Raw genomic sequence first — 70,925 nt, 5'->3', positions numbered from 1 at the left:
TAGCAAGTTGCCGCGTTGAGCAGACTTTAATTCACATACTTCCACTTAGAAACAACCACCACATGCTTTGTAGAATTCAAATCAGATTTGTTTTCTTTCCTGCCAACTCCATTAGGCTTTCTCTCATTTTCAGGAGCAAGTGGTATTCAGGCTTTGCTTTGATTAAAAGCCTCGCTTTTTTGGTAATTTCACATGAAGTTGAGCTCTCGCTACTCATACATCTCTGCCTTAATTTACCTTCCTGGAGCACTGAAGCAAGCTGCCGATATCCTCAAAATATTCAAAGACTACACCAAACTACAGCAAATTAGCGCAAACATTCATGCTGTGCACTCCGCACACAAATCTGCACTGAAATATTTAGAAATGAAATCTCCACATGCTTGACATAAATGTAAACAGCATCCTAGTGCCCTTAGCTCCATCACTACCACCAATTAGCAAGTATGCAGTAAACTCTCAGGTTCTGTTTTATTTTTGCTGATAACAGTACGTAGAAAAAGCAGAACTGGAGATCACACGCCCCAATATGCTCAAATTCATTATAGCAAAATTTTTTAACACGGGCTATGATGTAGAAAGTGCAGTACACAGAACCACCAGTCAAATGCACTCACAGAACAGCAATATGTTCCCTGAACTTGAAAATAACCCCTGAAAGCTTGGCATCTCCACTCCTTTAAGTTCATGACTTCCTGAGTAAAGATGGCCACAACACACAGGACCACTGTGTGCAATACGAACAGATGAAGTGACCGTCATAAAAAAACTATGACGAAAACTAAATGGTGACCATCACTTAAATGAACATGCAGGACGGAAATATTTATGTATCACAAGAAGTCATCAAAGCCATGCACAGTTATCCTACCATTGTAAATATCAAATGCTTCACAACGATGTTAGTAAGCATTAAAAGTGTCTATTACAACTTCCAAGATAATGGTCAAGAATAGGCATAGAGAAGCCTGAAACAAAATTTGCGAAGACTACTACACAAGAAACTATAGCATTAAGGTATATAGGGGTTTAGCACGACAGCAGCCTTTTTGTGTATCAGCCTGCGCTGACTCTGCCTACATGCTGGCTTTACTACACAAGACCCACTGTACCACATCACTTCTGTGCTTGGATGTGCTAATGTGGGTGATGCTCTTCAAGTGAGCACATTTTTGAGATGTGTGTGAAACACTGATGTGCAAACTGATAAGCACATGGTAGAAGGCTATTTCAAAGTCATACAGGACCGTATCTATGGGGAAATTAGCAGGAGGTAAATATCTTTCACACGCACAGGCAGAATTTTCATCAGCACAGTTCTGTTAACTGCCTTTCATGTACAATCACATGGAAGATAACAAAACAACAGTTTGCTGTTGGAGTGTTCATTGCTTAACTAAGTTCAGATTTCTCAAGTGTTGGCACCCCTTTCTTTTCGAAACAATTAACAAGCGTACCCCCGGTTTAACAAAAAACAAGAACTGCAATGTCACCCCCATTCATCAATTCGGTGGAACTTTACACACTCGCAACGCATCTCCTGCAAGTGAACCGATGACTAATAGTAGGCAGAATAACCAAAAATGGCTAGTCATTAAATTCAGCTGTCACAAATGAGTTGTTATAAGAGGCTCACTTGACAGGGGCCGGTGCTTGCAGCTTGATGACGAGGCCAGTTGGCTGCGATGTTCCAGCACTCTTTTCTGAAGGTTCGGTCTTTATTCGCTGCCCGCTGAAACCTTGCTGTGAACTACTGTTCGAGTTCGAGTTGTCCGGTGGCTCTACTTTCACCTGACTTCTGCCAGCTGAAGCTGCTGTCGAGGTAAAAACAGAATTTCTTCAGTATACTTGGCTTAAACAAATCATGTCGGATACAAAGGTAGCTATCAAAGCCGCAAACGAAATCACTGCAGAAAACCAGCCAACTTGCGACTTTACAGGGAAGTGCACACCGGAGGCTACTGCCTGTATGAACGCATACGTAAATGGCTTGTGCTAAAGATCAGACTGGTAATAAAATATTTTGACTGCTTTACAATGCGCTTAATTCTAATTGACGTGCAGCAACAACAGTGCAAGTTTCCTTTGAGAGCTCGCCTTTCATGCCTTGCATCCGCTGAAATTGCTCCAGAAAGCTCCCATCATTCTTGAAATTGTTGACCTGTGCCGCTGCAGCTTGAGAGCTGGGAGTCGCATCAAATCGCCTGTAGAAGGGAGGCAAACACTCGGTTCAGTGGACCGGCGATGTCGAAAGCAAGTAACGATGAACTGTAGCCGCATGCGGCTTTGTCGTGCCACAATACTGCAGCTGGTAATTTCTGCTGCCTCTTAAAGTGAAAGGTGCGATGTATTACGTACGATTTCTGCGGCGGCGCCGGAGGAGTCTTGTTTTTTGGTACCGCTTTGCCTTTTAGGCTTACGGGAGAGAACTGCGACTGCGTTTTCTGAGCGAACTTGGCCTCGATTTCACGTTTCTTCTGCTGTATCAGCAGTTCTTGCTTGGCAACCGCTGATCCTCCTTTGGCTAGCTCCTTCAGTCTGTTTTCTAGTATCTGGTTGTACGCCGACATCGTTAAAACGCATACATGAACATCACCCGCATGAGGAGGGAAAAAAAAACAAACGCACGAAGCGGAAGACCTCGCTATGCGCTGATGATGATGATGATGATGTAGCCTTCCCTTTGTAACGGGCGGGCGCCTACCAAAGGTGCCCTGGCTGGATAGATACACACATAAAAACACCACTATCAAACGCGAAGCGGCAAACACACACGCAAATACCGACGAAACAGTACTGGTCTAATGTCGCACCAGCGTCCACCACTCTGTCAATCGGCGCTTCGTCGCTGCAACTGCCGCATGGTTTGCCGCATCCGCTGTCCGCTGTGCAGCCCAACGTTTTTAGATCCCTTTTGTTGGTGCAGCCCTCGTTCGAAGAACGGAAACCCAGCGCCTGCGGAAACGTAGCGCCCTCGTGCGGTGGCGTTGGCAGCTTCTCGCAGAGTAGGACGATGTGCTCCGTTGTTTCGTCGTGCTCTCCGCAGGCTCGGCACTGGGTGCATTCGACTGTAGTGTCGAAGCGCTTGCGGTACACAAGCGTTGGCATGGCACCCGCGCGTGCCTCAAACAACAGGCGGCTGCCTACACTGTTGTCGTAGAAGCTCTCAACGCAGATGTCCTGCTTGGCTGCCTGGTACACTTCCAGTGTCGACTTCCCCTCCATGGCAGCCCTCCACGCCTCTCGCTCCTGCGCATACACTTGGGTATTAACTGCCTTGGCCCATTTCCTCGCGTTGTCGGCTTGTACTTCATTTCTGAAGAAGCCGAACTTGCGACGAAGGTGTTGGAGCCGCTTTACCCATGTAGTCCGCAGGCAGTATTGACTTACATAGTCAAAGACTCTGCGCGCCCATCGATTTTTGTGCATCAGGCGCAGCCGGCCGTCATAGGCTATTTTGCTTCTTGCCTCGCGAGCCTCGAAGGTAGACCAACCGAGGTCTCCCTGCACTGCCTCGTTAGCCACCCGCCCATGACACCCCGGCGCCAGACGTCCCACCGCTCGTTGACCACGTTCGAGCCATTCCCTTGTGGGCGCTGTCACGCAGATAACTGAGTTTGCAAATGACAATGCGGGCACATGAACTGCCTTCCACAGCTCGCGGACCATAACAAATCGATTGCAGCCCCATAGGCACCGCCTTCTCAATATGTTTCCCGCTCGCTGCGAAGCTTGTTTCAAGTGTTCCTCATGTTTTGCAGCATATTCTGGCTGCGTGCTGAACCTAATGCCTAGGTATCGGTATTCCGTTGCCATCTCGAGGACGTCCCGGTTTGGTAGGTGGACCGGCTGCTCGGCGTCCAGCGGCGCTGAAAAACACAGCACCGCCGACTTCTTTGAGTTGAAGCTCAGGCCAAGTGGCGCCATGGTCTCAGCGCATATGTTAATGAGAGCCTGGAGGTCCGCATTGGTCTCTGCCATTAATACTACATCATCGGCAAAGACTAGGCCCGGTAATATCCATCGGTCCTTTACACCACCGCTGATGTAGCTTAGCGTGAACCCCAACTGCGCTTCCAACAGCTTGCGCTCCACCCCTGCAGCGTACAACATATACAGAAGAGGGGACAACGGGCAGCCCTGCCTCAACCCTTTTTGTACGGCCACTGGCTCCGAGCTGACGCCGCACACTGTGGCCACCACTGTGCAGCGTGCATAGAGGCGACGAAGCACGTCGATCCAGGCGGAGGGCATTTCCAATGACTCTAGGCGTTGCATTAGAGGCTCATGTGGTACGCTGTCATACGCCTTCGCGACGTCCATAAAACAGCAGGTCAGCCCACGAGCTTCCCTTCTTGCAACCTCAATACACTGGGTGAGGACAAAAATATTATCCTCCAGCCGCCGGTCTCGACGAAAACCATTTTGGAGCTCCGTCAGATGCCCATTTTGCTCCGCCCAGCCACTCATCCGCACTTTTAACACCTGCGTAAACACTCTGTACATTACACTTGTCACTGTCAGAGGCCGGTAGTCACGCAGAAGGCCGCTGTCCCCACCCCTCTTGGGAATCAGTGTCACTCTTGCACGAAGCCAGTCTGCTGGTATCGGTGCACCTTCCAGAATGCCCCCGAAGATATTCGCCATTTGTTTTCTTGACTGTGCACCGAGGCACTTGACGAGGCCAGCGGGGATGCCATCCAAACCGCAGGCTGTACGCGCGCTGATTTTGCCAATGGCCCTGTCGACCGCTCCACTCGAAACCGTCCAATGCCTGTCGTCCGGAGGTCGTGAGGGTGTTTCCACGCCTTCGAAGACGTATGGCGTGCCATCAGTTGCGTATAGTTGCCTCATGTGGTCTGTCAGTATGCGGTGGAGATCGCCTGTCTTTCCCGTTTCTTCATCTCTGATCAGCGGGTCTGGTGTTCTGCCGTCCATAGACGCTACGTACGACCAAAATTTAGCTGCTGCGTTTTTACCAGCGGACTTAATCTCTGCGAGCGTCTGCCGATCTGCCTCGGCAATCTTACGCTGTATCATTGCCTGCATTTCGTGCTTGCGTTCGAGGTAGGTGCCCCAGGCTGCAAGTGCTTCATCTGTGGTCAGCATCTTCAGAGCATAGCGGTGATGGCGGTTTGCAAGCCTTCGCGCTTTATAGGCAGCTTTCACCTCATCATCCCACCACCTTTTTCTGGACCGTCCTCCTCTCGAGCGGGCCAGAGTCTCATGCCTTGCCATGATGCTACGCAGTTCAGTCACGTACTGGTCGTATGTCGCGGACTCTTCGCGGGCCAGGCTTTCTTCGAATTCTTCTGCGACAGCCTCGTACGCCTTGATGGGCAGGAAGCGCTTGGGAGACCGCCTGCGATTCTGTGGCGTACTGCGCCTAGCGGAGGTTGTAAAGTCAAGTCGTATGCGGTTATGGTCGCTTCCAAGGCTGTAGCGGCCCTCTTCATCTATGTGCACGCGACACATGAGGGAAGCTAGGCGCCTGCTGACAAGAGCATAGTCTATGCAGGTGCGACTCCCCCGAGCACACCACGTGAACGCACCCTGGCAGTCCGCCCGCAGATTAGTGACCTCCAGTGAAAGGTCCTGAGCCAGAGTCTGCAGGAGCTCACCATTGGGATCGGTGTACCCGTCCAGCTCTTGGATGTGCCCGTTGAAGTCACCGAACACAATAACTTCCTTGTCGAGTGCCCAGCGGCTTGCATCTGCTTTGATGCACTGAATGATGCTCAAATTCGCTTGATATTGGTCTGCTGCCCCGCCTAGGTACACGACACACACGGCGACCGGGGTACCAAGTATATGCCCGGACACCCATGTGTGATCAGCACAGGGCCCCCCCAGGTGCAACCATGTACTGCTCCGGCGCCACAGGAAACCCACTCCACCACCCTTACGCGAACCAACACATCGGTTACTGCCAGCCCAACACCACAGTTGGCTGGTGGGCGGTTCTTCCAAATCGCGTAGGTGCGTTTCGGCCACTGCGTACAGCGTCACATCCTCCTCAAGCAAAGTTCTGTACAGCTCCTCCCACCTGGCCAGCCTCCTGTCACCATGTAGGTTGAGAAAACCCACCACCACCTTTGCTTGCCTCCTTTTGTGCCGTTTCCTCTGAATCCTCGGTCTCGACACGTTAATCCGTGGCCGTATTCGTCGATGGCACCCGAGCCCCCCCCCCCCCCCCCCCCCGTCAACACATTAGGCTGTTGCGGGGAGAGGCAGTCTACTGGCGCATCGGGGACCACTGCTGCATCAGGTGGTGTCGGACATATTCGCCCACTATGCCGAACAAGTTGGCAGCAGGTGTTGCAGTCTGAGTCGGAGGAAAGTCCTGGAAGCACTGCTGTGGTGGGGGCAGCTGGATCGATGGCACGGGAAGCTGAGCACGCTGGGCCAGCAGGCCTGAGTCCAGTGTCAGCGGCCGGATGACGTTGTGTGCTGACGGCAATCGACCGGCAGAGGCATGAAGCAGAGGGCTCTGGAAGATCTGCTGTGGTGCGGATGACTGCGCTGTCATCTCGAGCTGTTGAGGTTGCTGAGTCAGCAGGCTTGAGTTCGCTATCGGTGACTGGGGGAGGGTGTGTGCTGACGGCACTAGGGGTGGTGCTACAAACTCTGACGTTGCATTTCCTCCCATTCGAGGCAGGTGACTGTTGTCCTGGGGGGGGGGGGGGGGGGGGGGGTAGGGATTTCATTCCCTGGTTGGTTTATGGTTTATGGGGTTTAACGTCCCAAAGCGACTAAGGCTATGAGAGACGCCGTAGTGGAGGGCTCCGGAAATTTCGACCACCTGGGGTTCTTTAACGTGCACTGACATCGCACAGTACACGGGCCTCGAATTTCTCCTCCAAAGAAATTCAGCCGCCGCGGCCGGGATCGAACCCGCGTCTTTCGGGCCAGCAGCCATTTCATTCCCTGGACATCTGTCTCTGCTGACGACGGGTGTCCCCGATTGGCCGCTCTCTCTCCCTGCTGGCGGTTTGAGTGTGCTTTTGGATAGGCCTTCTCCTTTTGGCGCCGCGAAGACACGATGCCTTGATTCCGTGGCCCCCTCGGAACGCCTAAAAAAGGCTCAGCCAATGTAGCTATCAGCGCAGCAACGCTTCGACTTGTCTGGGCACGATAGTGTAAACCATCCTTGGTCAGGCGCCCTTCACCCCGGACCGTCTGTGTGAGGTCCAGAAACGTTGTTCCGGGGGCTTCAGAAGAGGCGCAGAGCGCTCGTAGCCGCGAGTTCAACATCGTTGCTTGAGTTTGCGCCTCTTTCCCCCTTGTGGGCACTTCAGGCACAGAACAGATTATTAGCTTTGTTGCATGCGGGACAATCTGCTCTCTGATGGCCTGAACAACAGTTTCAGGATGTGCACCTTGGATCACATCAGTGGCTCCTGCATGTATGACTACCACCTTAGCTCGACGTCCTGCGCCATCCAGCCCCTGACATAGAAGCTCGCGCGTGGTGGCAATCGTAGCGTCTCGGACGGAGCGGCTGACCACAAATTTAGTGTCTTTGAATCGACGCCGTAGTGCTTTTGCTACCCGCCAGGCGTTTCCAGGCGCTTTGCTACCCGCCAGGCGCTTTCAAAGCGCAAAGCGCCGCTTTGCGTCAAGCACGTCAAGCGGCCGTGCCTGGAGTAACATTAACATTGGTGATGATGATGATAGTTGAAAAGTACTCTTCGTTGATATGTGGGGAAGCGCGGATGTGGTAGTGTCGTGGTTAGGTGCGTCAGCCTTTCCTTGGAAACCATATATCTCAGCTTTGCTGTCTATGGTTCCCCAAACACCAGCGAAACTGATTTCTTTGGTGGTGGTGGTTGTGAAAACAATTATTGAGAAGGGACAGGAGGTATGTTTGGATCAGCCCGTAAGGGACCGATCCTTACATACACTAGGTCCCTAGCGTGGGACTCCAGTGGCGGCGGCCGCCGCCCGGGCGCGCCCGGCTAAGGCTTGTTGGGCCTGTAAGTCGTGGCAGCCGAGCAGGGTCACCTCCTAGTCCTCCCGGGTTTTAGATGGGGATTTGGGGAATAACCGGGTTGAAGGCATACACCATGTGATAGGTGTCAGAAGAGTAGGTGTCACTACAGGTGTCACTGTAGGTGTCACTACAGTGCGGGCAGCTGCCGTTAAAGGAGGCGTCAAAATGTTTTAGTGCTGCCGGGCACAGAAATGTATTGGTGAGAAGGCGGAGAAGGAGCCGCTCATCTGCCTTCTTCAGTCCTTTACATGGGCGAGGGTAAGGGCGATGACTGTCTTGATAGGTTGTAATATCTTTGAAGGTATAGATCGGATTAGGATCGGGTTCCTGATCGGGTGGGGAGGAGAAAACAGCCGGGTGAGAGAGCGCGCGGGCGGCTGCGTCTGCTGCCTCGTTTCCTGCCAACCCCTGATGAGCAGGGGCCCATATAAGGTAACGGTGTGCGGGGTCCGTATCCCGTACGCAATTTTGATAGCTTCGAAAGGCTAGGAAGGCAGTGCAGCCTTGTTCGACGTTCCGACAGGCCCCTCGCGAGTCGGCGATTATGTATTTTGAACCGGAATGTGAGGCCGCGAGAGCAATCGCGACCTCTTCTGCTTGTGTTGCACTGCGGGCTCTGAAGGTGAGGCTGTTAACTGTGTAGCTGTTGTGAACTACCGCGACCGTGTACCATCGGTGAGGACCGGAGGCATCCAGGTAGTATGGATTCAAGTGTTGAGCGATGTGGCAAACTTGAAACCTTGAAACGTTTCTGAGATACAGCGCAACCTCAACTGCTGCTGACACTTTGAATATTAGTCTATTATTATTGTTATATTTACTCTGCTACTGTTGTAACTGCTGTAGTTGTAACCTTGTTTCGCTGTGAACACGGAAAGAAGAAAAAAAAGCGATGATATGTCGTGCTACATTGCCAGGGAAGCTTATCTGTTCGCGCTAGCCTGAATTTCGAAACCCACTTCGCTAGAAATATTTCCTTCCTTTCCTGATCATGTAGGCTGACAATTATGACGTCATGAGGTCACGGGGTTCTAGGTCCGTTTCTCGTGGACGGAACGTCGGATTTTCTGACTGGTGAGCCATATATAATGCTATCGCATTAAAAGAGCACTGATCGCGGTGGCCGTTGCCGCGGAGAGCGCCTTTTGGCTGCAGGCACGCGGTTTAGCCATTGGTAAGGTCTCTAATTTTCTGCGGCGGAAAATTTCGAATTCCATGAAGTGAAAAGAATCAGCAATGCGTCTGCTATGCGTCCTTTCGTGCAGCAGCGGCCACGCGCTTCACTTTGATGGCCCAAGGTTGTTGAGAAGTTAGCTTTTCCTCGCAGTTCGCTAGCCTAGTGGATGAGCTCGCTGTAATTATCTTGAAGAATAGTGAAAAATTCGTGCTATATTCTTGTACTTTTGCTCCACATATAACGCGATGTGCTTTCTCATGCAGATGACTCACGAAAAATATACTTTCGTTATATATGTGCAAGGTAACATAGGCGTCAGTATTGTGCGACACAGTGCTAGCGTGAGGGCACACTGCTGCCACAACCGCAGCGCTTGACGCTTTAGCTGGCTTCAGAAGATGGGGGTGCAAGCGTGCCAAGGCACCGGCGGAACTTCGTTATAATTACTACATTTGGTGCTTTGAGAAAATTCAGAGATTAGGTTATAAATCGCTTTTATGTTATTCTACCGAGGCGAAAAAAAAAAAAACATTGGATCCTATTAGGTTTTCCGTTTGTAATGTCCAGTTAGCTCCAAGTGTGTATTTGGAACCAATTGGAACGTCCCAACTGGAGCTTTCAGTTGTTTCCAAGTTGGAACCAATTGGACATTCCAACTGGATCCATTTCGTAACTCCAATTGGAGCCATGAGTGCTAGCGCACTAAAAACATGAGCAGCAGACGCTGCCACGGAGATGGCGAGGAGGTATGGAGTAAAAGCACGGTAAGATGTGTTGATTCTCCCGGAACCACGACTATTTACGGAGAAGAGTCTTGCAGGCATAAAATTAAATACGAACTCACTGAAACCGCGAAAGACACAACAGTCGCCAGGAATGTGCGCCGTACGCACACGCAAAAACTGCTGGCTAGCAGACGACACGCACACGTATCTACACTATGGAGAGTTCGCCGCAGCGCCGCAAGGTGGCGACTCTGCTCGACCTCGCGGCCAATAAGGCCTTAACAGCGAAAAAGCCTGATACGAACGAGCTGATTACAACTAGCAAGCAGGAAAGAAGGAACAAAACTTTTATTCACCGAGATTGACTCTGTGGTCGGCTGCCCTAATATAGGGCTTCATCGGCCTGCTCAACGGCTAAACCCCCCCTAACTTTTGCGGGTTTGGTCTTCTACTCACGACTAAGCGATATAAAGCGCTTCTTTCGAAACAACCTACCTTTATTCATGGCAACGTTGAGATCACACTTTTTGGGTTCTTGTGTTGCTTTTTCTTCAGCTCAGCTCAGCTCAGCTATGGTCCCAACATATATTCCACTTTGAAGACAGGTCTCAGGGACGGAAAATTTAACATAATAAACTAGAAAAGAAACATCAGATGGAGCGTACTGCCAGCTCATTTTATTGCCGATATAACACCTGTGGCGTGCCCACATCCACACTTTTCCACTACCTTTGGGAATGTCCTTCCCCAAAGGCAGTACCCCCCCATCCCCAATCCCACTCATTCTTCCTGGGAAGCTGCTTTACGGACCGCTCAGCCCAATGGCAAGAAATGGCTGGTGGATCGGGCTTTACGTGAAGCACAAGCCCGTGGACTCCTGGACCAGTAGGGGACCACCCTGGAAGATTTTATTCATTTTTGTAATAAAGTTGTTTCCATCCATCCATCCATCCATCCATACGTCCACATACAAGTACAGCCGGCCAAATGTTTAGCTGGCGTGCACGACGGCCGCTTTTTCTGCGCTCCGGCATTTTGCGACGAAGCAAACTTGCCGAAACCTCACTATTAAGCACGGTCTTAGTTAGTCTGTGCTTAGATTTGACATTTTCGCAAGTTTGCTCCGTCATAAGCTGCAGGAGCACAGAAAACATGGCCGCCACGCAAGCCAGCTAAAGATTTGGCCGGCTGTACATTATCTTGATACTACACTGCAATTCCGGTTACCCAAAAGAAAATAAAAGGAGCGATTTCGCTAGCATCTCCAAGGAAATCAGTTCATAAAAGATGCCCGCAAGGTGAATGAGCGCATGGAAGCGAAAGCACAAGGAATAAAAGTTGGCAACTGCCTGGACCAATTTAATTTGTGAGTGGTACCAGAAAGGTGGTAACCGCGGTATCCAAAACGTCATGAATCTATTCTGGGCAAAAGAGAACCGAAATCTTGAGGCCGACGTTCACCACCTGCTGTGGGTTTGCCCGGCGTTGAAACCGACAAGAATTCGGCACCTAACGGCAGCGGGTCTTTCGCCCGACAATAGTGCTTCGAACACCGCTTGGACACAAGGACCTCATCATCGGTCACTGCTCGATTTCATAAGATCAGCGAACCTTTTCTCATTTATTTAGGCATCATCATCTATCAGTACCTACCGTTTTATGCCCTGAAGCAATCAACATCGCATTAAAGAAAAAAAAAACTACTAAATTTTATACCTGAATTCTGCTAACCTTTTACCGAGGCTCTTTTTTTCTTCCCTGAACATTGCAGTAACACGAGCATTTTCGTTACTGAAGCACGTTTAGATCTTGTGTTGTTTCCGGCCCCGAGCTGGCCCGCAGATATGTTGCGTTGTCGTTGCTGTGAGGGGAAAAAAATGTGGCCCATTTTCCAATAGGCCATATGACCTCGTATCGTCATCACAACTCGCCCACCGGCTTGAAAGCAAATATACTGTGGCAGACAGCAGTTAAAGTAATGATTGCAGTGAAAGATTACTCGCGGAAAGCGACCTGGGTCCACCAGCCACATCGGTGGCTCTCTCTGAAAGAGCCACCTGCCGGGGCAGCGAAGCATCGCTTAACCGCTGCACCACTGCGCCAGCAGCGGTAAGAGGACTCTTTGATATCTATCTTTGATATCTTTGATATCTATCGGCCGCGGCCGATATCGAACCCGCGTCTTTCAGGTCAGCAGTCGAGCGCCGCAACCACTGAGCCACCGCGGTGGAGCTATCGCGCTATCGCGTCAGACTCTTCATTTTTTGGCGTGCCGAGCAGGCCAGGGCCGGCTTGGGTCAGTGGGGTTAGTTTCATCATAACGTCATAACGTTACATCAGAAACGACTATAGCTTCGTATACCAAGGCTGCACCCCATTCCAGACAAAAGAAACGTCGACTTTCTGTAAAGCGCAGGTTGCGGTAGACTCAGGCATAACGCGAATAGGAATACTTCATCAAAGCAAGTTTACAATTCCAACCCTTAGAGACGAAAATAAGCTTGTCCGCCTCACCGGGATTGCTAAATGGCATAGAATAGATTGACTCTGAGCCTCCGTTGGGTCTTCAACAATAGGAAGGCATAATCGAGAGCAACAGATGCCTCAGCTTGCACTTTACACACACTCCCATACTCACTAAAATTTCGCCGCACGGTTCATATAACCGTCGAAATGCCAGAGGAGAAACGGATCTCTGCCCTTTTGGAATTTTGTATGCCTTGGACAGCGATACTCCAGGCAAGGATCAAAGGATGAACTTTCTTCTTTTCTTTTTCAGTAAATTTTTCCATTTTTCTTCGCGCAAATAAACAACGTATGCCGACTTCGTCAAGAAGAAGCTGCAAGACGTCCGACCCGATAGCATGAACGACGTCCGACACCAGATGTAAACTTGACGCCGTTATATTTTCACCGTATGACCTTCCAGTCTGAATCGATGACATAATTTTCCAACGGGCATCGAAACTCCCTTGACGTCCCGTGGACGTCCTGAATGTCCGCAGGATGTCCATAGGAGTTTAATGTCCCCTTGGTTTAGCCCCGTGGCGCGATGAAGAAACGCGTCGCGGGAAACTCGTCTCTCATGCCTTGTATTCTAAAAATGTCCTGACATGCATCCTCTGCAGTGTCCTGTTGCCATCGGGCCTTCCTTTTTCTTTCGCGCTATGCGTAATGTGTTCGACCGTAAATAATAAAGTTTTGCACAGCGCATAGTGGCCGCGCTTAACAGTATACGTCACAAGCCTTAATTCCCCATTCATGGGCGCCTTTTTCGTTTTACCACCATCGAAACACAGCCGCGGGTTCGAGCCCGGGAACTCCGGCTCAGTAGACGAGTGCCTTAACCACTGAGCCACCGCGGCGGGCAACCTTGCGAAGGCAAAGTATGAAGTTTTTGAATTGAGCAACCAACGTGTAAATTCGCACCTCTTGTCCTTTGCAGAAAAAAAAAGCTGTTTCCGACCACTTTCCAAATCATAAACGATACCTTGCGAAGGCAAAGTATGAAGTTTATGAATTGCGAAGTGGTCGGAAGAGCTTTTTTTTTTCTGAAAAGAGCAAGAAATACGAATTTGGACGTTGGTTGTTTGAGTTATTTGCCGACCATTGCCTTCAGAGGCACACAGATTGCAGGCAGCCGAAGAATTGTTTTTGTTTTCTTTTGCTTTGCGTGACGCTTGATGAGAAAGCGTGAAATTTGAGGGCTCTTACCAGGCATCTCAATTTCGAAGGGTAAAGATTCTTCGACGACGGCTCAAAGGCCTATCGGAGGGTTCGGTCAAATTTTAAGCCGACTTTCGATATTCGGGTGGCATAGGGGGATCAAAGCCTTAATTGGCAAGTAATGGAGTTTTTATTCAAAACTCTTCTACTAGACGGCACTCCTGTCCCAGTGGTGGGAACCGGCATCGGCTTGACCGAGGTTACGTCACCTGCTGCTGTGGTCGCTTCATTGGGGAGGGGATTTTGGCTCTTTATTTTAGAGCAAAACTCCCTTCCCCAACGAAGCGACCGCAGCAGCAGCGACATCGAACCCCCATTCAACAGGGTGCGCGCTTGGAAAAGCCTCCGCATTCCTGTCTTTCGGGGAGCAAACCGAGTTTCGAACAACTCCGCCTAAGAGGGTGGTTCACGTTATTGTCTTCATACGGGGGTTCAAGTTCAAGTTCGTGTGCTCTAAACAGCGTGTTTATACGTAGAGGTTAACTGTCACTGCTCAGAGCGATCTTTCGCAAGAAGATCACTTCAGTGGATCGCTACAGTCACCGGCATGTCCGGATTCACCACCGGCTTTCTGACTTTGCGAGAAAAGAAGAACACAACATGTCTGCGAAAATTCTTTGTTGTCGAACCACAGCTAACGCTTAAACATTCGCGTTAAACCCTCGAACCATGCAGTCCTCTGAATAATTTTTTCAAGATGTTAATCGTGTCCAGCAAAATAAAATATCCTAATGCCTTTATGTAGCCCTGCTGACTCACGATAGAGCTTCCTACATGTGGACTCCGCTCTGTATTCTTGCGCACAATAACTCCGTGACCGCCTGCGCTCGCGTCTGTCGAAGTAGATCTGTCATTTGCAGAAGTCTGTTGTTCTCGCCATAGCTTTTTCGTTATATTTCTTTACCAGCCACTCACAAAGAATTGGGCATTGTTGCTCTGCGCACGACCGCAGCCATTAAACCTTCCTACAGCGAAGCGCAGATTAGACTGACGAATATGGCGACGTGCGCACGCTGATCTTATGTTCGCGTCAGGTATCTTGACTTTGCTTCTGTGATTCCAATTCATCATCAGTTTTTGATTTTGTAGAAGAAAGAACTTGTCTCAAAAGTGCTTTTCGTACTGTGAGCCCACTGAAATTGTGCTTTCTTGCTTTTTGTAGTTTCTGCTTGTCATCTCTAGCTTGGCTTCACGTGTCACAAACATTGTCTTTACTGAGCTGGGACCAGATGAAAACATTGACTTGAAGCCCCTCCAAAAAAGTAGAAAGCCGCTTATTCGCTCAGTGATTGTTCCTACAGTCATCATGTAGTACTTGAATACAGTGAACAGACAAACGTAGCAAAGCGACAGCACTGCAAAAGGTCAGAAGAGCGCCCTGCAAACGGCGAAAGTGATAAACACGAATAATCATATTGACAAACTGAGCACAGTTTAGGACACACGCTGAACACATACTACGAACTGGCGCGAAAAGGACGAGCATATATATCCACTTCTATTCTCCCTCTTACCCTTTTCCTTCTGTATGTGATGCTTTTATTGTGTAGCACATCGCTGCGCGCCATTTGGTGGAGGTACCTAGGAGGGGAATGGATTTTACTGCGAGAGCAGCAAAAGTCTCCTTCCTTGGATTCAACGTCGGCGTCTCAGCAGCAACGCCACCTAAAAGATTTAAATTCTTCTAGGTGGCATTGGGCATGACCTACGGGGTCACCCCCCCAAGCGCAGGCGGGTGATCTCGGAGGCCATGCATTGGGTAGCATTTTGTTCAACCGTAAAATGAAAACTAGTTTCGATGAAAGGAAATGGCGCAGTAACGGTCTCATTTCTCGGCGGACACCTCAACCGTGCCGTCAGGGAAGAGCGGAAGGTGGTAGTGAGATAATATAGCGAGAAAAGGGTGCCATAGTGGAGGGCTCCGGAATAATTTCGACCACCAGGGGATCTTAAATCGCAAAGCACACGAGGTCATTTTGCCTTTCGCAACCCGACCGCGTTTCGATGTAGGCGAAAAGCAAAAGGCCCCCGTGTGATGTGCGATGTCAGGGCACGTTAAAGATCTCCAGTCTGTCGAAATTATTCCGGAGCCCTCCACTACGGCACCTCTTTCTTCTTTCACTCCCGCCTTCCTCCCTTCCCTCGCGGCGTGGTTGTGGTGTCCACCGAAATGTGAGACAGGTGCTGCACCGTTTCCTTTTCTCAAAAACAAAACCAAAAAGTGCAAAAGTGAACTGTGTTTAGAGGGGCATTGAGGACAACTACTTATTCTTAGATAAAATTGATCGTTCTGCAACAAAATGCATCTATTCTTACTGCCCGCTCGAACCACACACTGCAAATTTGCTTGTACTGGCCTTCGAGCCATATTTTACGCGTTCTAGATATATCGCGAGCGATATATATATATATATATATATATATATATATATATATAAGTATCCTGTGTTCCCTTGTTATTCCGTGGCTGTTGGCTTCTCTCATAAGTATAACGAGCCCCTCATTCCCCTTCCTCTTGTCTGCTTATCTTATATATATATTGCAGAGATGTGTAAACACTCCACATGACTCCCGCTTCATCATTCCTTGCGAAACCCAGCATTTCGATCCGCGTTCCTTCCGAAGACGTCCCTGTAAGATGAGGGAATTTATTTCATCGCTTTTTACATAATCGCGGATGCTCCGCAAGTTTGGTCCTTCCACTGTATACCGCCACATTAAAATGCGCAGCTGTGTGCCCTGCTTGGCACCCTGTTGCTAGACGGTTTCCTTTTCTTCCATCTGCGTCAGATTTCTTCTGTTCTCAAAAAGACGCGTCACACGACGCTTGCAAGTGCTAAGCAATGCTCAGGGTGTCCGTCACCGCTTTTAGAGAAGCTATAGTTGTGTCGTCATGTAGATGTTTGTAAACCGCATTCGTTTCGCTTTGGTTCCTATTCCTAGCCATAGCAGCCAAAGAATCGGCGCTGAATGTAGAGAACAAAGACTGTAAAGGAGGACCGGTGAGGTGAAAAAAAAGTATACGAGGTTATACGAAAACGATGTATGTTATGTGGCCGTCCCTCTTAAGACATTCACCTTATTCTACACAAGCGACATCCGTGAAAATCTAAGTTCCTAACACCACGAAAGCCGGCGCCAGAGGAATTCCAGGATGACTTCTTTCTGAGGACAGCACCCTTCAATATTGTAAACATCCTCAAATTCCACTTCTCTGGTTCTTTCTGGCTCGGTTGATGCTGGTTAGATTGCAAAGGACGCATCTATTTCTGAGATAATTCGATTTAAAATTGATATTTTTTCCCGCCACTCGATTTAAACTCATGATGTCAAGACTGAAAAGGACTCTGTGATCATATTTCGCAATTTATGGAGGAGTAGAGCAGCTTCAGGGATCCGCAGTTAGTTCTTGGTGAAAGAATGTTTAGTTTTGTAGCAAAGATTAAGGCATTATGTATCAAGAAAAAGCTGAGGCGATAGCACTTGCGCGTAATGAAAGCCCATGACAGATTGCGACATGCGCGCACTTGTGTTCATCGGCGTTTGGTTGTCCTGGTGGCAACTATAGCTCTGGTGTCTATCTGTAAATATCACTTCACTCTCCGGAAGCCGTTCTGTAAGCCCCTCGAACGACTGAATGCTCTTAAAATGACAAGGAGTAGAGAGACTGGAGAATAAGCAGGAAGGAACGAACTTTAAATCTCGAAAAGATTCTACTCCAGGCATGTTTGAAAACATTAACGACTGCATAGGTGATTCGGGGCTCCCGTCAGTGCGAATAACTCCCGCAAGTGGCTGGAACGTCGGACCCTGTAGCGTTAAAATATCAAAGCAATTAGGAAGAATTTAGATAGCGAACGGTCATGCATGTAAAGTTAAGGGAACTGTCTCTTTGCCCTAAAGCCATTGTCGCCTGCGCAGAAGATACCAGGGTCCTTGCAATAGCCGCACAGACAAGGTTGCCCGAGTTCTGTATAGAGGGAGAAAAACCTTGCGAGAACTTTAAGTATTTCATGGGGCTCGCATCATTCGTTGGTTTGAAAGGATTCGCGGAAGAGGAGTAATGAATGTATTCATACTGATATTTGAGAGCATCAGAATTATATTTACATCCTGTTCACTTTTGCGGCCTTGAAACTCCTGGGGAAAGAATGAAATATTTTGCCTCTCTGTTTTTAGCTTTGTCACCTAATGTACTATCGCGATGGAAATAAACGCGAACAGAGCGGCGCCTACGCGCTCCGCTTTTGGCATTTCTTTTCATCCCGCTTTTACTTCAGTGGTAGCAAAAAGTCAGTAGAGTTGTCCGCGATGCATTCTAGGACGACTCTAACGTCTTTTTCTTACCATCCAGGTAAAAGCACGATCAAGAGAGATTCTGACGGCGGAGAGCGTAGGCGCTCTGTTCGCGTTCCTTTCCATCGGGATAGTACTTGTTTCATATATATATATATATATATATATATATATATATATATATATATATATATATATATATATATACATATATAAAATGCTGTCGCTATGTTTGTAATTCTTTACTTTGCTCCTTTTTGTCCCCTGCTGTTTCACTTTGTGAACGTGGTGCTGGCTTTTGTCAAGCCATTACAGGCTTTTTGCTAGCACCCTGTAGCATCTCGAGTGTTGAAACTTCACTGTCGATGCTGGAATAAAGTTATTTGATTTGAGTTTATTTGACATGCGTCTGTGAGATAAATTGTTTTGTAGTTTATAGGGATTAACGTCCCAAAGCGACTCAGGCTATGAGGGACGCCGTAGTGTAGGGCTCCGGATAATTTCGACCACCTGGGGTTGTTTAACGTGCACTGACATCGCTCAGTACACGCGCCTCTAGCAGTTAGCCTCCATAAAAATGCGACCGCCGCGGCCTAGATCTAACCCGCGTCTTTCGGGTCCGTAGCAGAGCGCATAACCACTCATCCACCGCGGCGGCTGTTTGAAATAAACCATTAGAGAATTTCGCCGGAAACGCTCACTTTGCTTGCAATTCTGGCGACGCCTCCAACGCATGCGCTCTTGTTCTTTGTCACTTTCAGAGCCCAATCCACCTTATTTAGAACTCTTCTCTATATGCGAATGAATGTCGTTGGTATGCATGATCGTCAGCTCCAGTCCTCAGCAAGAGTCCCCCGTAGGAGCACCGTGGCGCGCCAGAGAACTAAAAGCGCCAAGAACCACTTCATCCTCGGAGGAGCTGAAGGGTGAACGCCGTGCTGTTCACACATGTGAGCGACAGCGGCAGGTATTGCACGACTGAGGTGGTAATTGGATTCCTACACGAATGCGAGAGAAGCGAAAAAAAAAAGAGATAAAATCTGCTTACATGTCCTTATTACGCACAAGCGTCATCACATCTGCTTTGAACATTCCGTCGAATTTCCACGTATACTGCCGCACAGTGGCCTCCTGCAGCGATGACTCAAATGGGTAAACCAACTATTATCCTTTTCCAGAGGTCGGGGTTGCTTAACTTGATCATGACAGGTTTATAATCCTGTGCTCTCCGCTGGTGTACGGGAGAACAATACGGAGGTTGCCGCAGCGCTTCGGTTCTTTTAATCCATAACCCCCATGCATGATGCCAGTAAAGGGAAGTGACAACAGAGCTATAGGAGGCAAGCAATCGCGTTTTAGTACAGTGGTCGCTAAATTTTCGGAACTATTTAGCATGCGCGGAAATCAGATGCGTGAAATCCCTATACAATTCTTGGATGCTCGTATGCAGTGTACGCAACATATGAACGCGTGTGGAGACGAGGAACGTGCGTGTGCATACAGTTGGTCCTTCAATCGGTACAAGTTCAGGCACGCACATTATGAAGGAGGCTTTGGCTAGGGGAAGTTCGAAGATTGGAAGGCGATCGGGAGTGTGTATAAAACGCTCAAGTTTTCCTCGTATGCCCCGTGCACCATCTATTGGTAATTTTGACCACCTGCAGGGGGAGCTGCAATTTATCCAATCTGCTGGCGTTACGGAGGACTTCGTCTGTGCCTCAGTAGAATCTTGGTTGTCTTAAAATTTCACGATAAACTCTCTCTTGTTTGTTAATGATGTCAAACCTCACTAGTTTGACATCATTCTCATCTCCTCATTTTCTCTCATCTCATCAGACCTCATCTCTTCTAAGAAATTTTATCTTGTTGAAATGAGCGCGAGTCGAGTCGAGTCGAAAAACATTTATTAATTGGAGGGGTGAGTTTTGCTGCAACAGCGGGTCCCGCAGTCCAAGGCTCGAAAGGCTTATGCTGTGCGAGTCTACCGGTCAGTCGCTGGAGCTGGTCATCCCGGGTCGATCTGGTGTAGCCGAGGAGGTGTAGTAAAGAGTTGGAGTACCGCCACAATCGGGTAAGGGTGGGTATAGGTCCCGGTGGAGATTGTTTAGGAGGTGGTGGATGGGGTATCAACACGCGACGGTGCCGACGATGAAATAGGTACGAGCGCTTTCCTTTTTCTTTGTCTTAGTCTCGGGTGTGGTGGTGAATCCAAAATATTAGTGTGTCAACACGCCCAGCGACTTTATTTTCCTGAAACCTATCACGCACTAACAATGTTTGAGAGTCATAGGGCTGTCTCCAGGCAGCCATGGCGCCACTCACTCTTCGCGCGTCTTTATGTTTGCCTGCCGATAACAACCAGCGAAAGTGCACGTCAAAATCTCGGTTGACAGCACATTTTTTTTCGACGTTCACAATAGACTCTCAATCACGCGACTCTGCTCAAACAGCCATCTGTCGTGTATGCCAAGACGTCGGTATGGTTTACCCATTTGACTCATCGCTGCAGGAGGCCACTTTTCGGTGGTATACGTGGAAATTCGACGGAATGTTTAAAGCAGATGTGATGACGCTTGTACGTAATAAGGACATGTAAGCTGATTTTATCTAATTTTTTTTCGCTTCTCTCGCATTCGTGTAGGAATCCAATTACCACCTCAGTCGTGCAATACCTGCCGCTGTCGCTTACATGCGTGAACAGCACGGCTTTCACCCTTCGGCTCTTCCCAGGATGAAGTTGTTCTTGGCGCTTTTAGTTCTCTGGGCATGTATAGTGGCGTGCCATGGTGCTCTTTCGGTGGACTCTTCCGGAGAATTTGAGCTGACGATCCTGCATACGAACGACATTCATTCGCATATCGAGGAGAGCTCTAAATACGGTGGATTGTGCTCTGAAAGCGACAAGAACAAGAGCGCATGCGTTGGAGGCGTCGCCAGAATTGCAAGCAAAGTGAGTGTTACCAGCGAGATTCTCAGTCGCGGAACTAAATACAACTCAGAAGAGATAAGGCTATCCGCTACGAAATGTTCACTTTTTAAATCAGTAGCTGAACAATTAGGTGCTCATAGACTGCGGTGCTTTTCGAAATGTCATTCTATCTCCTTCATTATTGCTTCTTCCCTGAGAGTAGCTCTAATAAAGTTGCGGCATGCCTGGGACGTTAAAGGACACCGCTTCATGAATATTGTCCAGCAAGAATTTATTTAATGCGCTTAGTAGAAGCTGAGTTATCTGTAATCTAAATCTGAATTTCAGTGTATTCGTGCCTTTCCCTCTCCTCTCGTCACTTTTTGCACGCTGGAAGGTCGGCGCTCCTCCGCCGGCTCCACCTCCGGGGGCGGAGCTTGCTGACCCGCCGGAGCTACACGTCTTAATTGCCGCGGCCATGGTAACTGCCTGACGTCTGAAAGAATCTAACCAATAGCTACCTTTAAACTTGTATACGCAGGAGTGAGAGATGGAAGAGGGTGCGAGCATGAAAAAGTCACGGGGAAGGGATCGTCAATTTTCGCGCCTGATTGTGGGTTCTCTGCTGCGCGTAGAAATGTATTATTTGGCTCAGGCTTTCGTGACAACACAATGCAGTGATTGAGTTAGTTGATGTGCTCTTCTCGGAAGATGTTTAATAGCCCCTTTGACCTTTATAGTTCAGCGTTGGCCATCCTTCGTTGGTTCTCTTCAATAAATGTAAAAGTACAACTGACATGCAAACCATAGCCTTGTAACTGTTGCCTTCGTTGCTAAAGTTTCGGCAGCGTTATATCACCACCGTGCATTTTTGGGGAAAATGAAGCCTCTGTTGTCTTATTGAGTGATATCTTGGCGGATGGTAGCGCATTAAAGATGGTCTAGTTTCATTTCGTTTCCCAAACACCGTTTCATTTCGCTTGTTGATTCCCGTTCTACCTATTGCAAACGCAAAGCAGAGAACAGGATGCGTCGTTGGACGAGTTGATACACATCGAATACAATGTGATGGTTTGCGGAAAACAGACGTTCACAATACAGATAAGACGGAAGGGGCGCAAACTTCCAACTCAGGTTTATTCGAGGTATTGGGTGCGTCAAAAGTTTCAGGCCACTGGGTCTACTTTTCAGCAGCATATTCTGGCACTTGAGGCGCCTTTGAGGCTGCCAAGAATCTCAGAGGTGTTTTATTTTTACGTAAATTGATCTCTACGGGTGAACTTGGCTGGCATTCAATTCTCCTTATTTTCCAGGTCAAAGAACTGAAAGGGAAATATCCTGATGCGCTGTTCATGAACGCAGGGGATTTTTATCAAGGAACTGCGTGGTACAGTATACTCAAGGACAAAATAGTTTCAGCAGTTATGGAGAAGATGGGATACGATTATATAGTAAGTGAAGGTTATACAACAAAATTGTTTTAATCGTTCCTCTTTACCCGCGCATTGCATTCTCAACAGCTATCGATGTTTTAACGTTTTAACGACTTTTAACGTTTTAACGACTTTGCTTAGCGACCATCAAGCAGTTATATTTTACGGGGTGACGTGAACGTACAATGGAACTCTAGGTCTTTAATGCCATTTGTATGGCATAACGGCAGCTCACAGTTACGTTCTGTGCTGAAAATTACGTTACGTTCTGAGATGAAACCGTCTATCCACCTGCAATGTGTAACGGAGCCTGCCTTTGCAAGTTCGTGTTTCCTTACTGTTCAGTCCGAGCTTGGAGGTAAAGCATGCGAAGTTTCTTTGGGCTAGCATTTGCAATGGTTACGTTCTCTCAGGTTGAAACCGCGACGGCTTTCAGGCTTCTCCGCAGCGCGCAGCATTTAGCCGAGGGCGCATGATGACGTCATCTACAGTGTCAGCAAATTTCCAACGCAGAAGGACTTGCTTTGAAGGAAAAAAAAAAAGCAACGACACTGAAGGCAAAGCACGTGAACCGCTGTTTGGCAGCAACTGACGACGCGCGGTAGGGTTCGGGCGAAGGCAGAGGAAATTTGAAATATTCCCGTCAGTGACGTCATCCCCAAACTTCTCTGCACTATTTCGATGCTCTGAGGAGAAGCATAATTTTTAATCAGCGATTACGTCATCAATTTGAAAGCTAGCGCAAAAAAAATTGCATGCTTCACCTACTGCTACATAGATGTGAATCCTTGAATATCGCGGAATTCTAAAAAAATGGCGCACTTGCCCTTTAAAATAGATTTTATTTTTATACTAAGTCAGTGCGCGTATCAGTGTTTGACACTTGCTGATTGACACATTAGCTGCCGAAAAAGAAACAGAAATACGGGTGGTATTTAACACTGTTACGGTAACATGGTAACAGCAACACTAGCAATGTTACGCGGTAAGACAATAAGCCTAAACGTGGCAATCTGGAAGCTAATTTGAACTCATATATTAATGTAACCAGGAGTGTAACTCATATATTAATGTTAGCGCATGCAGTATGATGAGTACAGGAATTAAGAATAATGAGAAGCAATTTTATGTTCCATGTTTCACAATACCGACTACGCTAACTGATTCAAATGAGCAATCAAACTAATGAAACGATGTGAAGGAAGCCAACAGTTACCGGAACCAAGGAAAGCATAGGGAATGTTTCTCTTTTTTATTTTCAAGTTTTAATGAATGGTAAATTAGTGAGGTAATTCTTTTACGTCTGAAAGTTGACTGATTAGAAACAGACAAAAAAAAAAAAATAAACCAGCACAATCCGCCGGTGGGATCCGAACCCACGAGATCCGAATTTTGCGTACGGCGCTCTACCAACTGAGCTACGGCGGCGGCTCTCCGATATTCTTTCCTTTTCTTCAACATGATATTTATTACAGTAATGTAATGTTCTATGTACATGAACTATATGCAAGCCATTATGAAAACAGTGTTACTTTGCGTGTAACCAAACCTTGAAAGTGTTCACCCGCACCACCCTCGTCCATAACCAGGTATTCTGTTCCACAGATGGGCAAAAATTCAAAAAATCTCTCCAAGTGTGCCGAAATTCTTGATTACCAGCGCTATTTTTGAGAGCGCCTTTGAGCTGATCATTTTTTTTTACGGTCTGAAATAGCCTCACAAAACGCCGTTGCAAAGTGAGACTGCATTCGCCAGCGTTAGTGTGCGCATTCTCGAGTGTCACTGCGAGCGCCCAATGCACCATCAGGTGCGGCCACTATACGCGGAAAGGAGTAAAAAAGTACTCTGTCCTCTCAGAGCACTCCCTTTGTAAAAGGGAGTGCTCTGAGAGGACAGAGTACTTTTGATGTACTCTGATGTCTTCTGATGTACTCTGATGTACTCTGATGTCTTGGCCCTGATGTCTTCGAGTGCACTCCCTTTTACAAAGGGAGTGCACTCGAAGACATCAGGGCAGTTTACTCCATTTTTATTCCCATATATGGGTATTCGTGTTTAGAGTGCATGCAGCACCGCAAGTGGCTGCGAGGCATCCATGTTCCTGCAGTACCTAAATTCTGGTGCATTGCTTTTTAAGGCTGATATTTTAAAAAATCCAGTACAAACGGGATATTTTCAAAAAGTCGTTGTATCTTTGTGTGATCGATTGGAAGCTTGAACATTTGCTGATAAATAAAAGCAGTTCAAACTGCGGTCGACCGATGCCGTCAACATTTCGTCTATTTTATTTCCATTAAACTGGTGATTGTTTTCTACAGATTTGATCCCGACACAGCTCAGTTCACTGTGCGGGCGTCTTGACGTCATCGCAAACGGAGTTTAGCAACAAAATATTTTGATGGAAAAGGCCAAGTACGCCTTGACACGTCGAGCGGGGGAGATGTGCAGCAACCTTTGCACAGTTAAGGGGGCGCAGTGTAGTGATCGCGCCGTGAACAAAACATATCACCTACGCGAGCTCAGGAGTTTCTAGAGTTACAACCACCTGAAATTTATTTAATGTTAGAAAACTAGCTCTAATGTTTATGAAAAAAAAAATCGCTATCCCATTCTTGCAGCTGTCGGAAAATAAACTGTAAATTCAAAACCACTCTGTTCCAGCAACTCCCCTTCTCAATGTAGTACAGATCAGTACTTCCTTCCCCCTTCTAAAGTGTTCACTGAAGCCCTGTGACGAATTATTGGACTTAAAAGAAGCGTTGTCAGAATAAATGCTTGGCATTAATAGCTTGGCATTAGTGCGGGGTAAACAATTGTTACCTAAGTATAGGTTGGTTAGCGACAGTATCTGGTCGCAGCGTGCGTGCTTATAGTATATATGGGGTACATTGGTATACCAGCATGTTGATTATATCAGAGGACTCTGGTAATCTCTAACTATAACGCGCAGCGCGATCTCGCCTGTCACTAGTAGGAACCCCAACTCGTGACCCTTAACTACCTCTTTATCCCTAACAAGTTTCTGCCCTGTTTTAGAGCGCAGCTCTTAAGCGCCCTTTCGTCGGTTGAGCCGCGTGGCCGCCGTGGGTGCAACCCAGCCAACAAACAAACAAACAAACAAACAAACAAACAAACAAACAAACAAACAAACAAACAATAAACAAACAAACAAACAAACAAACAAACAAGCAAGCAAGCAAGCAAGCAAGCAAACAAACAAACAAACAAACAAACACACAAACAAACACACAAACAAACAAGCATGCAAGCAAGCAAGCAAACAAACAAACAAACAAGCGAACAAACAAACAAACAAACAAAAACAAACAAACAAACAAACAAACAAACAAAAACAAACAAACAAGCAAGCAAGCAAACAAGCAAGCAAGCAAGCAAACAAACAAACAAACAAACAAACAAACAAACAAACAAACAAACAAACAAACAAACAAACAAACAAACAAACAAATAAATAAATAAATAAATAAATAAACATTGCCACGGTTGAGATTCGCACCGTCGGGCCCTTCGTGTTAAACTGCAACACACTCTCGCGTTGTGCTCTGCACATCGTCGTCGTCTTCAACTATCACTGCTGTCGAGCTATTGTCGTCGCCAAACGTGCGGACAACCCAGCGAAACAAAAAAAAAATGAGCCTACTGAGCCTGAGACATCAACAGAGCTGCGCTCAAATTTCCGCGTTAGGGAGAATCGTAATCGTACCTCGAATTTTTCTTTGAACCGTAAAAGGTAAAGAAGAGTTAACAACTGTCTTCACGTATATCAGCAGAGAGTTTTCTTCTGTACCTATAGGTCAAATGTTTTAGGGGAATCCCCCAAGGTGGAGTAGATTTGTAATAAGGGAGTAATTACTCATTTGCATCCACCCAAGCGCAGCCATACGGCTACAAAGGAAAGCTATACAGCTTTCTCAGAAACTTCGTAGTTAAAGAAAAATTCGTCCTGGTCCGGGGTTCGAACCCGGAACCACCGCCACACCGGAGCAGTCGCTCTACCAATTGAGCTAACCGGGACGGCAAGCTTATGGTAGGGCGAGAGCGAATTGATCAGTAACTCGAAGTGGGAAGAGTGTTGGTCAAATGTTTTAGGGGAATCCCCCAAGGTGGAGTAGATTTGTAATAAGGGAGTAATTACTCATTTGTACCTATAGTTGCTGATGTTCAAATTGAAATTATTTTTTCTACGAATGCAGTGCCTTGGAAATCACGAATTTGACGATGGGCCCAAAGGACTTGCGCCATTTCTTAAAGCTATGAAGAAAGCGAACGTTACTGTGGTGAATACCAACGCAAATTTTTCTAATGATGCTAACCTGCGAGACATTGATCTCCCGAAGTCCGTCACGTTCACTATCAACGACACAAAAATTGGAGTCATTGGAGCAGTTCTTCATGAAACGCGGGTTCTTTCAAATCCCGGTGAGTGACCCCACAAAACAAATCAGAATCGTTTTGGCTTTGATAGCAACATTTCTGGCGGCGACGGGCATGTGACCACGTTTACGTCATCCAACAGAGTTTCTCATTCATGACCTAGTTTTGTTGGTACATGGTAGAGAGAGGTTGGTGAGATAGTTCTTGATAATCACAAAGTGAACGAGTGATGGAGAAACCTCAGGACCCTTGCCATAGTTTCGACAAGAGGACTTGTCGAAATCTTATGGCGCTTGCCAACGTCTCGACAAGAGGACGTTGGAAAGCACCCTGAGTTTTCCCTCCGTTGTTCAGTTAGATTCGTTAGTTATGAATTCGTTTCGATTATACCGCTTATGCAACACTTAATGTGAACATTCCTTTAAGATCCATTATTTCTTTCACTGTCGACAAAGAATCAATTATCAAGCCTCACTGAAAAGTTCAGAAATCATGAAATCCTTCTTAAAGGGGTACAGATACAAAATTTTGAACGCACACAAACGGTATGATTTGTTTCATTCGCGTAAGGAGATGCTTTCCAAGTTTCCATTGCAGGCTTTGAGTGGAACATATTTTAATATCGTTTTGATTGTTGCTCGAGGAGCCGCTCGGTATTTCTCCCACATCGTGTGACGTCATGGTGCACTTGCACTACATATTGTAACCTCATCTAACCCAATGGTTGTTCACATTAACAACCAGTGCTTGCCGGTGACGCCCAAGTCATCAGTATTGATAGAGTTCAGGTTGGACTCGACCGTGACGTCGAGATGCAAATCAGTGGTGGCGCAAACAGAAGCCGAAACTGCCGGTAGAAAATGTTTGCTTTACTTCTTTATGGGGGTTTAACGTCCCAAAGCGGCGCAGGCTATGAGGAACGCCGTAGTAAAGGGCTCCGGAAAGTTCGACCACCTGGGGTTCTTTAACGTGAACTGACATTGCACAGCACACGGGCCTCTAGAATTTCGCCTCCATCGAAATTCGGCCGCCGCGGCCGGGATCGAATCCGCGTCTTTCGAGTCAGCAGCCGAGCACCTTAACCACTGAGCCACCGCGGCGGCGAAATGTTTGTAATCGACTATTACTGCTGAGCACTTGTATTTTGAGCTCATTTTCATTATTACGAGGCCCGTAGGCCTCTTTTAAGGCAAAAAAATGGGCACCAGTAACATTTGCCCAAGCACATGAATATATGCATGTGTGCGTGTGAGTAAGTGCGTGTGCAGTTCTTAGTCCACTCGTTATTATTCAGCTCACCTGTACATATTACCTAGCTTCCAACTCAGTCTCATTTTCGACCGAGAATAAGCTCTAGTTCTTGGAGATGACAAGAAGAAGAGGCTTCAGAAAGTGCGTTACACAAGTGCAAAAGCAAGGGATGCGAAGGCATGCATTGCTAAAGCAATGCAGCGAACAGTTCATGTGCACATTATACATTGTGAAACAATGCTTTCTTTTAAAAGTTAGGTGTGGCGTTCGCGAGTTTCTTATTCTGGCCGCATTCGAACGAACATCCGCGAAATGGGCCAACGAAGGTGAAATTGAAGCTCAGCTTACTCATGGTAGGCAATACAGATCAATAAATAGTGGGCTTAGTTAGTCCCCTAGCGCGAAATGCAGCCTACATTTTTTCTTTTCAAAACTTCAAATCTTTGAATGCCATATTGAAGCTGCATGCATTCAGTAAGCTATATAAGGAACTAAAACTCGATTTGCATCCTTCTTGCCTTTCTTTTTTTCATATTGCGTTCTACTACGAGATTAGCCTTTTGTACTGTTACGTTCTATATGTCGCTTCGCTGTCTTCGTTGTATTCGGATCCCGGTGGGCGTTACTGGAGCGCATAGAAACCAACCATTATTAATCGTCACCTTACTACTTCCAATTTATGCGCTCTGTGAAAGCGGTGTGCTCACAATTCAGATTGTTGTGGCTTATTTTCTTTTTTACTTCAGGAAATGTCACATTCGAAAATGATCTAGACAGTATTCGGGCAGAAGCTGAAAAGCTCGCCAAAAACGAGACAAATATTATCGTCGCCATCACACACGTTGGTTACCCTCGAGAGCTGGAAATCGCCGAAAAGGTGAAAGAAGTCGATATTATCGTTGGAGGTCACACAAACACGTTTTTGTACCACGGTAAGTGTCGGCATCCGCTAGAGAACTAGATTGTATCTCATGTTAGAAAACTTTAAATGGCGCATTATAGCCTCTACTTTCTTTTCTGCACGGGATCCCTTAACGAAAATCATAGGTTCAAATTTTAGTTCAAAAGCAAGAGCAAAATAGTAAAGTAAGTTGTTAAGACTTAAAGAATAGAATGATTTTACGCCGTGTTCAATGTGTCGTGTAGCAGGACATAAACTACAAACGAATTGTTCTTGCAGCCAGCAATATTTATTTTTACTTATTTTATATGTTCTCGGTGATGGTGACTCAGTAGCTATGACATCTGCGAAAAGTGAACAGACCTAGAAAAGGAAACACAGCTCATGCCCGTTCGTGAAAAAAAAAACAACAACATTGGCAACGCAGCTACGCACATTGAGCTGCAGCACAGTCAGCATAAATACGGTCGTACCAAAAGCTACCTTGGAATACATATGTCTACGTGTAGCTAATAAATACGCTACTGGCAACTGTGCGGAATATTTTAAAGGCTGTCACACTGGAGATTTGTCACTGTCCAACCTGCTCATGCCCTTATGCTAGGGATATCTTTACCACCCCAGAAGAAGCCTGGGAACTGCGAGCGACATAGATGCAATCGGCGACTCGAAACCAAGAAGTGCGACAAGCAATATTAAGCAGACTAGAAACAAAAGTATATATCAACACTTTCCAGGAGAGGGCTACCCGGAAGAAAACAAACCTGAGGGTGACTACCCGACAGTCGTCAACAGAACCGACGGAAGTCGGGCTCTTGTTGTTCAGGACTTCTGGTTCGGAAAGTTCCTTGGTTTTCTTCAAGCGACGTTCAACAAAAGCGGACATGTGGTGAGCTGGAAAGGAAACCCCATTCTCATGAATGCTTCAGTCGAAGAAGGTAATAACCTTTTTCTTAATATTATTCTGGCAAAAATTTAATCTCTGATATACCAGTAGTTGGAAAGGTAATGCCCTCGAAAACATTCTTTATCGTTCATTTTACACTTTTGTTTTAGTTTTAGGTTTCTTTTTCAACTCAGCTCCTCCCAAATTTTCCACGGCAGGACGAGAAGGAACTGCGTGGAATGATCAAGCTCGTCACGCTAAAATACCCGCGTTACATCTTCATTGCCAGGAAGAAAGGCATTACTGTAGAATTAACCGACATATGCACGCTTATTAAAGGCACAAAAGGCGGACAGCTGTAACCAGCTGTTCGAAACACGTATTAGCGAACGTGTAAGCTAGATGGGAGGGGAGCTTGCTTTTAACATCGTGCTGTGAAAGCAAGAATTTCTAGAAGTGGGGATGCACGTGACTCATGTAGGTTGGTTTTTTGCGTGCAGCTGAAATTTTGTTCCATGGCTGATTAAAGGTAAGCTATGGATGCCAGTAGAAGAAGCAAAGATTTTTCGAGGACAAAAAGGGTTTATTTGAGGAGCCTATAGCTAACAAACCTGCTCAAGAGAATGTTGGACTGGGCGAATGCTTGGCACAGTTTTCGGTATACTGAAAGCGCAGAGCATTTTCGCAACAAAAAAGAAGTTCAAAAATTACATTTCCTAAAGCAGTATCGAGGCTGTTGACGTATACACAGCGACAGAGCAAAGCGTTCCACGGTAACCTCGTCAAAAGTGACCGAATGGCAGAGTCGCTCGTTTAGACGGTTTAGTGCACTAAATCGCGAAATCGGCGGTTAGATGTCAGAGTTATAGCATTATACCATTTTCATCCATAAGCTTCCGAGGAAAAATAAGGAAATATCACAGATGAAGGTGAAGAGGCGGAGTATTAGTAAAAAAAAAAAAAACAACTTAGGTGTAGGAGGGGAGAGAGCATATAACCAGGCTGGATTGAAGCCCGAACAATAATGGAGTGCAAAATTATTGGGGCGTCCTGCGCACCATGATGATAAGCCGCGAACGGCGTTGCACTGGTCAACATACAGTCAGGGCATTCCTGAGGGGAGCACAAATCATCGTACGCCGGGTCCTTTGACATTCTGTATCGAATGCAGAAAGATATATAAAAATCTAATCACTCCTTTCTTCGCTGTACAACATTAGCGCTGTGTTTTGTCCCTTCCTTGTTTGGCTTCGAGCTGTTGCGCTGTTTTACAAGAATCCTTTCTTCACACTTCTATGCATGCATCTTGTCTTTGCTCCTATTCTCACAAACCACTTCATTCCAAACGGCCTACATTCAGGCAAGTCGGAACGGTATGTGCCCTTGGTATTAAGAATAATTAATCCAGTGGTATCCTCGAATAATTTCATCTATCCTTAACGCAGCCAAAGATGCGCGTAATAAAATGTCCTTATTGTGGTGAGAAAAGTGCGTGGCAGAGGATACACTGCGAACACAACTGCACGGAAACGTCTGGTACAAATGGCCTTTGTTTCTACATTTAGCATAGTGTAGGTACACTGGCGTAGAATTATACTGGACAAGATAGGTTCCTGCCGCGCATGCGCAGTGGAAGGGCAGGAGGGTCCTCACACCTGCTACTTTGCGTAAGCAGCCTGCAGTCTACGCTGGCAAATCTCCGCTATGCTACAATTTTCTCATAACGTGTAAACAAAAAAGAGGGAATTACGCCAGCGCCACATGTGCGACAATGCATCGTTTTTTTTTTTTTTCAGACAATGCGACGCTGGAGATCATAGAAGAGTACAAGCCGAATGTGACCGCTGCGATCGCCGAGCGCGTCGGGTACACAAAAGTTCTGCTGGAGCAATCGGACAACATCTGCCGCCTGCGCGAGTGTAACCAGGGCAACATGATGACAGACGCCTACTTCGCATACTACGCCGATAAGGATAGCAGCGACCCCGAGCTGTGGTCCGACGTCAACGGGGCCGTGCTCAACGGGGGCACCATCAGGGCCCCTCTTCAGCAGGGAAGTAAGTACGACTTTTATGCTTGTACAGATCAACTATCGGCTCATGCATGACGTGATAATGTGAAGGGAAGCTGAGTTGCGCTCTCAGTTGGGCTCTAATCATCGCTAACTATATTGCTTTGAATTGCTGGCTCTAAGAAAGTATCCTTGATATCTGCTGACTATAAAGTAAGCCCAACGCTTATTAACAGCTGCGATGCAGTTTGAAGAAGCCTTAGGAACGCAGTGGAGAAAATCCCTTCACTGCTCACAAAAGCAAATAGTCATGTTTACGTCTTAGCTTAGGAATATATAATTAAAAATTGCTTTAATGGCCCTTTCGCGTCTTTCGTGTCACCACGTTGCCATTCTCATAGTTGTTCCAAAAACAGTAGCTTTTCCAAATTGTTTTTCCGAATAGCCTTGCATTTATTATTAGAATGTTGTAACACTCGTTCACTGCCTATATATCAGCTGCCATTTCAGTATCTAAAATTCTTACGCCATCATATTGTCCGCGTCTTTCGCGGCATTTACGCGTACGCCCACAATAAATCTGTCTCATCCGCATTTCATGGCATATTCTGATAATTTCAGCAAAACTCGTTGTTTAGCTAGTTGGTAAGCCATGCTTTCAGAGGAACCAGCGCAAAAAAAGGACAACGGACAAGGAAGAAGGACGACACCGACAGAGGCGTTGAACTTTCAACTTTATTTCAGAAAAACTATTGCAACGTATTTATACGGATTTCTGTCAGCGACAATGACGCACAGGCAGAGCAAGACCATTTTTTTTAAAGGACAATGACTCAAGATCTAAGAGGTGTGGCAACAAGCGAGCAAAAACCTACCCAGCTCTTTCCTAAAACCTATCAAGGAAAGAAACAAAGAAATGTGAAGAAGAACGGCCAACAAGGAAAACGCCATAAAACAACGATGATAAGAACATTATCTTGAAAGGTAAAAACGATCAAAGGTATAACACGAATGTAAAAAGTATAAAGAGTTGAAACGCTTTGTAGGGTAACCTGCCTTTCCAATCTGATTACTTGCGCTAAAAAACTGGTTTCAGTTTCGCGATGACAAAACTTCATTAGCGCGTTTATAAAAATTCCTTGGGCTACGTTTATTTTTTACTAACTTAGAGTGGGCTGGGTCAAACTGAAGAATTGGTTTTCTGGCCCTTGGCTCATAAGACCAGCAAAGGTGATCAATCTTGAAATGAAGACCCAATTCCAAGAATCTCAAAAACCCATTATTCGGCAGCTCATGCGTCAAAGTTAATGGTGATAAACATTCTGAGAAAATGACCAAAGCTTTTGCGAATTTAACTTTAAAGGTACCTCGATTGCAATCAAGAAGCACGAGATAGTCATCTACAAATTGAAAAATTTTGATCACTTTAGTGTCTTCAAAACGACTGTTCACTACTTTGTCTAGTTTTTCTAAATAGAAGGTGCTTAATAACGGGGCAATGACCGATCCAATACAGATACCTTGCTTTTGGAGGAAAATATTATCATCCCATTTTGCAAAAGTTTAATTTAGATAGGATGCTAAAAGTTCCAGGAAACCTTCTGCTGGAATGCCACTGTCATTTTGAAAAGACACTGGACCAAATTTGTCAATGTATTCGTTGGTGCATTTCAGTAAGTCACCATGAGGAATGGAATAAATTGGTCTTTTACGTCGACTGAAAATATTAAAATTGGTTTGCAGTGCTGGAGCTTTAAAAGTTCTACTACTTCTCCAGCATGCTTGACTAAATATGGATCATCCAGAACTAGTTTTTTTAGCTGACGCTGAAAAAAAGTGCCAACACATTTTTGCCAAGTACCGGTTTCAGAAACAATGACCCTAAGGGGACCACCGGGCTTGTGCGTCTTGGTCGTGAAAAACACATTAAAGAAAAGCTTTTCGCTGTTTTCTATAGCACTGGCGAGTTTTACTAAATTCATGCTTTTACACTGTTTCTTCACTTCCTTTCCTTCCTATTTTTCTTAGTTTCTTTAACTTACTATCTGACAAGAAATTCGCGGCCTTAGCTGTGCAACCCTGCCACCATGTATATTTTTTTACCACTTTCATCACTTTTGTGCGCTTCCTTTTGTTGATCTGCATGTATAACTTCGCCTCAATCTTCAGTAGTCCTTTTATCTTTCAAATTTTTGCCGTGTTAATTTTTAGCCTTTCAACTCTTTATACTGTATACATTCGTTTTATATATTTTATCGTTTTTAGCGTTCAAGATCATGTTTTTATCTTCGTTGTTTTATGGTGTGTTCCTTGTTGGCCGTTCTTCTTCACATCCTTTATTTCTTTCTTTGATATGTTTTAGGAAAGAGCTGGGTCGGTTTTTGCTCACTTGCTGCCCCACCTTTTAGATCTTGAGACATTATTGTCCTTTAAAACGAATGGCCTTGCTCTTCTTGTGCGTCAGTGTCGCTGACAGAAAACTGTATCAACACGTTGCAATAGCTTTTCCGAAATAAAGTTGAAAGTTCAGTGCCTCTGTCCATGTCGTCCCTCTTCCTTGTCCATTGTTCGTCTTCGCACTGGTTTCTCTGAAATCATATTGTGATAAGATCCGGCAGAATATCCAAAAATAATTCTTCAATTCTTTGTAATCTTTGTTGTTATTATAAAACTGCTCAGCGATACTCAACCTTGCGTACAAATCTATTGCAGAGCAGTGCACTTTCGGTACCAGCAAGATGCAGTAGTTATTTTCCCGTGTCTTGACCGCAGGATGTGAATAGCGGGCCATCCAAAAAGGGGCAGGTTTTTAATGTAGTTAAACAGACTAGATATGAGAAGGCATATGCTTAGCTTGACTGGCTCATTGTTTTGCTTTTTTGCCGTCTCGTCCGCACGTCTGGCGATGATATTAGTTTGATAGTAGTATTAATTAATAAAGACGACGACGTGAAATGCACAGCGCGAGAGGATGTTGAACTTTAACGCGAAATATGATCGGCTGCGGTAATAGCATAGTTCAAACCGGATTATTATCAATGGCCAGCTTTCGAACCCCGTGCCAATCCGCTCTTCCGTGAAGCAAGGCTGACCGATGTCTCCTCTGCGTTTGGCTCTTCACCTGGAACCGCTTTGCTTGAGTGTTTTGCGTAACAGTAACATCCATGGGTTCCCTGTTTTGGGTATTGAAGCCAAATTGCAAGGATATGCTGACGATCTTGCATTTTTCTGCATTGACAAGCCCAGCATTGACGATGTGTTGTCCACGATAGATCGATTTGGCATCGTTTCTGGTGCTCAAATGAATCGCTTCAAATGTTCTGGCCTATGGTTTGGTTCATGGGGCACAACTCCGCCCCTGTACGCTGGAATGGAATGGTCTTGTGTGCCTCCTAAATACCTTGGTGTTCCACTTCATGCTTTCAAATCAAGTGCGCATTACTGGAGAGAGTGGGTTCCGGCCGTTGAGCGTTATGCTCAGACTTTTGTCCAGAATCGGCCTTCAATTTTTGGTCGAGCCCAGTCTTTGGTCGAGCCCAGTCTTGCAACACCTTTCTGGCAACAACAATTTATTACGTACTCCAGGTCCTTCGCTGCACCAGACATTACATACAGCGTTTCCATCGTATATTTGCGACGTTTATTTGGTCTTCTAAATTTGAGCCCATGCGGCGTGATAACCTTTTCAGGCCTGTTTGTGCAGGAGGACTGGGCACAGAGCACCTGTATGTGAGACAGTTGGTTGCTCGTTTCTTCTTTTTTCGTGATTGTTCTCATCCGATTATTAAAGCATTCTTGCAGGTTGCCTTCATGAACCTACTTCCGAACTTAGCAGTTTCTTCCAATTTTACTGAACGCCCCTGTTTACTAGGCTTTATGCAGGAAGTTTATGCCTCCGTGCAGTTTTTGACTGTTCGGTTTTCAAATGAGTACTTAAATTCTGTTTCACGCAAAAATCTGTGCAGGTATTTGATAACGACACTCTTCCCGCCCCCACTGTATTGTTCTGCCTACTCTGGGCTCACGGGTCATGATGTTTTAAAGCCAGTGCGTAAAATGTAAATTTCTGCTTGCATCAAAACATTTTTCTATAAATTACACGCCGAAACTCTACCTGTCAACACGTGGCTCGATAGGAGAAACATTTTTTTGTATTCTGCAAAACGGCCACTTGTGCAATGTGCCTGAAACAATTGAACATTGTTTTATAGACTGCAAAGATGCGATTTTATTTAAGGATGTGCTGCAGAGGACGCTATAGAAAGATTTTCTCCTAAATTCCTACAGTGTGGGCTACCTTGTTGTTTCCCAACCTGACTCGAAGCCCTATGATATGATTCTTCAGACCGGACTTCATAGGCTCTGGAAAACGCGCATGCAAGACCGCAACGTTGAACCTGTTGTTTCGCCCAGAATTCATTTTAGCCGAATTCTGCTGCAGGTAACGGACATTTACGAAGAATTGGACTTTTTACCGATTGGTTTCCTCTCCTGATGCGTTGTATATCCTCGCTGGCCTTTTAGTTCTGTTATGTTTTCTATCAAGTTTGTGCCACGTAGCGCTTACCTAGGTGCTCTGTAAGTAGTTTTTTTTGCGTGCACACACATCTCTCTCTCTGTATATATATATATATATATATACTTTCTGTACATAACCATGTACAACAACTGCAAAGAAAGAAAGTAGCACAGTGCTCTCACGCAATGACCAGCTAAGCTGATCTGTCCGCTCCCCACGCGGGTTCGGAACCCAGACATGGCAATTTTTTTTATTTACTTTGTTTAGGCTGACAAGGTGTATTCAAGGTCAGGCTCCAGTGATGAAGTTGCTTTTGCAGCTTTGGTCATGAAGTAGACCTTTGGCTCTAAAAATACTGAGTTGTTCCGCAGTTGGCTGCTTTCGTTGTACAGCTGTTCGCCTGCAGTGTGTTATTTTATTTTAGCCGTTATGCCTATTTCTTCTTGTGTTTAGTCCTGTTGTTTCCTTCATCAAAGTCACCTCATCCTTATATCATGGTTTACGTTGGGACATCTGAGCTTGCACATTCAGTTATAATATCGTATTATTACCATTACATGATTGCTTTATCCGAAAGGAGGTTGTTCTGCACACATTATGAATTAATCGACCAACCAATCACTTGGATGACTATCTGATTTAGGTTGTTCTCGCAACTCCCAGAAGCCGTGGGGCGACTGGCGTTGTTAGTAGAAATAAGTCATCGATTTCTCTGTGTGAAGTGTAACTTGTGAAGCATGTTTTCTTTTTTTTTGAAGATATCACCTTAGGCGACATCCTGCAAACAGCACCATTTGGACAAACCGTCGTTGTAGTAACGTTGTACGGCTACCAACTAAGAGACATGTTCGAGCACTCCGTCGCCAACTACAGCTACGCGAAGAGAAAAGGAGAATTTCTTCAAGTCTCTGGTGAGTGGAGTTAGCAGCTTCGTGCACTTTTATTTTAGCAGTTGTTTAGGGCGACGCGTGCACGCGTGTACGCCAAATACCACTGCGAACAAAGCTACTGTTGTTCTGTTTCTGTGTTTACTTTACAATTTATTTTACAACTGCGTTGATGATTCGAAGCAATATTAGGGAAAAAAGGTCGCGGGGAAGGGGGGGGGGGGTCATTTAGTTGCCCATAAATTATAGACCCGCGAATATATACTCACCAGAAATTATATAACTAGATTCTACAACAAAAGATCACAGACCCTGTGCCGAACCGTGAATCAGTCTGCAGAAGAAAAGGTCATTTCGTAGCATATACCGCACATGCGGATGAAAGGGTCGTCTACGAACCGCTTCTCAAAGTGCCGTCTAGCATTGGCGCGCAATTTCTACTCGTAGCGACACCCCAACACACTTCCTCGCGCGCCATTGCATCTCAATCTCGGTTGCTGTTGCGTGCGCATGGTAAAACACGATTATGAACACATCGATGGGAATGATTAATTACAACCTTCCGAAGTGTAGCCAAATCTTGCTTTTATAGTTTGTCCTGCGCTCGCACTGGGTATTAAGACTGCGATAGAAAACCAATGCGGTGCGTTCTTGACAATGAAAAAAACAGAAAAATAAACAAGCGTCCTGAGGATGGATCCACGGATATGCTAATAGTTATAGTTTTGGGCACAATCTTACGATCTGAAAAAAAGCTGAGCTCATAAACAACTTCCCGTAAAATGTGCTTGCGCAGAATTGCTTGCTTTGATGCTTGAACTCGGTCATATATAGAAGAAATCTTTTACTATAATGCATACAGAAGTATATAGCACTATATCTATGCTATCTTCAGACAAACGCTCATTATTGAACGATAGCTGTCGGAATATTTCGTCCATATAAGTGGGTTAGCGGATAGCAAGAGAAGCGAAACGCAGCTGGGGCGTTAGAGATAATTAAAGCCGATAAAGACACAAATTTAACAAATTAGCTGTAATAGTGCGCCCACGGCTTCCTCAGGAAAGGAGTAATTGGAGGATATTTGGAAGACGACTTTTTCCTGCAGTGAACGAGGATTGGGTGATGATGGAGTGATTGTGACAGCCACGGTGGCGATTGTGGTTGTGGGGATGAAGATGGTGAGTCTGTTCAACAAAGCAACTGCACCACCGTCCTTGACCTCACTTCCTCTTTCTTTGGCAAACACGTGTTAGGCGACGCCACCGACAAACGATTCTGCGTCACCAGCTCACAGGTTTCTGTTTTAAGCGTTCTAGCAACAATTTAGTTTAACATCTGCAGTGCTGCAATCTATGAATTCCCTGCTCTCGACTGTGCTCTGTAGCGAATAACCTTCTTAAGTGCATATCCAAATAATAATAAAGTTCGAATAAAGTTCGTGCTTTCTTCACGCGTTAAAGCTAGGTTTTTCTTTCTTTTTTTTTTTCAGGTATACACGTAGTGTACAACCTTACTCAGGCGCCTAAGTGCCGCGTAATATCTGTCAAAATATTGTGCACAAGGTGCCAAGTACCGGTGTATCAGGAGCTGGACGACTGTGAAATTTATAAAATTGTTACAACTGATTTTGTGGCCAGAGGCGGGGACGGCTTTGCAAAGGCGACAAACGTCAGTGATTCTGGTACGTTCGTTGCTACATCAATTTTTACACCAGCCTTTTCGTCTTGTATGTAGCTGCTCTCAGGGCGCTGGAAGCCAGCAAGTCTGCTTTTTATATTTCTGGTGCCTTAATAATATTGGTGGGCAGCTGATGAGCACCTGTGTGACACGACCGACTAAAATAGCGAGGATCATTCTGGCATTCACTACTTTAGTTAGTGGAGATTGGTTCTAAGCGCAAAAGCATTTGCGAAATTATGATCCACCCTGAAAATCTCGTTGCTTTTTTTTTTACCTCATCTTGTTCCTTGACCTGCATTTGACGGCACGTTTAACATATCAGGTGATGGGTTTATCCTTCCGTCACATGCTTTCCGAAAGCCATTGTGTCCAAACTTTTTTTTCCCGTGATGAACAAAACCTGAATGCCATGGCTTAACTAGCATTTTTGTCTTCGCCGCAGGCCCAGTGGACTTTGACGTTCTAAGAGAATATATCAATAAAACATCACCAATAAAAACGCCACTAGAAGGCCGCATCACAATATATGGCAACATAACTGAAGACGTAAAGCCCGCATCTTAAAGAGGCAAAGATAGCAGGCACTGCACGAAGCATCAGGATATGCACCACTTCAAGAATGAGTTCAGCGCTCCCGATCATAAATACAAATACTTCTATCCTTCTGTGACCTCATCGTCATGAGCAAAGACAGGCTGTGCTGGACTGCGTTAATTTTATCCGCCTCAACGGAATTCAACGAGCTGCAAGCCAAGTCTTTTCTCCGTTTTCATTGCACGTAGTATGTTGAGCCGGAATAAAACATTTGCTCGTATAATCGGCGGTGTCCGTTGTTTCAAAGTTCAAGGAACATGACAGGTGCGCGGTAGCGCCTCCGTAAAAGTTTAGAGAATACTCAGCACCCTCTCCCATTTGCACCTTATGTTTACTCCTCACTGCCTCTAATTCATGAAGACATTATTTTATATAATTTTTCTCGTGCGTTCAAAAACATCGCCAAAGGCGCATTCATAAAATGCGGCCCGTAATTATTGCAAAGGCTACTGCTTATATTACACTAAATCGCTCTTCATATGCTCGCTGTTGTCTCCCGTGGCCGAACTATGTCGCGGCCAACGATGAGGAAGTGCAGGTCAAGTAAAAAGCAGATGGCAGGATAGGCCACAGAAAGTGCATCTGTGTGAGCCAGAATATTAGCCAGTAAAGTGATGTTGGTAGTCAGGGGATGCGATAAGAGACACGTGGGCTCGGAGGCAACAAGAGAGCGAAGGCAGCCACGCATGTCACGGCATTACTCATCCGACAGTAGCTGCAATTTTAGCCTACAGACCGGCGTTTCATTAATCACATACCCCTGTGTTGCCCTTTTGACAATTCAACAAAGTAATGCAGTAATGACGTCCATGGCGTCCAGTAGCTATCGCCGCAGCTATGATGTCGCAGTGGCCGCAAGCTGCACGTTGTTGTGCTGGAGCCCACATTTCGTTGGCTGGCCTGTCTAAACCAGCGCTGCGCGCCCGCCGTCGCTCAAAGCAGGCCCAGACTCTCTCGGACATGTCGCGGCTTGCAGCGTGAATCATCCGCCACGCCGGCGCCGGGCACGGACCCTTCCTCATCGCCTCCTCTCCGTCGGTGCGAACTCCTACGACGCTTCGCCGGCCGTCGCCTCTCGACCATTGGTCTAATTTGAACGGTGGCCAGTGCCGTGACCTGATTGGAGGATTTGAACTGCTGGCTGCCGCAGCGGACACCGGCGGCTTTAAAAACGGAGCCGCGCTGAACCCGCGCAGCAGACGGGCAGCAGAAGAGCCATCACGCCGGAGCTACGCTCGCCGCCGGGGCCGCCCTCCTTTGTGCTAGCCCGTGGTACTCTTGGCCCTTGTATCATGTAAAAGCCCTTGTACATAGTGTACATAAAAGTCCTTTGACTCACCGTCGCCTCGACCGTTTCCTGGCTCGGACTCCCAGTCCCAAAAACGTGCTGCAGGCGAGCAGGTTCGCGCAGTTTTTCTCTAGTGCGCTTCTTGTCGCATTACGCTTTGCTCAAAATGACGAACGCTGTAAACGGAAAGGAGTAAAAAGAGCGTCAGCTGTCTTCTAGCGCACTCCCTTTTATGGAAGAGAATGCGCCAGATGACAGCTTACTCCCGTTTTACTCCCATGTAGGCGTATTCTTGTTTAGAGTGTACTAATGCATCAAAAAAAAATAAAGATACACAGTGTCGCGACTTTGAAAAACTATGGGTTGTTAAACTTTTGAGAACACATGCACAAGGCTTGTGCCGAGTGTGTTTTTGCACTTGCATTTGCAGTATGAGTGGATCGAGCGCATGGCGAAAGCGAAGGTTAGGGAACATAATTACAACGACTTGTTGAAAAGTAGTGCGCACTGTCAGGAAGCTGGTCCAAGCATACGGCACGGTCTCACTCCTCTGTGCAGTCCGTCTCGATAATGACACTTCCTGTACCAGAGCTTCAGTGCTGGCAACCCGTGAAAATAAAAATAATATTGCTCTCTTGCTCCTTACGCACAGATCCATGACTGTGTTGCGATTGTCAACACTTTGTAAGTGACCGCAAGCTAGCAGGCAAAGAGACGTGTTAGCTGGTGAAGTTTCATTAATATTGTAACTTGGTGGCCAGCCGAAGAATAAGGCGTGATGAACCATGAACAAAAGATGATTTAATGGCCGCTGGCCTAGCGCGAGCGCTCCGTCCCGCACCACTGCCAGCTTCGTCTTCGTCACACTACCCGGGGCCACCTAGCGATCGTCCCGATCGGTGACGAACAGACGCGCGAAATGGCGATGGTCTTGAGTGGAGGGTTGAACAGTATGTAGAAGATGGTGCAGTGCTGGCCGCCACAGTGGATGCTTCGTCTTGTTCACAATATCTTCTTGTTTCTCAAGTCGCTTGACTGCGTATTTCGAAGCCCTTATACAGATAGGAAGTGAGTTAGAGGCAGGGCGCCTGTGAGTGTGCGTGTGTATGTGTGCATGTGTGCGTGCGTGTTTGTATCTGTGCACGCGTGTTTGTTTGTGTGTCTTCCTAAACACACACGCAAACGTTGCGTGTGTGCGTGTGTGTGTGTGTGTAAAAGAGTAACATGGCTCAAATTACTTCACCAATTTTAATCACAGCGCCTTACAAAAAAAAAAAAGAAACGACTACAAGGTTTAAAATATGAAGCGGTTTTATTCTTCAACATGTCAAATGCTGTATAATTCATTTGAAAGGAAAAATACAGCAGCGTTCGGCTAATTTATTGCTAAAGTGGTCCAGCTAGTCATCTTCGCTGCTTGAGCCATCATCCTTTCGAATTCGCTAAAAGTTTACGTTAGGCGTTCGAATCCACGCAAGACGTTACGCGCATACTTTCGGAGTTTTGTGTAGTAGTAGAGTATCCTGGCGGATATCGTAGCCTTCTGCCCGTAAGATGGATCTGTGACAGGGTCGCCAGGAATTATAACACGAGCAGTTCCATTCAGAACTGTTACGCGACCTTCGAGGGCGGATTTGATTGGGGTCATCTTCTTGATATAATCCACGAGAACTGTGTAGTCGGCGGGGCCTGCAGAAATACGACAGAAGAACAAAGAACATTAATGCCGTCTTAACAACTTTTTAAGGGCAGCCAAAATCATTACATGCGGCAGGTCGTTCGTATCATGGCCCACCATAAAATCTGAGCGATGGTAGGCTACTTGCCAGCAAGTCATGAACGATGCACAGTTTCCAACTTTGCAGTAAGAAAAGACGACAAAAAGTAGTCGGGTCTGCGGAGGATTTAAAGCTAAGCTGCCGCAGTAACAAACAAAATCAGGCTCGAAAAATTGTGGAACGTTACCAAGAATTCGGGACAAGTACTTTTAGTTCCTTTGGCTGCCACAACGTGGCGTACTTTGAATACTGACGTGACATCATCCATCACGCCAGGAAGAAAGAGAATGACCGAGTGGCCGGCACGGGTTGGGCGCAGGACCGAATTCTTAGTCGTTGCCACAAATTGAGCGTAGTAAATATGCAGGAAAAAAATTCGTAATGCTCCCCAACAAGGCTATGCATGAGCGCACACACCTTCAAAATCAGACCATTACCTAACCTTTTCCTTTGGGGGGAGGAGCAGTTCATCATTACTAGGTCATGTTAAACATTCTTGAACGAAAATTTTGAATATTGGAGCACTGTAGGCTACTGATATGAAAATATTGAAGATACCGTTCCATTCTTCCAATGTGTAGCAAAATATTTTTTTTTTGTTGTTTCCATCGCTCATATGGAGCAGTTAAGACTGCCATAGAAAACCAATGGGGAACGCTTTTGACGATAGCAAAAGCTTTAATAGCAAAAGGATTCATGCCTGCCGACGGGAGATCTACCAACGTATTAATTGTTAAGTGAGATCTTACAATATACGAAAAAGTTGCGTTCGTAAACTCTTTCTCGTCCAAAAATGCTTTTGGCCAGAATTGTTGGGTATGCATTGGACACATGCAGTCGGGCTAGTTCGCCGACATCTTTCCGCGGCTCTTCATTATAAGTTACGAGCAGGAGCCACCAGTCTATTAAATGTGTGTGACTGGCTCGCGAGTGCGTGAACACATTGCACGTTAGTGGAGGCCGTCGCCTCCTGCTGGTAGCCTCTATTGCATTATAATAATAACAATAAAAAAATATCGGTGAGTATGAAAGCACCACGCTGGGGCAAACACTAGCAGGAAGGAGAACTCGACGCTGCATCGGGCCTTTGTTTTGGCCCCAATCTTGTCCCCTTGTCCGTGCGTGTACGTGTGTGCTACTGCAATGAGATTATTTTTCTGGGTCGTGAGCAAAGAGGAATAGCATGGTCTTCTCGAGTTAGGCTCTTGAAGACCATGCTACCATGCTAAAGACCACAGCAGCTCGCAGCACTGACTCGTGACTGTGGGATGGCCAAGGCACCAGCCGATCACTGATGAGTCTACCGAACGAATATTTTTCATGATTCGGCCGCTGGTTTATTCACACAAACTACAACCCCCACAACGCTGCCAGATTTTTGTGCGACAGTGTAACGCCTATTGTCATTTCAACTTCGAGACACCATCATGTAGTACATCACAAAAGGTACGTGGCGCAGAAATACCTACAGTCCGGATGCACGAAACTTCTCCGTTAGGGCAAATCGTGACTGACTGGAGTATTGTTTATATGTTAACAAGAGCGCCGTGTATCAGCCAATCACGGAGTGCCCTGGCGTTAGAGCAGTTTTGTGAATACTAATGCAGGTCTCATTCAACTGATTTCCTCCAAAACAGAAGCTAAAGCAACTCATCTCTCACTTTAAACGTAGGTTAACAAAAGTGTATTTGTATGCAAATGCAAAGATCCGCTGCTTGAAGCACCACACAGAGACAAGCCAACTGAAACCACGATAGCAGAGCTGGCACTCAGCTTCGTATGTTTGTGGCATCAACCGCGTTCTCCAGAGAGAGCAAAAAGACAGTGGAATAGTCAAGCCTTACTGAGCCTCTAAACTTCATTTCTTTTTCTTTTTTTTTTGTGGTGTGAATAACCAATTTTTCAGTTCTCGTCTTTCTTCCTTTATAATTGTGATTCAGAGTTTATCACAATGACTAATTTGCTCTGCTCGCTATACCTTTCCATTATGTGAACAAATAGAGGTGAAGCACCATACTCCTGACGTAGGCATGTTTATGGCTACATGAGATCGGTCGCAAACTTCCGGTGCCCATACGTTGGTCACGAATGAGATAGGACCTAATTCGGGTACTTTGATAGGTTCCTGCACTGTTAGACCACAATAACCAACGGTCTATTAAAGCTTCGACATGTCGCTGACCGGCTCAACATAAGTAAATGCACTTAGCAGCTTTGTGAAACTGCTCTTTTCTTAATGTTAGCAACAGTGGGCTCTTCGATGCCTCGGAGAGATTTAATTCGCTCCAAAATCCTCTAAAATGGCACGGCTACATTCATAACTGCAAACTCTCGGGAATTTAATATACCACATATTACTTCCACTGGTTTAAGCGCTGTCAACCGTCCCAGTTTATTGCTCTAATTAGGCTGTACTGTATCGTAGCCAACGCTCTCGGTCGGATTTTAGGAGAGCGACGACCCCGAAGCCCGAGGCTCTCCAGCTGAGTGATAACTAGGGCTGGCCCGTTGACGCTTCAAGGCTGACGATTCCGGCCACATTGGCGGAATTTTCATAGAAAAAAACAACATTGGTCCCTTTTTTAAAAAATAAAGTTGAACCAATTTACTATGTTATTATGCCATAAACGACCAACTTTTACACCCCCCCCCCCCTCCTTTCTTCTCCACCGGCTACCTTACAACAGTTGCCTGCAAATCCGATTCAGGGGCCTCTACAAGCGGATGAAATTTGGGCTAGCACGGATTAAATCCGACGCAGTTGTCTGCATGCTTCGACAGATGTTAGCGAGTTTAACTTTACCTCCACTTGTGGCATTTGTTGCTTTCTTGTAGCCGTCTCCTCCTCTTGTAACATAGTCTGTGGCAACAATTCTGTACGTCTTCGCGTCTTCTACGTCCTCGTACCGCGGTACCTTGCATCTTGTGCACAGTACTTGCAGTGACACAACGCGACAACCAGCTTTTAGGCCCACGTTGTACGTCACTCTAATTCCTGTAAAATCGAAGAAAGACGGTTAAATACAGAGCAAACAAATTTAAAGAGCGATCAGTTGGATTGACGCGGAGGAAATGCGAGAGCATTCTTACCTACCTTCACTAAGCCATTGTCATCACAAGAACGCATTCACTTTCACCTGTCACTGAAGTGTCCTTGCCTAGTTGATAGCACCAGTGTTTCCTTACAGCTGGTGCTTCGTCATAGCCCATGTTTCATTACAGCCGGTGTTTTACTATAGCCGGTGTTTCATTACTGTCGGTATTTCGTTTTAGCCGTTGTAATAGTGGATGGCAAGTGGAGAGCGGGACAACCCCTACTTAAACGCCACCTGCCACCTGCCGCTGTTGGAAGGTGAAGGCTTCCCACAGATGCTGACGCCGAACAATTTTCGCCGTCATGGACCTCCTAATGCTCTCGCATTGAAAATACCAACCATCAAACATTTGAGGTTAGATGCACTTTGATGTGCATTCATCACGGAATGCGGTGTCAGCTGACACGCAAGGAACATGACCTAGAACAGCTACTCTTTGGTTGCGCGATAAATTTATTGAAAAGGCAAGCAGCTCTTTTCTGAGCGTGACCGGTCACCTGCCGCTCCCTTTGTTGAGATATAGCACCGTGGTCTGACTTCTTCGGCCAGCTTTACGGTGTCTTTAAGAAGGGCAACGCATGAAAAAGTTTTCTTAGTTGGTAGAAGCTGAGTGTCTAGAAAGTTCTTCGTTGGTATAACGGTATAACGACTACGCCGAATAGAGGTAGCCCCGAATTCGAGCCCCGCACCAAGATTAATTTTGCTTTATCAGCGAAATTTCCAAGATACCTATCTTAGCCACATGGCTGTTCTCAGGTGCATGCTAATGAGCAATTACTCCCGTGATTATGCAGACTTGCTCAACAGTGGCAGCCAGGTATCGTAAGAAAAAGTAAATGGCCACAATAAAAATGCCTCCTGATATTGTCAGTGCATGACATACGTTGCTCGAATGGCTGATATGCAACCGTCATTTGAAGATAATACGTAAGTCAGCCGACTATGATTGTTTCGAACTGCTACTGAGGCGGTCAGCGTCGCTGGTTTTTCCTTAGACCTGGTCACCTTTATCAATGGACGAATGTTATGCAATTGGATGAGTGATCTTCAGCCTACTGCCTGTAAGCGTGCATATACGCTGCTTCCGAACATGGTCGTTAAAAATGTCTACAAAATAGGACTTAAGTCACGGTCACGTGCAGCACAACTTACCGGAAACCTGCAGAAATTGTCCCTTCTTATTTTCATAGCTGTATTCATTGACAGAGTGTTCGAACATGTCCCTCAGCTCGGAGCCGTTGAGTGTCATGATGACGACTGACTGTCCGAACGGCATCGTAGCCAATATGTGTCCCATCGTTATGTTCTCTGGTTTGGTTGGTGAGAAAAACAAAAACAAAAACAGAAATCAAAGACGCATAGTCAGCAAGGGGTTTACTTTCAAATATTATTGTTAGTGTTGTTAGTGGCTGTTTATTAATAAATTAAAATAACCTTGGAAGGAAAAGATGTTGCTAGCCGCTGCATGGCCATCGAAACCTGAAGCACCTGAGCTACGGCTAGCTGAAGTAAAAGGACAGGAAAAGGACAGGAAGAGGGAAAGAAAGAGGGGAGCGATAGTAAGAAAGGGTAGGGGTAGGGCGACAATATACACGCAATATACAGTATACCTTATTTTGATTTGTGTACGATCCTTTTATGTACGAACCGAAATAGCATGAGAGAGAAATTCGATTATAAATTATCCAGCTGTCGTAGGCGAGCACCACGTGGTAATTCATGGACATTAATGTCTTACGCATCTTTGTAAACAAGAAAACGCGTACCCCAAAATTAGGTGTGTATTAAATTAAAATTAGGTGTTTTAATGTCACGAAGTAGTCTTAGTTGTGCACTTTTTCAACGGGACCTACAGAGAGCAGTGTGTATGTTGGTCACTCATCTGTGGTATCGGAGCCCGGATGGCGCCGCCGTTGAGCAGGGCACCGTTGACGTCGGACCAGAGCTCGGGGTCGCTGCTCTCCCTGTCCGCGTAGTGGGCGAAGTAGGCGTCCGCTATCAGGTTCCCCAGGTTGCACTCGCGCAGGCGGCAGATGTTGTCCGCCTGCTCCAGCAGCACCTTGGAGTAGCCGACCACCGCCTCGATGGCACGCGTCACGTTCTCCTTGTAGCAGGCGATAAGGTCGAGCATCTCCCTGTCTTCATGAAAGTTTGAGAGTAGCACCATTAATTAATTATGCGAGCTTATATGCGCTTGTTTGCATGGTACTTTAAGACCCCTCACGGAACAAATTTGCTGCAATGACTACAGACACCGTCATCTTACTTCACTGCAGGCCTTCGCCCGATTTCTTTTGAATGGGCAATGGAGTACCGTAATTTCCGGTACGCAGTTCGCTCCAGGTGTATATTCCACAAGGTAAAAAAGTCTCTTTGAAAGAGAAATTTTTGCACTAGATTGTCCACACTTAATACATAGTTCGCATATACAGAATCTACAGTCAGTAAATTAAGAAAGGTGCTCATATGGCAATGCTTATTTTTATGCTTTTTTGACGGGCGCACTTTTTGCCAATCGCTACCAAAAATTACACTTTCACAACCCGTCATATTCTGCATTATGGTGGCTGTTGGAGCAAACAAGTCCATTATTTCTGTACCGGCAGACCGCTGTGGTCAACGCTATGATTTCTCTTTTTTTAGAGCAGACGTCTGTAGCACTGACTTCTCAGTATTTCTTACTGCGAGGCTATACACACCGCATAACATTGCGGTGGCCAATTTTGATGCCACCCAGTATGCGCGCATGCCTTATGAAGCTAGGTGCCGGTTATCACCCATCTGCTTTATTATCGATGTGGGTTTTAAGGAAAAAGAGCGATATTCTTCAAACGGAGACAGCCATTACTGCGAGTGATCAAAACTAGCCGCCGCGATGGCTAAGTGGTTAAGGCTGTCGGCTGCTGACCCGAAAGACTCGGGTTCGATCCCGGCCATGGCGGTCGAATTCCGGTGGAGGCGAAATTCTAGAGGCCCGTGTACTGTGCGATGTCAGTGCACGTTAAAGAACCCCTGGTGATCGAAATTATCCGGAGCCTTCTACTACGGCATCCCTCATAGCCTGATTCACTCAGGGACATTAAACCCTCATAAACAAAACAAAAAACAAACCAGTAATCAGAATTGCGCAATATCAAGAAACGCAAACACACAGCGGAGGTATGACCGCAACAAATTTGGGGGGACACTTAAGTTCTGCTATAAGGGTATGGCGCGACAGTGTTGACGGTTATTTTCTACTTTCTGAATAAGTACCTCTTTCTAATTAAACGCACTCAATAGCTTACACCAGTAGGCATCCATTACCACGTTATATACCACAAGACACGCAAAACTTCCTTATAGCAAATCCGAAAGAGTGTGCCTTAATGTCTTAGGGAAGCCGAAAAAAATAAGCCTCAATGGCCTAGGGGTAGCTTGTCTGACTAGCAACCCAAGGGTCGTGGGCTCGATTCCTAACTAATTATCCTAATTTTATTTTCAGCGTCATTAATTTACTCTAGATCCTTACATGTCATAATGACATTAGTCATGCTACGACCTTTATAATTGCAATTTAATTAAATGTTTAATCATTTTCGTTCTATAGCTCACGGTGTGAAGTTGCAACCCTCTCGACCAATCGGGATTTTCTCGACACGCCACCGGCGTCGCCGGGTTTTCCCCTGAGCTGGAGCCTAAAGCTGTCGCATAAAATCTCTAGGCTGCAAGGCTACTTTGAAAAACAAACCTACTGTGCAGTCCGTACATGGTGACATTTTAACACTTCAACACGCATAGTTCGCGGGCTGTGTACTGTAACTTAGGGTAACTAATTAATTAATTAATTCCTTCATTTCAAAGTTGCGCATGCATTGAATGCGTTTCAGCATTTGTTACGTGCCTTCATATACTTCGTTCCACAGCCCACTGCTCTGTTTCTCTCTTATGTCCAAAACCTGTGCGCCTGCCCGTTGCTTAAGCTTATTTACGTGTGTACTCACCGGTCCAATGTCGACATATTAATCCTCATCTCTTTCATATCTTCCCTTACCTAACCTCGTCCTGGCGATGCCGTTTACCGAAGCTTCCTCTTTCATGGGGAAATGAGAGAAAAGAAATAGCGAGCAAAAGTAAAAAAAAAAGGACAGAAAATACTGCGCTCACTTTACTTGTGCATACTGGTGTCATTTCCATTATTAGTATCGCCAAAACTCGGACCATATTTGTAGCGCCTTTGCCACGATCTCGAGCTCGAAAGGCCTATTCATTAAAAACACAATGTTCTCTTCCATATTTACCTTCCTTCACAGAGCTGTTCAGCAGGATTGGGTTTCCTGTCCAGTTCACAACCTTCCCGTCCTGGTCAAAGGAAACTTGCAAAAATCCTAGAAACTTCCCGAACCAGTAGTCTTGCACGACTAGGCCACGGGAACCGTCACTCCTGTTGACGAGGGTAGGGTAGTCGCCTTCTGGAGTGTTTTCTCGTGGATAGCCGGTGCCTGAAATGACATTTACAGCTCGAGTGTTAAGATACCTTTGAAGTATAGTTATCCCGCTCAAGCAAAACTGGTTAAAGCCTGATGGAGACAGTTGTCGCGCATTTTGAGCGTTAAAAGCAACAAGCTGAGTCGCTTTGTATGACATTCCGCGTTCCTTTTGTATCATTCCTATTGTAGCGACGCGCACGTTCAATCTCTAGTCTTAAAGTCAGATCTTTATGAATGAAACAGAAATGCAAATGCAGCTTTCCTTATCTCCCAGTCATGTACATCTTTTAGCTGACTCACAAGTTATCAAGACGCGCACAAAACAGCACTTAGAAGGGGACATAACTTGTCAAAAATAAAGTACGCTTGTTCGAAACGGTCTGCGTAATTAAGGAAAAAAGAAAACCTAGCTTTCATTTATCTTATCCATGTAGAACGGACAAAGCTTTAGCACTTGCTTTCGATCAAGTGGCAACCTAAACACGCTAATCACCTTCCTCGGAAGTTCTGGCGCATTAAAGCAATCACAACGAACAATATCGCGCCGCTGCGAAGGCTAATGAAGCAATTGATTTTTAATTGAAAGTTGGCTGTAGTCAAGACGGACGCCATTTTCAAAGGAACCTAGCTTTATTTTCTTGGTAGCAGGATGCCTATTCTCGCAATAATAGAGAGAAGGAGAGAGAAAACTTTTAATCAGTATAGATTTAATCAGAATAGAATCGGGGCCCCCATCCAGGGATCCACTGGCGGCAGCTGACTTGCGGACTAGCTCCTCCTGAACGTTAGTCGGCTGGACGACTTTAGGCCAGTAGTACTTCACAATTTCGCTTTGTAGAATTGGAGATCATAAGCCAAGCCTAAGTTATGCAAAATAACACTGAGAATATGCAACCTTGAAATAAATACGTCGTTTTTGCCTTTTGAGACCACGCCAAAAAAAGATGCGAGCTTGAAATTAGGAGCATAGTTACCGTTATACAGAAATGTGTTCGTGTGTCCACCGACGAGGAGATCCACTTGTCGTACTTGTTTCACAATTTCGAGGTCTCTCGGGTACCCCGAGTGGGTTATTGCTACGATAACTTTTACACCTTCTCTTTCAAGTTTCTCCGCTTCTGTTCTAATGCTCTCCAGGTCGTCGCTAAACTCCACGAGACCTGTAAAAAACAAAAGGCTGAGTTGAAAATTGTTGGTGAGAATAATGAAGGGAGAAAATCAAAACGCCTGAAAAACAACACAGCAGCGTGTTTATTTGATTTCAGTGGTTAATGAATTTAACAAATATTAAGCTCTCTGGGCTTGTACATATTTGTTGCTAACTAGAAAGAAGTAAAGTCCTCGTTCGGCGCGCTTGTTAGAAAATTCCTCCAAACGTACTGAATAGAATTTGCCACTATTTAAAGTTTCTATCAACACCTGTCTCTTGATTATTCCCTCAGTAGCGCCCTCAATGTGTCTACAAGTTCGACCACACAAGTATTCACCAATACATCATTATCTTTAAAAGAACCTTTTTTCTTTTCTTTGGCTAGATTTAAATTTTATTCCCGAAATAAAGAATCAGCAGGTCAGCATTGTTGCTGAAACTTTTACTCCAGTGATGACTTTAAGCATGAATTTCGCCAGACCATGTACGTGAGAGTGAGAGAATTTATTTTCGCTTGCTGTACTACAGTTCTGAGGTAAGGTATTACCAAGGTTGCCAGAATGTCATTGTAGATGCGCTTTCCCGCCTGCCTACTGAATGCACTTCAAACCAAACGGTAGATGAATAAATTGTCTTGGTCGTGTTATTTAGAATAACAAGAGAGCAGCTGCTGTTTGCAACTGCTGTGAACGAGGTATTGCTAATGGTCCCGGAATACCTTACGTCAGAACGGCCCCTTAAAAAGACAATGACACTGGAAATCCTTCCGTACTATAACGTTTGAGAATAGCACTCTCAGGTAGATGGTTTGTTGTTTCGAGGGGAAAAGATTTCAGTGTCCGGTGTACTGAAAGCTACGCTTGTCGCTGCAGTGGCTCAGTGGTAAGGCACTCGCCTACCGAGCCGGAGTACCCGGGTTCGAACCCGACCGCGGTGGCCGCGTTTCGATGGAGGTGAAATGCAAGAGGCGCCCGTGTGCTGTGCGATGTCAGTGCACGTTAAAGATCGCCAGGTGGTCCAAATTATTCCGGAGACCTCCACTACGGCACCTCTTTCTCTCTTTCTTCTTTCAATCCCACCTTCCTCCGTTTCCTTACGGCGCGGTTCAGGTGTCCGCCGATATATGTGAGACAGATACTGCGCCATTTCCATTCCTCAAAAACCAATTTACGAATTTATCATCTTCGCACTTAAAACCATCCTAGAGTTTTCAGAACAACGCGAAGGCTGCATGACCTTTATTCGTGGCCCAGGATGGACAAACAAGTCAAGAAAGTTATCAGTCAATGTCACATTTGTTGGACGCTTGACAAGCCTGCTAAACCATCGTTCACATCTTTGCAGTCGGTGACATTTCCACTAACGCCATGGCAGAAGCTTGCGATGGACATCGTAGGTCCCCTCGCGTGGGCACCTTAAAACTTGTGATACACAACAATCCTGACCGTCTGCCACTCGAAGTGGTCAGAATTTGCTTTTGCATCAACAGTCACGTTGCTTACTGCTGTCGATTTCCCGCAAGAGGCATTTAGCGGCGAAGGCATTCCGAATGAACTTGTAGCGGACAACGGTTCGCAGTTAGAGAGGAGCATTACACGCCGCTCTTATTCAGTGCACAACCCGCAGGAAAGCGGTGTGATCGAAAGATACAACAGGCTTCTCAAGGACTGCATGCAAATGGCCAGGGTGATGAAGCTCATTTTGCAGATTTCTTCAGTCGATTACGTCGCCACGTGTAGGTGGACACAGCACGCGACAACTGGCGTGTCGCCATAACTGCTCCTGCACGATTGTCAACTCTAAACACGACCCAGCACTGCAGTAATGCCACCTGGGAGTGGCGTAAACTCGACTGTTGCACTGAAACCTATTCATGAGAGAGTGCAAGCGAAGTAGTCACACACAAAAGAGTACACGGATAGTGAACGTGGTGCTAGGTCCCCAGCTTTTCGAGAGTGCGACCTCATTTAGCCGCCATTTCTCATAACAACATGCAAAGCATCGCTATCATACGCGGGTCCATTTTAGGTAGACCAACGGAAAGGCCGGCATTCCTTCCTAATAAATGACGACTGCTGCTGTAATGCGTCCAAGTTAGTCCGAGTGCAGGACACCAGGTCCGAAATTACTACGCCCTGGGCACTTCCTCTGAACGATGATGCTCCGACAAATGTTAGGCTCCGAGTATACTCCGAAAAATGTTCTTGTGTCGAAATTAAGGGCCCAGCTGATGAATGGCAGTTATTTTCGTAAGCCTCAAAAATGCGGTTGTTCAGATCTCCAGAAACCACAAAACGCGTACCCAAAACCTGTGAAATAAACTCCGGTAACTTTCGCCCTTCACTGGCACGCTACATACGGGGCGCTCTGCCGCATCATTCTTTCCTACCAGAGCAGCCACTGGAGACATACAGTGTTGTGGATTCTCACCTGGATCGTATTACGCCGTATTGCATTATCTTCAGGATGTCACATCCCCAGACACCGATGGCTACTTAGGAAGATTATTCCCCAGCCACCGTGGTCTGTGAGTAGGCACTCTATTTTATATCACCTCACATTGCACGCTTTCGTGCTTGCCTGCTTTCCTCTCACCTGTATAACAGTTCGAACTGTAAAATGCAGGCTTTCTCTTGTGCGAACTATCGACTACAGCTGCTACCACTATAACGATTACGTGTCAATAAAGCAGCAGGTTTCGTTTGCTCATATGGTCACTATAGTCTTGGATTCTAATTGTAACTTGTAATTTTGTTATTTCATCAAATAGCCCATCACAATCTGTACCTACCTGCTTAAGCATGCAGCGTGTATGCATGATAAAAACTTCATATTAACAGCTCACTTAGAGCTGTTGTCGAGTTGGTATACGATTCGCAACCAAATGCTCACTTATGATTCTTCCAAACTTTTCACGCTTGCTTGTTCTTCAAGGCTTCCTTTTTTCCCTACTTGCTTCACAGGCTGTGAGATGAAGCTTCATGGAAACCTTCTTTGCCTAGTTTTTCCAATTCTTTACCTCTACCTTCTACTCGGTGTTGCCGCATTTGCAGCACTCAGCCTCCTCATCGATAACACGACCCGATAAATCTAACAGAATAAAATCAATCCATGGTGAACGCTGCAGAGAAAAGAAAACAGGAATGAAAACACTTTTTGTTTGCCCTTGCTTATTTTTTTCTTTCTTTGGCATTTTTTGTCACTTCTAGGAGCCGTTACTTCTGATATCTTCTTAGCCACCTTCGTGCCTCGTACTCGGCTCCGCCTGCGCATATAGATGGTTTTGCACTCTCTGGCTTGTTTGTGTCTTTATAACTGTGAGCAAACCCATTTCACTCCCCTTATGATTCTCATACAGTGGCGCCGTCATCACTTCGCAAAGCCTCGTGTGACATGTCGGGTGACACGACATTTCAGAAAGCTTTCCCGAGCGTTTCGGAGAACTCGCAACGTTGAAGGGCGTTCTTACCGGGCTTTGAAAGCACGCGGGTTTCAGGAAGCACTGCTCCAACGATCCCCACTGATGTGCCATTTATGTTGACAGTCACCGACGTAGGAAGACTGATATTTTGCAGAAAAGGTTCTTTCGAAAAGTCGGCATTTGTGTTCACAACTGTGACGTTCGCTTTTTTCATTTCCAAAAGAAAGGGTGCTAGCCCTGCCGGCCCGTCGTCAAATTCATGATTCCCAAGGCACTGGAATGAACACAGACAATCCGAAACGGGTTACTAGCACACGTATTCAAAACCGGCGTCTTTTCTGTCTTAGTTATAAGTGCTTTACGCCGTCGTTACAGAGTCGAGCTCAAGGAAAGCAAAAATAAAACCGTTATTCGTTTTACTTCTCGCTTTTACAGTCTGTAGAGATGACAGTGATTCCCGCTTTTTTGTATTTCAGTTTTGGAAAGTGGAAAAGTCTCCTACGATTTTGTCATTGTTGTTTTATCATTATGTTATTTGGTCGCGAGAACTTTGCTCCTTCGCTGTCAGCTTTCGCAACCGCACACAAAGCAGTAAGACCGTGCGGTTAAGTGAGCAGGACAACTGAAACACAAACAAGGAAACGAGAATATTTTAGTTGAGAGTGACTGTATGCTGGCCCAGTCGATATTCACTTTGAAGGCCTGAAGGCCGCTTTTGGTACTTTTATGTTTTACTTTAAATTTTATGTTTATATACAGGGTGTTTCACCTAAGACTTTCTGCAATTTTTAAAAATAAACTATTTGAATTAGATGTGCGCTTTTTCTGGCATAGCATTGTCAGTGGTGTAGTACATCATAATGCAGCTAAGATGTGCTAACTAGCAGGCTTGTTAACCAATATTTAATAGTTAACTTTTAAACTATTACCATTCGGCTCCTTAATTATTGAGAGGCATGCAGCCTACCGTAAGTAATGTCCATATCCGTTTTTAGAATTTCGAGAACGCGATTATCCTCGGCGCTGTGGCCCAACAAATTTCGCCTACATCGCGCCAAAATACATGCGATTTGAGAAGCTTGCAGGCAAAGCAACCTCTCCAGTGCACGTAACTCGTCGAAATAGCCAAAATTTGTTGGGCCACAGCGCCGAGGCTAATCGCGTTCTCGAAATTCTAAAAACGGATATGGACATCACTTACGGTGGGCTACATGCCCCTCAATAATTAAGGAGCCCAACGGTAATAGTTTAAAAGTTAACTATTAAATATTGGTTAACAAGCCTGCGAGTTAGCACGTCTTAGCTGCATTATGATGCACTACACCACTGACAATGCTATGCCAGAAAAAGCGCGCATCTAATTCAAATAGCTTATTTTTAAAAATTGCAGAAAGTCTTAGGTGAAACACCCTGTATATATATATAGTATTATGTTTATGTTATATGTTTATATTTACATTTTATTTTATATTTTGGTGCTTTTATGTTCGCGTTCCAGTTGCCTATTTGCGTTCCATTTAACTCTGATAGTCCTATACGGCCTAAATGAATCTCAATCATCCATAAACCATATTTTATTATTTTATTTCGTACAGAGGGATGTTGTTTTGCAAGGGGTGTATGAAAATATACTTTGCTGGCAGCATTTTACACAAACATAATTCACACTAGTTGTATACTATAGCTGAAAGTAGAAAGGCAGAATTTATATATATATATATTTTTGTGCGCTGCTCGCGTTTCATTGAAACCTTAAAATATATATGTACAGTTTTTTCTGACCACGGCACCGATACGGACAAATAGCGCGCTATTAAATCCTAAGATAATCTAACTTAATAACTTGAAAAAAATTCACATCGAAATATTTACAGCTACCCTGCTGCAACTAGGAAAATATGCCGCAACTGTTACTGTTCACTTAAGCATGCATGCGTTCGCGGTTTGAAAATTTGAAGATAGAACAGTTTTCTTACCACGTAATCGTATCCCATTCTGGACATGACGGCTGATATTATCACTTGCTTCAGCACAGTGTACCATGCGGTTCCTTGGAAAAAGTATCCAGCGTTTAAGAACAGTGCACCTGGGTATTGTTTTTTGAGTTCTTTGACCTGCCAAAAAAAAAAAACGCGCAGGAAAGAAGACGCCCTCAAGGAAACATAACTCTAAGAACGAATTCTAATCACTCAGTACATAATTTGACCTGTTCTACAATATACATTTATTTCGGTATCCCCATTTCATCATCTTACAATCGAACCTCGTTACCGCGAAACAGCTTGTAACGAAATAATGGGTATATCGAAGGAATGACGGTTCCCCTTGGAAGCTCGTTTAATGGAGCTATAACGAAGGGCTATATTGAAGTAATCGTCTGGCCCTTTAAACTTCGTTATAACGAAGTTCAACTGTATTGCAGGCATTATCATGGGGTATTTGAAAAGACAGTGAGGAGGAAAAATTTTCTAATGATAATAAGAGTAAAGGTGAATACAATTACTATAAAACATTGGCTACAATGACAGTGCGCGGAAATAATGCCTCAGTGCCATCGTTAACGCTTGCTAGCGACGCATCCAAACTACAAAAATCAGTTTCTAAAATATATCAATTAGGGGTAACATATAAATAAATAAACAAGCAATACATCACATGTTTGAGCTCTCCATCTGTCACCCTTTAGGGTGCTTAGCTTGCTTGTTTACCGGCATAGATGCATGGACAAAATGCTGACGGCAAGAAGCTAAGGCTCATAAGGAAGTGGTGGTCAGCTCGCAGCGGACGCTGCGCATGCGCTTTTTACCGGCGGCGAACGGCCCTGTACACAGACACCGCCTGTTGCTTTTATCCTGTATTCATATTTTTGTTATTATTATTTTAATTTCGCAACATTGAGCTGCCTTCTACTGTCACCACCAGATACTTTCACCTTACGTTTTCTGCCTTCAGTTCTTTAACCGCATCGTGATTCTTTGCGGGACTTTCTAACATCTAACAAGCTGCCCCTAACAAGCTGTCTCATGTTTATCATTTCATTTTTTGTTGTTGTCTTTACCACTGATGATACAAGTACATAATTATAACTACAGCTAACTCCTTTTCCATTTGCCACTCGTATGAGCGCGACACATTTCGTGGATCAAGCACGCGTACTAGAGGCGCTGTGCAGACTGAATACTGTGTAAGTCATTTCATCTGCCTAACATCATTGAGTCTCAATAGCACCTGCAAGACAGAGTCAAATCACTGAAAAAAAAAGAGAATATCTTGAGCGCCGTAAATGGCTCTCCTCTTTTCGTTTCTGTTTTCCGTCGCATCCGTTGCATGCGTAGCATCCACACGAACGGTTTTTTATGCAATATTTGCCGTCATAGCGAGCCATATTATGCCGCGCCGAAATGGGAGATGAAACACTAAAGAATTCTGGTTGACAGGTATAAAATTAAATATTGGCGGCGCATAAATTTCAATGCCGAAGTTCCCGCACCTGAGTGCGCTTAAAGGCACGACTGCGGCGGTAACATTTAAGAATTAATTACCGTTATCGTAATTAACAACAGAAAGCTTTAATCTTACTTAAGCCGGCACACCTCACACAAATCTGGAGAGGCGCTACATAATATAATGCTTTGATAGCTTTTGTTACGTTATGACATGTCGCATGTCGCTATAAGGTCAGCTGTGTGAAAGGTGTGCCACCTTTGTCACTGCCGTGCATGGCGGAGATAGCTGCGCGCACTTAGATGCAGTCGCCGCTGTAAAGCGATTGTGAAGTGTCTAGTGAGTGCGAACGAATCTCGACATATAATGGCGAGCAATGCAGCTGGCTGCTATAAAGACTGCGCACCATTTACGCGGCTCGACTTTTATGAACGTAACAAAAGGACGCTGATGTTTGCGTGAGCGTTCACGTGTGTGTTCTTGTGTGCATGTTCGAAATTAGTGCTTTCAGTGACAGCAGAGAACAGATGACCAGTGCCCTATTGCGGCAAGAGAGTTGGCTCAAAGGGAGGAGAACACACTCAAGGGCGGCAGAGAGGCACTTGTGGAGGTGACATTAGCAAATTTACTAGGATAGGGTGACCACGGATGGCGCTGGAAAAGGCTGATTGGAGATAATTGAAAATAACTTTTCTCGCGGCGCAGCCTAACGGATTACAATAATGCTTCTGTGGCAGCAATCGATGATTAGTGACTACTAAGGTACTTAACAAGATGACCGCTATCGGCTCTATAGTACGTCGCTTAGAAGGCTTGATTTCGTTGTGCGCGCTCCAACCTTCTCGCTGTCATCGCATTTGTTCAAACACCTCCAGTCGCTCGTGCTAGCACTCCTCGAAGAAACACCAAAAAGTCTGTTCCCTTCGGCTCACTAAAACGACAAGCAGGCGCAAGTAAAAGTGTGAGCTCGAAGTCAATAAGAGTGACCGCAGAGTCCGTAGGCAGAACCATTAACGACTGTCGCTATATGAATGAAAATGGGGCATTTAATATTTGTCTATCGAAAAAAAAAATCAAGTCCCAGAAAAGGAGCACTGGCCGTTTCCGCGCACTGTGATGAAAAAAACAAGAAACAGCGCAAACATGCACAGACCTTGGTTGTGATCCGAGCAACGCCTCCGACGCAGCTCTTGTTTTCTTTGTCTTGGTCGCTGCACATGGCACCGTACTTGGTACTTTCTTCAATGTGAGCGTGCACATCATTGGTGTGCATCACGGTTAGAGTAAGCTCGCCGCCTTGTGCGAGGCAGCATGCGCACAGGAAAAACAGAATCACCAACGCTGACACGGTCATCCCGTCGCCGGCCATACCTTTCGAACAACGGGGGAAGTCCGAGCGTTTCGCGGCGCGGTATATATATAGGAGAAGAAACGTTGCAGTGGGCACGCCTACGACGCTCGTGAAGCCCGTGTTACTGTATCTGCGCCGGAAGAAATCATTGTTTTTTGTGCTGACATGCGACAAGTGACAAAGATCGAACCGTTCCCTCAAAGCTTATTATTCTCATCTTCGCCGCGTCCCTGCGTATTCAGACAAACTCGTTTCCTCGAACTTTTGCAAACAAGGTTTTGAGAATATAAAAGATAGCAATGATAAAAAAAAAAGATTTGCACAACCTAACCTTAGCTACAGACAGCTGCGTTCTATGGGCACGGGAAAAGGGCAGCGCCTGACCCCGTTAGTCAGTGCATAAAGGATACTGCCCTTTAACTTCGCTGCCGTTCACCGCATTGCAGGAGGAGGGAAGGCGAGGAGGTTAACCGGTCGGTGATACTGATATGCTGAAACCGCATTCCAGTGTTCGCAAGAACGAAATTGTCGTTACAGACAATGATGTGTACAGGTGACAAGAAAAGATCGACGCTCTGGCTTTTGTATATGTTCATTGTTCTTCCTTTTTTCTTTCTCTATTGCTCTCTGACAAACCTGCCTGCGTGTGAGCGGACGCTGAGCTCGTTTAACAGGGCTGGCTGCCATCAGTCGAATCCACAGCAGTCAGCGTTATACTCGTTTCGCAACCGTTTTAAATTAAGCCATCACAATGGAAGCTTTTATCTCATCACAAGCTACGTCTCCATGTAAGAGAGCAACCACCTCTCCGCGATATGCGTCCTGTGATTGAAGCGCAGTCTACTAAGATATCCATGCGTCGTCACCCTCCCCCCTTCCACCGAGCAGTCCTCCCTTGAATGGGTCTAGGCGGCGCAGTCAAATATTTTTTCCTTTTGTTGCGGAAGCAAACCTACGCTAGGCGTGAACATTTTCGAGGAGCCCCGGAGAGCCCCAACTGCGCATGCGCGAGAAGCCAGTGACGTCAAAGCAGCGCGGAGCCGCCGTCGACTCCTCCGCTACTCGGTTGACTATGAGGTGCCTAGGGTGCCTCGATGCGCGCCCGCTCTCGGGCGCGCATCGAGGCACCCTAGAGGTGCCGTCGCCGCTGCGCCAGCAGTGCATTCTCCAGGAGGAGTGACGTCACACGGCGCACAGCTGCGGTGCTGGGGCCACCGCCGACTCCTCCGCTACGCGGGTGACTCAGAGGTGCCACCGCCTCGGCGATTGCCGCGCCGTTGCTACCGCAATTCTACTCGGGATGGCCAATAGTCAAACTACAGCCATTTTTAAAGGAAATTTTAGGGTTAAAATTTGGCGAACAGGAAATATTTACGAAGTTTGAAAAATTTTAATAACCGAAATTGTCTCACTTCTACCAAATTAACGGAGACTTCAAGATGCTGCATAGAAAAAATGGTCTGAAAAAAGAAAATTTAGGTATAGTTGAGGGAATTTTCGGTTAGGGCAGTAATAGCTCTCGAGAAATTGTTGCGTGGTCTAAATGGGACCTGGTCATACGTGCCTTAAACTGAGTGCTGTCTACGACCTTATTCGCCTGCAAGGGAGGGGGCCGGGTGTGAGAGGTGATACAACTATCATTCCCTTCTTCGCTGTACAGAAGGGCGAATATTCTGGCAATCTTTATTGCGATCGCATTAGGAGGGTCATGAAGGCGAAAATTGTCCGGTGGCGTCGGCGTCTGTGCGAAACCTGCACCTGCTAAGCGGTGTTTAGGGGGATTTGCCTCGCTCCACCTGCCTTCCCCCTGTCAACCGTCACCCTCTCGTCCTGCCCCTCTCCCCCTTCCCTTCTGCAATTCTAGGGGAGAGGGTGGGGACGCCGGAAGAAAAATGACTCGGCAGAAATTAAAATGATCAAGAAAGTGACTCGGACAACAGCAGGCCTGCGTGAAAAATGCACAGCCTCCCGAAGAACTGTCTCTGCAGAATTGAAGCATGCGGGTGCTATTCCTTCTCGCACTGCCAGGGAGAGCAACCTGGGTCTTACAAGCCCCGCCAATGGCTGTGTTTGAAGCAGCCACCTGTCGGTGAAGTTGCGCATCGCGTAACGGCAGCGCCACTGCACCAGTAGCGGTATGAGGACTCGTCGTGGTCTATGAATGTGACACATTTTTCGTAGTTGCGTAGTCGGAATTGGAATAGAATCAGAATTGAAATAGATTGGGGAGTGAAAAGGAGTATGCTAGCGCATTTCCTACGCATCAATCCAATTAATCGCTTCTGAATTCTTTTCCACTGTGTGAACGGCTTTCATTACGCTCCCTTTTCCCGAATATTAAGCAGTGCTCCACGCTCCCTTTTCTTCCATCCCGCAAATATTTGGAGGTATAGGAGTGCACGATGAAGGGAGAGGTGCTTTAGTTGTTTTACTTCAGGTGGACAGCTCAACCACGGAGTGAAGGTGCAGGCAAAAAAGGAGGGGATAAAAAGAAGTTCCGGTGTACACCTTTTCAGGTTTTTACCTTCTGGGTTCAGCCTAATTTCTACTTGACTGCGGCAACACTGCTCCGATTGCCGAATTCCACATATGCACGTTAGTGCGCATGCGCCGCGTTGTCGGGAATGCACGTACTCTCAGTAAAGTTCTAAACAGTGAAAATGTCTGTTGACGGTCTACAAGCAACGAGGTATTGGTCTGGGGCGTGTCTGCGTGGGTCCAACTCGCGCTTGCTTGGAGCAGTTGTGTGTCGACACAACGTTACCGTGCAAATGAAATAGGCGCCGTGCGCGGGAGGTGGGACACGCCCACTCTCTCCTCCTACTACGAAGATAGTGCGTGCCCCACGTGACTCGTTTGAGGTAGAAGCGGGAGTCAGTACAAGTTAGCTCATACCTCTCAAGCGCTCAGCTTTTCGGACCCTGAAATGGGCGTCGCTTCCAGTCCCAAACCGGAATCCTGAGTAAAGTCCTAGATAACGTCTTCTGAGAGACAATGAGAAAATATTCCAAGTCTTTCGATTTTATGCTGGCGGCAGCTCACCCAGTCGAAAAGATAGTATTTAGGGTTAGGGCTAGTTGATGGTAAACAACAAGAGCTAATCTCGTTACTGCTCACTGGGAGAGAAATGAAAAGACCTCAGGATTTTTGTTCCTGCAGCTCCCTTACAAAAATGGTCTATAGACAGTCTATAGACTTCTTATTGACTTTATTGACTTCCTATAGAAGTTGATTTTTGTCTATTCGTAGTCTATAGACTGTCTATAGACAAAAGTCTTCTAAATGTGTACGGTCATAAATCTATAGATTATCTATAGACCATCTATGGCATTTGTATTGCCTATAGACTGTTCTCTAGGATTTGTCTATAGACAGTCCATAGCCTTTATAGAAAGAAGTCTATAGACACTCTATAAACTGTCTAAAACTGTTTTGTCAGGGCGAAGCAGATTCCAGGCGCTTGAGCAAAGCTTTGCAAGCGTGGCACAGAAAGCAAAACGCATTGAGCCTTCCATGTACGTCTGTTAGTGCGACGTGGACGGTCTCCGTAGCTGTCACTATAAATGTCCTCGACAGCCTACGCGCTTGATGCCGGCTTCTCGGAACGCGACACAGATGACGTCTACATCACATCTCACTTGCTGACGTGTGTATCAAAATGGCAACTTCTCGGCCGGCGCTTACGGCAAAGGCGTCAGAAAGGATTTATCGCCGAGAGAATTTTCAAGCAAACCCGCCTTTCATGAAGACCACGAAGGTATTCAATTTTTAACGGTTAAAAAAAAAACTGCGGAAATATTCCTTATGTGCTCTGCAACCTTGTCTGCGAAGAGTTTTCAATCTATCTGTGGTAGCATGCACGCGTTTTGCTCGCTGTGCTGAGAGAGGGAGAAATATATATATATATTTTTTCAAATTTAAAGTCCTAAATAAAGCGCTGATCCTATCCTACTCCTGGTTGACCGAGGCGAGCTGCTCTTTCAGCTGGCCGGCGACGCTGAAGCAACTCCAAGGAAGGGCTTTGAAAGAAAAAAGATGGAGGCAGTCGAGAAGGCAGTGGGATGTGCCGGAAGATTTGTATCAATCTTCTGTATAATGCACTAGCGCAGCAAACTTTTCCCGCGAATTACTAACCGTTGCAAGTTCAGGCTGTGGTACTGCCACCGATGGTGAATCCACTACGGTGGAAGAATATAGTTCGTTCTTCCACCGAGCCACGAACCATCCAGTGAAACGGACCGCCGGCGAAAGACTGACTTTGCGATTCGACTGAGTGAGTTCCATTCGGCTACTGGTGAGTTTCACCGACGGTTCACGAACAATCCGTTCCTCTCGCTACTCCACCAGGTTTAACAAGAGCTAAACCACAGCCAATTTTTTGCATTGGAAATGTGCACCGTCGATGACGTCATCATCCGTCTCCCCCTCGCCCCGCATTTGGCGCTGTGCGCTGCGTAGAAGCTTGAAGGCCGTCGCGTTTTTAATCGGTGATTACGCCGCAATTTCATATGCTAACCCAAAAGGACTTCTCATGCTTTGCCTGCGATTTTCACGCATTCGAACCTGTGCAGCTGCCCTTTAAGCGTCTTTTCTTGTTTGAGTGGTTCTGTGCTTCAACGGTGCAACCGTAAGAGCGCGAGGAGGAAAGCGGAGGAGGAAGCAAGAGGGTGAGAGTGATGAAACAAGTGAAAGTGCCTTGATTGGTTGGGAAGCGACGGTGTGAGGGGAAGTGACTCCGATTTGACAACTATGAAGTGACCACCCTGTATACACGCAGCGCATGCTTGTTGCAACCTTTGATAGCGCGAAAAAGACATGCATGAAAAGGATGAGAAAGTCAAAGGACAAATGTCATGTTGACTTGAGACGAAGCTACTAACTGCTGCAAAAGGGCAAGCTCTATGTTGACTTGAGACGAAGTTATTAACTGCTGCCACGTTGGGGTGACAACGCCGTGGAAAATGGATGAGCAGAATGGCTTGGAAATCAAAATATTTATTGGGCTAACGCGCTCACAAAGAACTGAACAGCTTGGGAGGGGTGGTAGCAACAAGCGTGCTCGGCGGTCGTCGAAGAACAGATTCCTCCATCGTGGCTACGCTCAATTGAACGATCACAATAAAGAGAGAGAGAGAGAGAAAAACTTTATTTATTTTGTTTTGGGCTCATGCCCGAGCCCTCGTTTAAGGTCACGAGGGACTTTCAAGATACGGCACCCCAATAAAGTGCAAAAATCCGGAAAGAAATGTAGAAGCAGTTGCGCGTGGCTGCGATCATGCGAGATAGTTCGTGATCGCATCTCGCATCAGAAACGAAATTATAAGCAGCGTGCCGGCGGCTCTGAGCATGAACAAACGGTACAAAGCTTCGAGGCATCATGCCCCTCTCGGCCCGGTGCTTTAAAAAGAAACAAAAATGTGAGCAAAATAATCACGGGCAACGAAAAATAACCACTAAAAGTGCTATCACAAAGCGTCCATTATCGGGCACAATAGTAATTATAAGCACGCGACACGCAGGTACAACTTCTGGACGCAAGCGGCGCCGCAAGGTTGCTACGGCTCCATGGGGAACGACTATACAGTCATGTTCGCCGATTCGACTCGAATCTTGTACGGAGCGAATTAGCGGCACAAAAGCTTTTCACTCAATTCACGGCGGCGAATGGCCGTCCACAACCATACACAGTCACCCTGCTTGAATTCCGTGTGGCATCGGGCGTCGGCACGCTGTTTGTCCGTAATCCGAAACCGTGCAAGCTATTGGTTTTAATCTGCTTAGTGAAAGTAAGGGAGACGTCGATATTTCCCTCGTCGATGCCGTTCGGCAGCATAGCTTCGAGTGTGGTGGTATATCTCTCTCCCATCGACGAGCCTAAACGTGTCATCTGGGTAGTCACCTGCACAGCTGTGTTGTACGCGAAGACGATGTAGGGGAGGACGACATCCCAGGTCTTGCGTTCCGCGTGCACAAAGGTGGCAAGAATGTCTGCGATGGTCTTATATTCAAACGCTCTGTGAGGCAGTTTGTCTCAGATGTCCTTCGGTAGCTTGTCTGACAGTACACCGCAGGATAGCTCTTCGTCAGCTTTTACGTGAACGCTGTTCCGCACTCAATTCAAACGTGACAACTAACTTTCAAAGTAATACAGACCATTTGTTTGAGACAGTTGGTCCGTATAATCGGGGGTAAAAGTGTTCAGGACGCCCGAGAAATCGTCTCGGCGCATAAGTGTATACTATACGTCTCTCAACGATCAGCGTAATGTTAACGTACGTGAGCCTGACTTAAACCTACTCAAGTATCGTCTCAAGCCAACAGCGAATAAGATTCGTGGAGACTTGTACGGGGCTTGAGGAGCCCACAACTTTTAAGGTGGCGGTCCCACTCTGACGGTGAGAGGGAACCATTTTTGGTGATATTTGTACGTCGACTGTACCTCGCTCGTTCGCTTCATAAATATGGTTCAGATATCTCCGAAAAGCTACTTTTCTCTGCTTTCAAAAGATGCATTTTGTTTAACGGTAGCTGCAAATTTGTTTCAACTGTAAAAGAAAACGCAAAGATGAAAACTGGCAGTTGAGCTCAACTTGTCTCAGGAAATGCAAAATTGTGAAAAACCTCTTGCACCTAGAGAAATATCTTTCGAGATACTTTGAGATCGGATGCTAATCAACATATTTAAGCATTTAGAAGTACGTGTATAGATTAGTTTATTAGCCACACATGTTTGAAAAGCATAGAAAACAGAACAATGTAATCTGCAATAACCTTTGGGATATGCATTGCATTGCGGCGCCTTTTTGTACAGTTTGAGATCGTCTAATCGCTCTTCCATTCTGAAAATTTCATCCGTCTGCCTTGTTTAGTTTAAAAGTTATTCCTGATCAAAATTAGCGTTTTTTCGAAATAGTTAAAAACGGAATGCAAAATTGTTCAGGTAACCAGCGCGTGGCAGTTTTGAGATTTTGCGTGAAGAAACTTAATACATCGCTCTACGCGGCTAAGCATCGCCTTTACTCTACGGCTTTTGGGGAATGCGCAATGTCTAGTTGATTTTAGCTACCTTTTTTGTTCTCCTCATGAAGGACACAAGCTCTTGAAACGTTCCGCGGCTTCTTTTTTTCTGGCAAATATACTCTTAAAATGTCGGTCTCTCATTCCTTTAATCAACTTGTAACAATTGCCAAGAACAAAGTCCGCAGAATACAAACAATAATAGCAATAACGCAGCGACATGCGATAAATGTAGATAAATTTAGTAAGTAGCGCCATCTACACACATGCACGTGTACTAAATAATCACAGTTCAAAAAAATAACGAGTGTGGCGCTGCTAAACATTTACAATCAGGAGGTGTTCACGAGAGGGAACGATACCTCTACGATGTTCGCACGTTTCCCTCGATTTTGCCCTATGTAGTGTGTGTCGAACTTCCAAGCAGATTTCCGCCATATTGCTTTGCTGGATTGTTTTGTAGCGTAAAGCTAGTAAAGTCACACTACGCGGGTCAGACCCGAGTTTTGCGCGAGTGTGCGCCGCCTGTTATGCGCAGCGCGAGAACCGCGTGACGTCACGAGAGGCGCAGGTCCGCCGGTGCGAGCTCCTCGCTGTCGGCGCCGCCGGCGTGCGCTCCTCTCCGACGCGTGACCTCGTGTTTACGACAGTTGCGCCGCGCGCTACTGCGCATGCGCGAGGAGGGTGCGCGGAGAAATGACGGTCGCGCTCAACATGTAAGCTCTGGTAAGCTAAGGAGAGTCGAGCCGCTGCCAAACGGCGCAGAAGACTGGAAAATGTAAATTCTTCCGATCCCGAGGTTGTCGCCTGGCAGTTTGCCGTCGAGCAGCCAAGGCGAAACGTGCGGCCGAAACACCGGATCACTTGACGCTACGTATATCCAGGCATAGCAGAGCTAAGCCACTGCCAATTTTTTTCACCTGACGCTACGAAACGCATTCTGGGCGTCGTATTATTTTTCGAGGACAGCTTTGGCATTGCTAAAGCGACAGGAAAGGGAAGAGACAGGCTTTCGCTTCGTGCTGCCGGTTGTTCGTTGTTCCGGCTAGCGCTGTGGAGGGGAAGTTGGAGAGCGCTCGATTCGCCTGCACTCAATGCACCAGTTCGGCAAAGTTCTGCGGCAGCGGCGGTGCGGCGGGTGTGTACCGCTAGTTCCGGCACTTTGAGCGCAGTTTGGCACTGTCTGCTTCCAAAACGGATGGTCGAGTGCAGGCCTGGTCGTTGCTAGCCTTTGCGATGCCAATGAATTGGAGCCAGCTGTTTACAGCCTACATCAGCGGCAGCCAACCTCTCGTATCTCATGAAGAAATGTGCAAACCGCACATCACAATAACATGTTGCCATGAACCAGCCTCGATCCGTTTCTTTGGAGAACTCGAGCAGCGTTCTAGCTTGTCGACGAGTGAAAGTTACTTGAGTCTCCGCCGTTTATCACAACCCGCAAACCATCATCTGCTTCCATGGCGGCTGCACCTGCACTATTTCAGCACTAACCATGGAGCAGGTGCAGTTTTCCTGAACTAGACTCGCACTTCTTTCAAACGAATGCCGTGGTTCAGAGGGCGCCATGTTCCACCGCTGAAATGAATCCATGTGGTATATAAGTCGGGTACAACTCAAGAACGAAGCAGCACATGCCCATCAAAGGAGACCGCCCAGCCAAGCGCGTCGACCGAACAGTTTTCTGTTCGGTCACCACAGGTGCGCCGCGACAGCAGTGGAGACTGAAGCTGCCACGACCGTCTGTTGCCGAATATGACCCCACCTGTAGCATTCAGCGCTTTTGGGAAAAAGACGCTCTCGCGCGGATCTATGCGAAAGGTGAGCAGCCCAGCCCTCTCCCCCCCCCCCCCTCCCCCTTTAGTGGCCAGTGCAGCTGAGACAACGGGGGCACCACACCTACTAGTACCTTCGCCTTTCTCCCTGTCTTTTCCCCTGCTCCTGCTCAGGTGCTCCTAGAGACGATGGCGGATGCCGGGGCAGCAAAATCTCTTCCTTTCTTTTTGCGTTATTATTCTTTTAGCCTTATCCCGAACAAAGGACATCCACCGTCGGCGACACGGGGACAAAGCGCCGACTCCTTCGTTCTCTTTCGCAGACTTGGCTGCATGCACAGCCACACAAATCGACGTGATTGGTTGGAGAGCTCCGTCTGAGTTGCGTGTGCCGCTTCGTTCTTTTGTTGTAACCGACTATAGTGCTGAGAAGTCCCCTTTTCGGGAACTGGCACAAAGGACCGCCCCCTCCCCTTGCTGCGCGCCCCTCCTGCAGGCGGGGTAGACTAGCGCCGCAGGAAAAGGAATTCTCGGAAATGATTACAAGCACGTTATAAGCGGTGTTTACATGACGGGTTGAGTGGAGGATTTGAGCTGAAAACCGGTTACTGGGTTCATGTAAACGAGTCGGATCCGGGAGTCGAGGGAGCGAGTCCAGTCAACTCCGCTGCAGGGGCTGGGTTGACTCACTCGACCCCAACAGCAGACAGCACGTAAACCGGTCTGAGTAGGGTTAGTGGAAGGAGGGGTGATAAATGCGAACCTGTTATTCGCTTGCGCTGTAGCGCCTGCGAGGCAGCCGTGCATGCCGCAATCTTCCCGGCTGCCACTGCCCTTTCCCGCTGCGCCGTTCGACGCTTGGTGCTGCTGCTGTTGAACCGGTCGCGACTCGCTAAAATCGAGTTCATGTAAACATGCAGTCAAGTTGGGCTGACCTTGCTCAACTCGATCTCCTGGCTCGACCCGCCGAAGTCGGGTTCATGTAAACAAGGTATAGTTTCCTGACAATAGATGGTGTGAAAATAGCAGCTGTTCCTACAGTTTCCAGGTACGCGCGCGTGGACACGCACGCATACACACACTCATACGCGGGCGCACTTTTTCAATCTTTGACCCAACCAAATCGAGGCAAATCGACGCAAGGTTAGAAAGATATACATTTCAACACGCGATGGAAAATTCTGGAGGGAATAAGCAACCTAATGATGCAAACTGGATACAAGAAAGACGTACGTCTAAAATGAATAAGAGCACGCAGTTGAGGGTCCAAACGAGAGAGGGGAGGGGGTCGCCCTAAGTGCCTACAGAACTATCGCTTTGTAGCCGACCCCTTTTTTTTGGCAGCATTCCTGCACACCTCCCCCCCCCCCCCCCCCCGTTCTTCTTCGTACAATGTCTATAAAAAAGTCTCGAGTCCGCCTCGTGAATGGTATGCATCTGTATACTGCATTTTTGTGAGCCTTGGCAAAATTCCGTCGAAGTTGATCGGAATTGGTTGCAAGGTGCCGCCGCATGTACGACGAATATTTGCTTCTGAGGTAAACACATTCCGACACCCTGCGGTGCTAACCCTCTCAATAGCAATTTCACGTCTCTTGCACAATGTCGATTCATCTCAAGGGTAAACAGAAATTGACAATTGCCCACTTCTCTCTGCCTTTTTCTTTACCAACCATAGTTTATAAGGTTGGACAGGCATACGCTGTAAATTGTATAGCTGTCTTTGTTATAGTTTTCTTATCATAGATGCAATATCATTTGATAAAAAATATATTTTTTTTTTCAGCGCTATAGTTAGCAGGTTACACTCTAGACCAGGAGTGTTCCGACTACTACTAATATTACTATGCATCAACAGTGACGAAGTGATTGAACGCGCAAAAGATGAGGGCAGAAGGACACAAGAAAGGCACCGATTTCAACTATAAGGTTCATTGAAAAAAAAAAAACGCTAGAAATATATACATGGGACATAAACATAATTAATTTTCTTTATTTCACACCTTCCTTATTTTTGGCGTGCGCTTCCTCTTTTCGCTTACTTACTAATTTGCTCTGTGCAATTATGTCGACAGTTATCACTAACTCTCCCAAGTTTCCACTGTGTCGACGTTGTGCCTTTTGCGATGCGGGCTGGGCAGCATTATTTTTTTCTTTTTCTTTGCTCCCACTAATATATGTCACGACATTGAAAACAGGAAAGTCTGTAGTCGCGTAAAACTCAAGAACGAAACGGCACATTCCCTCAAAGGAGGCCCTCCAGATAGTAACATCGACGGTACAGCTTTCTGCGGCTATTTAGCCAAGGCTAAACAAGAGAGAGAAGGAAACGGTCCTCTGTTCCCGTGCTGGCATCCTTATCCCGAACAAGGATCACCTCACCTCTGACGCCGTTTGGACAAAGACGGTACCCTCTTTGCCCCGGCTCGCCCCACTCTCTTTGGCTTTGGCAAGGGACAGGCAGAGAAAGAAGCATGCGGAACCACCCCAGCCAACACCTCCCCCCCCCCGCACGACGAGGACTAGCAGCCGGGCTTGCCATGGTTCGTTTGTAATCCTCTGAAGGCAGGCGCAGCAACAAAAGAGCCCTCACGCAGCACAGGTGCACGGGTCAAGAAAGGACCGGACACGTATCTCAACATCTCAACCAAAACCAGTCTCGGTTCGCTGGGGGCAAGACGGGTAGACACTTTCTCAGTGATGGATCAGTGTCGTAGCCTGGTGGCAGAATATGAACTACTCGCAAGATGGC

At 46.2% G+C, this 70,925-nt stretch overlaps 3 protein-coding genes and 1 pseudogene across 11 annotated transcripts in view; 2 read left to right on the top strand and 2 right to left on the bottom strand.

The window, feature by feature from the left end:
- Window positions 1–2,916, bottom strand: part of LOC149341113 (SURP and G-patch domain-containing protein 1-like) — a 17,600-nt gene extending 14,684 nt beyond the window's left edge. Inside the window, exons 1-3 of one of the 7 annotated variants that reach the window (XM_089542994.1) lie at window positions 2,814–2,916; window positions 2,098–2,204; window positions 1,637–1,814 (exon numbers count right to left, since the gene is read on the bottom strand). In XM_089542994.1, the coding sequence (XP_089399120.1) occupies window positions 1,637–1,814; window positions 2,098–2,113 (194 nt within the window). In that variant the 5' untranslated portion in view covers window positions 2,114–2,204; window positions 2,814–2,916. Of the gene's footprint in view, window positions 1–1,636; window positions 1,815–2,097; window positions 2,205–2,358; window positions 2,764–2,813 lie in introns of those variants that run through there. The other 6 variants (XM_089542995.1, XM_089542992.1, XM_089542990.1 and 3 more) reach the window with 6 other exon arrangements.
- Window positions 2,917–20,383: 17,467 nt separating this feature from the next.
- LOC149341111 (protein 5NUC-like) lies at window positions 20,384–39,608 on the top strand. Of its 3 annotated transcripts, none has more exons than XM_089542987.1 (9): window positions 20,384–20,509; window positions 22,139–22,276; window positions 26,473–26,698; window positions 28,651–28,836; window positions 29,543–29,743; window positions 31,488–31,748; window positions 36,980–37,132; window positions 38,601–38,792; window positions 39,234–39,608. In XM_089542987.1, the coding sequence occupies exons 2-9, from the start codon at window positions 22,178–22,180 to the stop codon at window positions 39,353–39,355; spliced, it is 1,440 nt and encodes a 479-aa protein (XP_089399113.1). In that variant the 5' UTR covers window positions 20,384–20,509; window positions 22,139–22,177; the 3' UTR covers window positions 39,356–39,608. The 3 variants fall into 3 exon arrangements, with proteins under 3 accessions (XP_089399113.1, XP_089399111.1, XP_089399112.1); XM_089542985.1 differs by lacking the exon at window positions 20,384–20,509 and adding an exon at window positions 20,520–20,867; XM_089542986.1 differs by lacking the exons at window positions 20,384–20,509; window positions 28,651–28,836 and adding an exon at window positions 20,520–20,867.
- Window positions 34,775–36,226, top strand: LOC149341112 (uncharacterized; annotated as a pseudogene).
- A 2,358-nt stretch (window positions 39,609–41,966) lies between the features above and the next one.
- On the bottom strand, window positions 41,967–59,478 carry LOC149341110 (snake venom 5'-nucleotidase-like). Its single transcript, XM_089541934.1, has 9 exons — window positions 59,184–59,478; window positions 56,563–56,700; window positions 54,635–54,860; window positions 50,990–51,175; window positions 49,827–50,027; window positions 47,425–47,685; window positions 46,699–46,854; window positions 45,255–45,446; window positions 41,967–42,362 (listed from the first exon to the last, which is right to left on the bottom strand). Exons 1-9 carry the CDS (start codon window positions 59,397–59,399, stop codon window positions 42,124–42,126), a joined length of 1,815 nt encoding a protein of 604 aa, XP_089398060.1. The 5' UTR covers window positions 59,400–59,478; the 3' UTR covers window positions 41,967–42,123.
- Window positions 59,479–70,925: the final 11,447 nt, after the last annotated feature.

Source organism: Amblyomma mixtum, chromosome 5 (assembly GCF_055824585.1).
Source record: "Amblyomma mixtum isolate Tamu chromosome 5, ASM5582458v1, whole genome shotgun sequence".
Lineage (NCBI taxonomy): Eukaryota > Metazoa > Arthropoda > Arachnida > Ixodida > Ixodidae > Amblyomma > Amblyomma mixtum.
The sequence above is the reverse complement of the archived record's forward strand: the minus strand, read 5'-3'. Positions and strand labels throughout refer to the sequence as shown.

Excerpts from the sequence above, each read along its gene's own strand:
- LOC149341110 (XM_089541934.1), bottom strand. The coding sequence starts at position 59,399 with ATGGCCGGCGACGGGATGACCGTGTCAGCGTTGGTGATTCTGTTTTTC. Across the intron at positions 50,028-50,989 it reads GAACACATTTCTGTATAACG|GCACCGGCTATCCACGAGAA; the intron begins GTAACTATGCTC and ends ATGTCATTTCAG. Across the intron at positions 46,855-47,424 it reads GGCTCCGATACCACAGATGA|AGAACATAACGATGGGACAC; the intron begins GTGACCAACATA and ends CAACCAAACCAG.
- LOC149341111 (XM_089542985.1), top strand. The coding sequence starts at position 20,607 with ATGCGTGAACAGCACGGCTTTCACCCTTCGGCTCTTCCCAGGATGAAG. Across the intron at positions 20,868-22,138 it reads TCGCCAGAATTGCAAGCAAA|GTCAAAGAACTGAAAGGGAA; the intron begins GTGAGTGTTACC and ends CTTATTTTCCAG. Across the intron at positions 29,744-31,487 it reads GAATGCTTCAGTCGAAGAAG|ACAATGCGACGCTGGAGATC; the intron begins GTAATAACCTTT and ends TTTTTTTTTCAG.